The following is a 72,089-nucleotide window of genomic DNA, read 5'->3' as shown; positions in this document are numbered from 1 at the left end:
CTTTAATGGGATACGTGAAAATGATCAATATGATTCACCTTGCACCTGGTATGGCAATGGGTAGATAATAGAAACATGCATCGATGAGTTTGAACTCTTCCTCAAGATTAAAAGCTCGAAAAATCTGACTTGCTTGAAACTGGACAAAATGGCCTTATGCCGTTTTCACCCAAATCATATAGCCTTATGCCCCCATTCCCAAACTAATTAGGGAAATGCCCCTTTTTTGTAACTCGATTTTCTCAAAATCAAGTTAAAAAATAAAAAAATAAAAAATCTAGAGCCCTATAGTGACATTTTTAAGGACTTATAGTGACGTTTTAAGGACCTATAGTGACGTTTTGTAAGTCGATTTCATGGAGATCGAGTTACAAAACGTCACTATAGGTCCTTAAAATGTCACTACAGGGCTTAACTCAATTTTGAGAAAGTCGAGTTTCAAAAGAGAGGCATTTCCCTAATTAGTTTGGGAAGGGGGGCATAAGGCTATATAATTTGGGTGAAAAAGGCATAAGGCAATTTTGTCCGCTTGAAACTTTAGGGTTATTGTGTGAGACTCCTAACTCCAAAGGGCATGATTTCATAGATTGGTTTAAGCATAAAATTTAGAGCTTTGATCTTTGCCTATGAGGTTGACAGTCGTGACATTGATTAGGAGGGAGTTTCAATCAATATGATAGACGCGATACAATCTCACAATGAAGAATTCTCATTACTAGCTAGTAGCTAGGCAACATGTGATTCAAGATAGAGTCTCGCTAACGAGTATCTTTAAAGCATATTTTAATAGACTATTTTTAAAAAGTATTGATATCACTTTTATAAGAAAATAAAAAAGCTATAAAAAATTGCAATTACTTTTTTTTTTTTTTCCATAAAAATTTCTAAAAATATTTTTTAAATCAATCCTTTAAAGCATCCGTTAACTTTCCTTTCAAGATATTCAAAATTCCTTGCGCCAATTTTGCACCTGGTAAGTGAGGCCACATCCTTTCTAATTAAACATGGTCAAAATGTTGTATCATTTGATAGCTAGCTAGAGGAGAGCCTACTTTGTTTTTACAGCACCGATTATTACTGGATCCATCCCTTATTTCCAATTAATGAAGGTTAAGCTTTCCTTTAAACCAAAAAAAAAAAAAAAAACTCATTTTCTATATATAATAGTAACATATAGAACCTACAAGTGAAAAGCATTTGGGTCACATTTCCAATAATCTTAACCCTCAGAAAAGTTAACCAGAAGTTGCATTCGTATTGAAGGCCTTTGAAGGCTGCGCAAAATCTGTACTTGTGGAAATTATTATGAATTGAGCAAGCATAAAATCATAGTAGGCTCATGTATATATGTATACGTATGACAAGAAAACTAATCATAATTTCACTTATAGTGCAATTATATTATAACTGTAGGAGTAGTCTAGAATTAGTTACTAAAAGTACAATATATTTTATAATATATATAAAATTGAAGTAGCTTGACTCTTGCGTGCCGAAATAATATTATGCACATCAGCTTAATTTAAAGGCCCCACAATTTCACATGTCACTATATATATATATATATATATATATATATATATATACTCATCTTCTTTTCAATATTAAAACCCGTCAATAAAATCTTGGCACATCATATTTTCTTATTTACATTTAGCTCCATACTAAAATACAATTATAATAAATTACTATTAATATTAATACTAAAATTATCATATTTTATATTTAGGAAAAAGAAAAAAAAAAATATATATATATATATATATATATATGTTTTATTACGTTAAACTCTCCTGTGCATTGTACATATTTACATGACTTATTGACTGATATCTTACAGTGGATTCATTATGAAAATACAATTCATATATGTAATATAATAAAGATATAGTCACTGAAGGCTTTTTATTTTGGACATCGTCTGTCAAGGAAAATCACGCTAAACCTCTTACTTTTTTTGCTTCTCTCGTTTGTTTCTCCTGCACTCACATTCTCAAAAACAATTCTAACATAGTGCCAAAGCTAGATTACTTAGAACATTAATAAACCCTATCTACATATTGTTATTTCACACATCATGTACATTTTTTGTCTTTAAAGTCAAACCAATAATATCATGACATGTAATTAGTTATAATTAATTATTTTTAATTTCAAATTATAATTAATCACTCATAATCACTTGTGGTTAACCTTAGGTTTCAAGAATGTATATTATCCATTGAAATTTGATGTGGCTTCATATTTATTGGTCCGATTAATTGTTGCACTCAAAAATGTCTTTTCGTTTGTTAAGAGTTTTGAATTTTATTTAAAATTAATCTCGTATTTATCCAATGGTCAAAATGAAGCTTTTCCCTTTATAATGTAAAATTATATTTGAACAAAATTTAGGTACAGTATTTTAGGTGTTGTTCCTTAGATTTCTCTTTTTAAAATTTAGCTATATAGCTTTTTTCTCATATGATAGAAATGTATTTTTAATTAAGTAACCATATGATTGAATTTTAAATAGAAAATTTAAGAAATAACACTTAGGTATTGTACTTAAGCTTTGCCCATTATATTTTTGCTTTTTTGTTGGGTTAAATTGGTGGTTGCAACCCCGCGCGTGGGGGGGTGGGGGGGGGGGGGAGAAACAACACCATGGAGTATTGTTCTCGGAACTGAGATCTTAGATTTCTACGAGAATGAAGCATGGAAGATGAGTAATACCGCTGATTACTAGCAAAACTCGTGAACACGATGGAAGCCAATGTCAATGGCCAGCTTGTTCTTCACTCTGTCAAGCTTCAAGCTAGGCTCTATCATTTATGCATCATTGGTTGACCTCACCACCGTACGTGTCTCAGGCTTTACAAACACTATGGCTCATACTAGAACTCCCAAGCCCATGCAGACCTACAAGGTCCAATAATCTTCATCCCTACAAAACAACAATTAAAAAGCCACTTATTATAAAACTAGCATATTTTACTATTCAGCTTATTTTTGTTACTATTATAAGCATTATTGTACTTTTTAGTATTATTCATAAGTCTCACTGCATTATTTCAGTTTAACTTTTTCCAACTTTTATTTTTATCTACAGTACTTACAACAAAAAGTTTTCAGTTTTAGCAAAATAAACGAATTTCAAATAGACTCTAACTCTGTCTCTCCTAGACGAGGTATACAAGTGATCAAGTAGATTTATCTCAGCAGGTCGCTTGCTACTATATGCCAAGGACGTCTGAGACTTAGCCTTCCCTTCTGGCACATATGCGCTTCAATCATTTCAAGTTTAAATGAAGTATCGTTGTACGTAAGGTTTAATTATTAGTATTTGACCTTTTCAATAAAACATGTGTGATAATTAGTCAAAGAAACATTACCCTGAACAATGACAATGAAGTGCTCCAATTAAATTGGTTAACATGGGCTAGTAGTAGTTGTAAAGAAATGGTTCACGCATTACATAAAAAATATCATAACCGTTTAAATTTACCTAGTCTTATATGTTATTTGCGAGAAAATACATAGACCAATTCGGTGACTCCTCTCTGTAAATAGACATGTTCTGATCTGCAATATCATTCACACCTCAACCAAGCATTCAGCAAAAATAAACCAAGCATACAGCCTCAAATATGAAGAAACTTTTTACTTGCCTTCTAACTGTTGCGCTATTGGCTTTGGCATCCTCTCTTGCCTCTGCTCATGATCCTAGCAGTGGCGGCTCCAAGAATTTTTTGCAGGGTATTCTTTAAAAAGCATAAATTATACAATCTAATAAAAAGAGAAATTCATATATTGACAACAACAACAATAAAAAAAAAACACGCAAACACATAAAGTCTACAATTGCCTTCTACAAGTTTCATATTTTGAAATCAATGCATGATAGTGTCATTATCAATTCTACAAACTACATCTCTTTCAATATACACAACCAAGCAATTATTCATCCACATAATGTAGAACAAATTATGGAGCAAAATTTAATTTTATTGGCATAAAAAAAAACGTGTTTCCAAAATTTTTTTGAAGGGTAGACAAATAAAAAATTTTAAATTATTATATATAAGAAAAAAAATTCAGGTCAGGTCCTGGGATCACCTTGGCCTTAAGGTGGCACCGCCCTGACCCTAGTCCATTGCAAGACTTTTGTGTTGCAGTTAACAATCCCAACTCTGCTGGTATGTACCTACTCTATCTATTTGAAACGACTTCTTGGAGTCGTTTCAAGCTATTTGGATTTATTTTTCTCGTTTAGATTCTACACATTAATGAAAACTTTCTGATATTGGGAATCTAAAAAATTAATGGAATTATTCTTAGAAGCGATATATAATATCTACATGGGATTTAATTTAATATTTTTTTTAACGTACATGCATGACATGTTATCATCCTTTATCATTGAAGCCTCACATTTGTGATATTAACAATCTTTTCTTTTGCAGTGTTTGTGAATGGAAAGTTTTGTAAGAACCCAAAGCTTACTACAGTTGACGACTTTATCTTCATGGGGCTTGATGTTCCTAGAAACACCCTTAATCAACTTGGGTCAAATGTCACTCTAGTAAACATGGACATGTTTCCTGGCCTCAACACTCTAGGGATAGCGTTGGCTCGTGTTGACTATGCACCATATGGCCTAAATCCTCCCCACATTCACCCTCGTGCCACTGAGCTTTTGACAGTCATAGAGGGTACACTTCTAGTTGGCTTTGTCACATCTAATCCTGATAATCGGCTCTTCACCAAAGTTTTGAACAAGGGAGACATTTTTGTATTTCCAATGGGTCTCATCCACTTTCAGTTCAATATAGGAGAGACCAATTCCGTTGCATTTTCTAGTCTCGATAGCCAAAATCCTGGGCTTATCACAATAGCAAATGCAACTTTTGGATCTAATCCTCCTATCAATCCTTATGTTCTCGCCAAGGCATTCCAACTCGACAAAAGTGTGATTAATTATCTTCAACAAAAAATCTAGTGTAATGATGAACCATTACACAGTTCCAATAAAGTTTGGCATTTTTAATTGTTGGGAGAAAATGGGCAAATGCACTTCAAAAAAAAATCTAGCATTTTGTCCCCTTTCTCAAACTAATTAGGAAAATGCCTCAATTTTAAAACTCGATTTTCTCAAAATCGAGTTATAAAAAAAAAAAAAAAAAAAATTCTAGGGCCCTATAGTGGCATTTTAAGGAGCCTCTAGTGACGTTTTAAGGACTTATAGTGGCGTTTTGTAATCCGATCTCCATGAAGTCGAGTTACATGCAATTTTTTTTTTTTTTTTTACCTATAACTTGACTTCATGGAAATCGGATTACAAAACGCCACTATAGGTCCTTAAAACGTCACTATAGGATTCTTGAAAACGTCACTATAGGGCTTAACTCGATTTTGAGAAAATCGAGTTTCAAAAGAGGGACATTTCCCTAATTAATTTGGAAAAGAGGGCAAAATGCTGGATTGTTTTTTTTAAAAGGGGCAAAAGCGAGTTTTTTCCTTAATTGTTGTATTTGAAAGTAACAATTTATTTATTTTTTATAAAGGTATTATGATTTGAATTTGTAATTTCTGTTTTATAATTATTACTCTCCATTGTCAGATATTAATTAATTTTTGGTATAATTATTATCAAATAAAATCGTTGTTTATATGTTTAAACAGTATGACAACGGAAGAATAAATAAACAACTAAACCTCAATTAGATATTGCTGTGACGTTCAGTATAATCACATATTAAGCATATTTTCCATTTGTTCCGCAATTGTAAATATTTTACACATGTTTCATATTCTTCTTAAATGGCCAATGGAATAAAGCAATATCAATTGCTATTGATGATAGTAGCTATATAATAATGGGATATTTTAGAAAATTTACGTCATAAGTTTCCAATAATATTTTTTTTGAATTAAATTAATGTTTAGAAGGACAAAGGGTAAGTTCGCAAAAGTAAAAAGAACTGAGCCAAACCCACTTTTTGTATCCAAAACAAATTCACCACGAACCATGCATGAGTAATCATAAAAGTTGTTACTTACATAAAATTGAGTTGATTATCTAGGCACTACAATGATTGTACATCAAGATCATCTCTGTATTGTTAGATATCTCATGTGCAACTTAATTTCCAAGTTTTCCATGTTGAATCACCATACTTCCCAATTGACTACCTCTCCAACATCACCAAATTGTAAAAGCGTTGGGACCTTTAGAATTTAGAATTTCATATTTTATCCTCCACTTAAATTTTTGTCTACAACGCCTTTAATAGGAAATTTGGATTTTTTTAATTTAGAGCCTTTTTTGGGGAATTTTTTAGAACATTTTTCTAGCTATTTAAAGGAAGTGGGCATCTTATTCTAAAATAGAGGGGAGGGGAGTGTAATAACAGAAAACGTCAGGGTTGTCAGTGCAATTTTTCCAAGATTTTGATAAAATACAGGAAGAAAAATAGCGAATCAAAACCCTAGATTATATGATTTTCCAAAACAAATGGTAAAGTAAAAACTCAAATTAAGACGAATACCTAAATAGTAGTTCCTCTAAATCTTAAATCTTCCTTCTTCTTGCCATTTTTTTTTTCTTCTGTTACTTTGTTCTTCTCTATTTTGAAGCTTGGAGTAGAGTAATTGTTGTCTATTTAATATTGGTTTCAAATTTTACACCACATGTTCAATTTATTTTTCTTAACATTTTGGTGTCAAGTGATCCATCAGAATGCTTATAATTGAAGTTGAAACGATCACCTTAATAATTTAAGTAAGACTAGTCATCATCACTACTATTGAATGTTTTTATACGAAAGCACAACTTACAAACTAATTCTCTTTACAAGGAAAACCAAATAACATCACTTAACTCTAATATTTTTGAAAATTAAAATTAATTTCTTTAATAAATTATTTTAAAAATTTTACACTACACTTAACCAAAAAAACAGAAGAATTTTTGTGCTTTTTTTTAGATCTCATCTACATCAAAAGTTAATTGATGATTCTAATGATAAAAAATAATCAATATTGGTCCGACACTATAGATTCAAAGGAGCTTATTAGTACTTTTGAATATTGTTATTTTTCTTTTGTGTTAAGGGAGGGTAATTTCCCTACGATGTTTTGGCCCAATGGATAGCTATGTTCAATTGGATAGAACTGATTCCTCTCTATAATCTTCCTAACTTAATGGCTTAGACTTTAGACAAAAAATGGTTATAGATCCTCTCTCCTTTTCTAATCTACCCTCCTTGTACTCAAATACATTGTATTAATAATAATTTTTTTTTTTTAGGGGTAATTATATTCTCCTCCCTTAAGGTTTGAAAAAATGACACTCTATCCCAAACTTGAAGAGAAAAAAAAAACTTTTCCTCCTTAACATACAATTGAAGCAAATTTATTAACCTAATATTAAAAATGATGTGCACTAACATTATTTGCTTAATGACAAGAAAAGTTTATAAAATTATCTTATTTCGTAATTAAATTTATTATTTTTAATTTTTAATTAAAGTATATTTTAAAATATTAAGTGTGAATTTTGTTTATTATTATTTCTTCTTTTTTCAACCAATTATGGAGAGATTTGCTCTGGCAAGTGTTTTGGTGCTTGATAAATTTTTCATTTTTTATTCTAAATTTACTAATTACTTTTTTACCTAACTATGGCTAAACTTTTGTTAAGAAATTCTTATAAAAACTAGTTAAAGGCCCGTGCGTGGCACGGTTTTATGTTAAAAGTTGTAGAATATATATAATTATTATAACCAAATAAGTAATTATTATAACGAAAGGAATAGATTGCTATAACATCAATCAAATATAAAATGATATCACCTTAATACAAAATTGGATCAAACCATTAAAATATGAATTAGATCAAACATAAGGAAATTACCCCCCTAAGGAAATTAGCTTAAACAAAAGGCAACAAATACATAAAATGTATTTAATTGATTATAATAAAAAATTAGAATAAAAAATACATACTTGCATGATTGTAGGTAGAAAATGGAAGCCTAAATAAATAAATAAAACTGTACAATAAGTTGGAGAATGAAAAACTACACCAACAAATGGTGTATATATATACATACTCCACCTACAAAATGAGTCCAAGTAAAAATCAAATACTCTAAACTCCTTGAAATTACCTAATCAAGAGTTTAGGTTAACTACATATTAGTTTTTTTTTTTTTAAATACTTTATCCCAAAAAAATAGTTAACGTTATTAGCTAGATTGTTATTAGATTTTTATTTATTTATTTATTTTTGGTTTACATTAAAAAAAAAAAAAAAAACTGACTTACGGGAAGCCGTATGTTTTTTTTTTTTTTTTAGAGATACACTTACTTTATGATAACAATGAATTCAAGATAAGAATGAATTAGAGTCTTGATTAAAATACCCAAAAAAAAATTTCAAAACCCAAATTGTTACAAAGAGGGAAAAGTTGTACCTGTTGGGTTCTGATTTACCCCATTTGACTAGTTGTGGGCATGATGTAAAATTTTGTAGGCCTTAACCTTGAGTTCCTTTATGGCTAGAGGGATTGATGAGAATGCAAATTGTCATATTTTTCTCCCTTAATGTTTAGTCTTTTATATTTATTTGGTACCTAAATGTAATCATTATTCTTGTATTTTGATTTAGGATGCAAATGGAGGCATTAAGTGCAAAACGTAACTAATTGGGCGATTTTGAACAGCTTTAACATTGCTTCATAATCTAGGCATAACTCTCTCATCCAAGTTCCGATTGAGATGATTCAAGATGCTATGGAACGCCAAGAAAAAGATCTACAACTTTCATGTTTTGAATTTTGAGAGATACGGGATGCATCAAGGTCGAAATCGGGCTTGAAGTTGCTGCACCTGCACTACTGATGTTCTGGAATGTTCCTTTGCCTACAATTTTAATACGCAGATCTAATGGGGTTTATTTTCAAAAGCTTCCAGATCTGGTGCACAAAATTTCCAGCTGAAAAACACCACTTTCCTAGTTATATTAGGACTATGTTTTATTTTTAATATATTTCCTTAATTAGTTAGATTTGGATATTATTATTGAGAATATTTTTAGGAGATTTTGTAGGCTTGGGAAAGCGGGAATTAACGTGTAAAAGGGGGAGGAAAAATCAGAATTGGACACACACGCCTCTCTCTCCCCTCTTCTCTAATTTTTTCCTTTGAGTTTTCATTATGGCCCTACTTGGCTAAACTTTTATACTTGGTTGAAGGAAACTGAAGCCTCGGAATTAATAAAACTGTGAGATCTAATTTGTTTTTATTGTTCAATTTATGCTTTGAATATCGAATTTTCTTATGTGCCTATTTTCATGATTGTCTCGTTTAATTACTAGGAGGCCTACTAGTTTATTATTCGTTACAATCTACTGCTAGGTTAGATATCAAATCCGTAATTATTTGATCTCCCTAACTTGTGAAGCAACCAAGATTTAATGATTTGTTGCGTCAGAAATTATTAAATCTTAGGAAGAATGCTCGACTAAATTAAATGCAACCGCTTGTGTTTGTGTTGTTTAGTTTCATCGATCTCTCTAATTCTTAAGGCTACTACTAGATTAAACCTTTAGTGCTTGTCTTGGGTTGTTTAGTAGTTAGGGTTTATTAAATTGCTTGTTTTCTAATTAACTATGACTAAGGAGAGATAGGGAAATTGTTTTGATGGTGAATATTCAAAGTGTGAATTGATATATATTTGCATCGATGATCAGTTGTAAAATTCCGATGGTGGATGTTCACCTAGACCAATGTTTGTTCTTTTGATTAATTTCGATACTTTAATTTGAATTGTTCCTTAGTTGTTTTTTTTCCTTAAAATTGTTTTCATTATACTTCACCCCCCCCCCCTCCTTGTTCATGTAGCATAAAACTGGGCTAGATACTCTCCATGGGAACGATCCTTACTCGCACTACTATTCCTTTTTAGTATACTATTCCTTTTTAGTTCTTTAGAAATCTAAAAATTTAATAAAATTTTTACAATTTGGTGAAGCCACGTGGCGTAACCACAGCGTCTAAGCCCAAATTTTATTTTATATATAATATATATATATATATATAATATATATATATATAATATGATATGATATGATTTAGAATATTTTTAAACTCAAGGGATGGGAGTTTAATTATCCATTATTCTTTTATTAAAAAAAACCTTAAGCTTAAGCTAGATAGATCCGGATTCAACTCCGTATATTCGGGTCTGAAAACACCAAAAATTTTGAAAGGCACCAATCGATGGAAGAAAAGTGCGAGAGTACTAATTGAATTAGCACCAATTAGAGGCCTGATGGTCGCCATGGCACTTGCTTCAAAAACAATGGGTGAAACGAACACCATATGCTTTGTGAGAGCGTGCCCAAGCTATACCAAGCTTGCATGGCTCACCAACCACACACAAGAACTACAATGGACATCAAGGGACATTGAGGGACATTGCTGTTGTCGTCGTCATCATCGCCATCGTCGCTACTACCACGCAACCGTAAGAAAGACACACACAAGCCCAATAGTCGCATGGAACTTGCTTCGTGTAGCAATGGGTGAAACTAACACCGTCCGCGTTACGATAGTGTGCCCAAGCTAAACCAAGAATGCATGCAGCTATACCACGTACATGTGAAATGCCAACCTGGGTCCACCCCGTCGATGCATTTAAGGCCCACCTTGCGCCATGGAGCACTCGAAGTTGGGTGCCTGAGGGCTTGTCATAAGCATGCCTACTCGTGGCAAAGCTCAAGAGGGGTCGCCTCTATGCATCGCCGAATACCTCTTGCCCCCTAAAGAGCGCTTAGGAAAAATCAGCTTTGGCATGAGGAAACATTGATTTGTTGAGGAGGAATAATGGGCCTTTTTTGGAGCAATTCTTGGAGTCTTGCCCTGATTTTTTGTACACATGCTAAGAAAAATCCAACCTTGACATGGACTCTTAGTATAAAAATCCTGTTTTTTTAAAAAAAATTACCTGACCACTTTTCAAAAACTCACATCAAATTATCTATTTGGATACTTTATTTCTTTAAAACACAAATTTTCTTTATTTTTTTAATTATTTCTCTCTCTTCACCCACAACAATCATCATTCACTCTTTTTCTTTTTCTAAGGATAAGCAAAGAAATAATAAAAAATTATTTTTGCATAAATACAATAAGTTGTAAATTTACACAAGCAAAGTAGTTAAAATCCAATTTGCCCCATAGGTGTCTTTTGGGGTTCATTAGGAAAATTTTGGGTCTTATGCTAACACAACGCAAACACTCGCCGATCTTATTTTCACAATTTTTTTTTTAATGCTTTGTCTTCCTTCTTTTTGAGTACTTCTACTGGCATATCAAAATTTCACAAGAAACTTGAGTTATCGGCTCATCATATATCGAAATAAAATAAGATTATATCAGAACTCATTACAACTCAAAACAAGATTGTTGTGAAAATGTTACTAGATTTTATTGTGTCCCTATACTATTTGTTTCTTTATTCATTTTTCACATATTTGGATTGCGTAATAATAAGGGGATCTCCAAAGGCAACTCAATGGCATCTTGTTTTGTTCATGCACCCTTGTAACAGTACATGAATGATTGATGATTGACAACCTTTAACATAATCTGCAAACACAACACGACTAGTCAATGTTTAATATATAAGTTCTTGACACACGGGATGATGGCTCATGTGATTGAACCATCAAGACAAAGATCGCCCCTGTTAAATCTCTTGCACGAACTGCAAGATGAGCCCTGATTGGAAACATACAAGACAATGCAAGGAGGACACGTAAAATCACAAAACAAACAAAAAACTGCATGTTAGATATGAATGATCAAGTAAAAGTAAAAGCAGTTGTTACCCAACTCATATTTTTCTTGCTCCATGACCTTTTCTCCAACTCCAGTTTTAGTTTACCATGTTCAAACTAGTTAGCAAAACTAGACTCAAACCTCCTTGCATCAATAAGCTTCTTAGCATCAGCATTGGTTGTGCCAAAAATTTTAGTTTTTAGCACCACAAAAAACTACTTTATCTATTTTATCACCTCACTTTACAATACACCCAACATCAGTGATTTTATTTTAGCATTCAACAAATTAAAATAATATAAACAACACAATAAAATAATATATCAACTACAATAACAACAACCACAACCACAACTACCACCACAACCACATAAAATATATTACGTTGTTTTACCATTTGAGCTACTGTGCACTGTAGCTCAAGAGCTAAAATTTTTAGCTAAGGCTCCACCAATGCAGCCCCATTTCTGTAGTTTGTGGTGCTAAAAATAGTATTTTAGCAATTTAACACCACCAATACTAATGCTCTTATATTACTCTTAACACCAATAGTAGTGTACTAGCCAATGTTGGTAAGGCAAGGGAGGTGAGGGCATCCTTCGAAATTGGCATGGTCAATGGATTATGGACTTGATTTGGCATAGAATTTAGGGTATAATCACATTATTTTAGAAGTAAAATCAATGCTAGTAATTAATTGGCTAACAATTCGTTGCACTTTGGCCTCTGAATATTATCTGTTTTGGTTTGTGATTGTAGGAATATTATGGAGCAAGACTAGACCATCCTTAGTACTTGTGTAAAGGGGACAAGAGCAACTGAGTATACCGTGAAGCCAATGGATGCATGCATTGGCGTAATTGTGTGAAGGGGACAAGAGCAACCGAGCCACCTGGAAGAATATGACCCATGCGCGGTGCGCCCATCTTTTGTATATCAGGGTTATGCATGGGATCTAAGGCAAATGAGGACTTGCAGAGACTGCCCCATGAAACGATGCCTTTCGTTTTTATACTCCCTATATAAATAAATAAAACTTCCCTTTTCTACCAAAAACATAAAAACTACATTCTTTACTTATTACATTATATGCAATATGTCCCCCACTTCTCAATGGTTGACCCCATTAGGATTAAGGTAGCAAAAATGTTTAGTCGATTCCTTGATGGCTCCTATCCTAAATTCCCATGACTATAATCAACTCAAATTTTCATCTTTACACCGACATTCCTAAACTCCAATTACTTCTTTCAGTATTTTGTCTTATGAACCAAAACAAAACAAAACAAAACACATGAAAAATTCTATAGCAAAGAACTATGAAAGCCCATTGTATTTGTATTAAAAAATAAAATAAAATAAAGAGTATCACCAATTTCAAATTACAAAAGAAAACTTCTCTTAAACACTAGAACAACCATCAAATTTCATATTCGAAGCTTCTTTCCAGGGTGCAGCTCATTATTGAGCTTCTAGTCCCTGTTTTGTTTCCGTGTCTTTTGACCATCTTGCATCTTCACAACAAACTAAAATGCAGCTTTTGGCATTGCTTCTTTCTGCTCATTGTAAGTTGCCCATTCCTCCTCTGTCTCAAAGTCCCATCGACGAAGATGGCCCTTTGCCTGTTCAAAAACTTTTCAATAATGTAATAAGCATCAATTATTATGAATACCAAACCAGTCACTTTACAGTAACCATTTATAAATATAAAAAAAAGAGTACATCTGAACGAGAATATGGCATTGCTATTGCTTTGATGCTAGGGTCTTGGTCCTGGATCTGGGCCGACATCTATACCGGGCCAGGATGCCCAGTAAATGGAAAACGATCACATATGAGCCTAATCGCCACAAAACTGATTCTTTAAATATTTAAATGTACAAAAAGTAATTGGAGATCTTAGATTCTCTCCCTCACTCACAATAGTCAAAACCCATAAACCCCTAAATTGATTTCTGCCCTTTTTTTTATTTATTTAAAATAGTGTTATAAAAACTGGCCACCGACTTCTGTGTTATAAAAAAAATAGATTCAGCCGCTTATCTCCCTCTCTGTCTCCTTCAGTCGCGCCAGAACTCTGTTTTCTCTAATCTCATCCCTCTGCTATCTCCCCGAAATCCCCAGACCAAAACTGAAATCCCCAGCCCTCTGTTCACTCTCCCTCGCTCAATGTAATGTATTTGGTGATATTGTTTTTGTGTGTTCTGCAATATATGTTTGCTGTTTGATGACACGTTTTCCAAATATATTAATATATTTGGCGATATTGTTTTTATGGATTTGGTTAAGTTTTAAATTGTTTATTCTCTAATGGGTATTGAAAATTAGGGATGGTTAGTTTAGCCTATAGTTTCCCTGTAGGCATTGATCTGTGAGCCTTTAAATTCTGATTCTTTGAGATTCTGTATTTGAAATTTTAGTGGAAACTGAGCTATGAGTTTGAATTTTTTAGGATTCATATGTTAGATATTGGGATTGGTATTGATGATCAGATCGGTTTATATACTAGAAAGGAGATTAATTGAATCACAATGGTCTTTGAATATAACCTTGAACAATAAGTCTTGGCATGGTTTCTACTAATTTTTTAAAACTATATTTTACCCATTCAATTGTCATGGCGCCCCCAAAAATTTTCAAATTTCCATTAGAGTAGGTAAAAAATTGACATGGGCCCCCCCAAACTATTTCAACCATTCTTCTAGTTCTAGTCCAATACAACTTAAAATTAAAGAAAAACCTTGGCCCACATCCATCCCCACCAGCCAGCCCCAAATCCCTAATAAAACAAAAAATTTCTCCTTTAAACTAAACACACTTCCAGCCCAGCCCAATCCCAAATCTAAAATGCCTAATCAAAAAAACAAAGGCATCTTAAAATTCAATCCTCACCGTTTGAAAAAGGAGAAAACAATCTGATTGTCACGCTGCCTTTTTTTTTCCCTTTTGTTCTCAATTCACGCCTTCATGGTGTCACACTGTCACGCCTCTCCTTAGAAACAATCTCCTTAGTCCTCGCCTGCTTGCCTTGTCGCCGCAAATTCCACTAGCCTGCTGACCTGTTCAGCTGTTCAGTTCATCACCTCAACCTCAAGCCCTCATCTCAATCTCAATTCCTCAAGGTATCTCATTCTCATCTCACTTCTGACTTCTCTCTTTTTTTTCTCTACAACTGAAGTTATTGAACTAAAAATAAAATATGTGTATGTGAGTATGTGAAATTGTGAATATGTGATACCCTTTGCCAGCAAAGCAATTTATGCTTATTTGGCTTTGTCTTTTTGTGTTTATTGTTTTTGTATTCTATATTCTTGAGTCTTTACCCACTGACTCCCTTGGCTGCTCTATGACTTTTGGCTTTTGTGTTGTTTCTTGTTTGTCTCTTCAATGGTGGTAGGGTGGGGGCCATGGGGCTTGCATTGTGTAGTTGGGTAGTAACTAGTAAAGTAAGTAAAATATATGGAAGGCAATTGGGATGAGGGTTGTGACCCACTGACCCGGGAGTTAGTGTATTTTGTTTAAGTTGTTTGTTACTTTGTTTATACTTTTGAGTTTGTTTATTTAATTTTTTATCCTAAAAGGTCCTTACTTTGAAATTAGGTACCAAATAATGAGCAAATTGCAGGGAATATGATACTATGATAGTTTATATAGAGAAGGAAATTGCAGGGAATTTTACTGTGGATGATAATGGATGAATTTTATTCCATGAAAAATCGTCGCCAGGAATGATTTGATGTGGATGTTCTTTTTTGTATGTCTACATTGAACTAGACAGTTTTTTTATGTTCATTAACATACAAGAATATGATGATATATGAAAGTTGATAATTTTGTATTCAATAGACTTAGGAATTATATTTAGTATATCTCTATTATAACCCGGCCCCCCCAAGTAATTATTCCTGGCTACACCCCTGATTGTTTATGTATTTATTTATAACAGCTTCAATACTTTTTTGTCTCAGCTCAGAAAAGGCGGCTTTGTCTACTTCATCCTCCTTCTCATCGATGGAAAACACGTTTGAAATTTGTCTTTGTGACAAAGGAGAAGACAATTTTGGTTGTGATGATGACATTAAGTTTTATGTCATCAAGGTTCCATACGCTGGTTCTTCTTCTTCTTCTTCTTCTTCGACAGTGAGAAAGAAAAAGGAAGAGGAAAAGGTGGAGCATCTCATACCCGTATCGATACAAACAGCACAGACATGCAATCACTTTGCTGTGTTAGACGGCAAACTTTATTTTGTTGCCAACGATCTTTCCTCGGATGCTCCGGTCCGAACGTCTGAAAATTCGTTATGTCGTGAGGTGTGGACCTTGGACCTTGCACGCGCTGAGAAGGGATGGAGTCGTGCACCTCGGTTGAAAACTGGGAGATGCAACCCGCATACCATCGTTCTAGGTGGTAAATTGTATGTTTTAGGTGGTTTTGACCTAAAAAAGAATCTGCGCAATCATTTTCACTGGATGGAGGTTTTTGACCCAAAAAAAAGAAAATGGGAACCCTTGCCAAATCCTAGATTTAGCATTAGGTCGGATCTTGTATTTACTACATCTCTAGAGGATGAGGATGATCAAAAGATTCTTGTTGCTACAATGTCACCTGGTTGGGAGATTGCTCAAATCTATGGTTATGATGTTGCAGCATGTCGTTGGACAAAAACTTCTGGCTGATTGTAAGATGGATTTTCATTTGAGGGTTGCAAGACCAGTAAGATCAATTGAAATGGAGTACTTTGATTTAGGAAGTTTTGTTACTGCTGGTAGCACCCTATATTGGGCTTCTAATCGGATGGAGGATGACTATATTTGCCGTATTAATGCATTTGATTTAGTCAATCAAAAACATTATGAAGAAAGCCTGCCCATTGATAGTATTTTTGGGAGGCAAGAACGATTGAACTCTGTACGTCCAGATCTTCTCAATCTGCCTGATGGGAATTTTTGCCTTATCTTGCAGTCAAATAGGAGAAAGAAGATGAAGAAGAGTAGGAGATTTCTTTATGCTCATTATATATATTGTGTAGTGCTTAAGGTGGACAAGGAAGAGGAAGAAGAAGAAGAAGAAGAAGAGGATGATGATGTTTGCAAACATGGGTTGAGAGTTTCCATTCTATCAGTCCGTAAGTATTTTGTGGATGACTGGATACCCCTTCTTGAAAGTGTGTTAGTGTAAGTTTCTTGCCTGCTATATGTCTAATGAGGTTTATTGTTTTATTTTGCCCTTTGATCTAGCCCAATAATTACATTAGGAAGAGTTTATCTCATTTGCAGCTACATTTTGTCACTTTTTTGTATGCTCCATTTTGTAGGGATGAAGGATCTTGTACATCAAAGAAGAAGAAACTGAAGTCATCAAATGAGCGGCCTTCTTTAAGGGCCTGCAACCTATTGGAAAATTAAGAAGAAAAAAAAAGGTATTCTCTGTTTGTTCTAATGCAATACACTTATTATATTGATGACACTTTTTTTTTTTTTTTTCATTTTTAAAATATTAGTGGTAAGTGCTTGAGCTTGTGAATAATTTGGATATGCATTATTATAAAAAACTTTATAGTTTGAGCTTATGCATGGACATTTTTTTTGTTATTTGTAGTTGCTTTCACTTGCAAGGAGGTTATGACAAATCATTCACAATACACATGAGATAAAGTCCAATAGAAGTAAAGTTAGATGAATAGTTTACCTATATTTATTATGAAGTTATATGAATTTAAGTGCCTAACATAGACATAGTAGACTTATTAGATTTGCAATTAATTTTGTTTTTGAATTTGGTTATTTATGTTGGCGGTTTTTAGGGATTTGATTAGATGCTCTCCTTATCTAATACTATATATAATAGCAGAAGCCTTTAAGGAGGTGCTGCCACGTTAGGAAAAATGCCCCCTTAAAATGCTGCCACGTATATAGTTTTCCATTTAAAAAACCGTACGGTGCATTTAGAAGACACACTTTCATCAAACGTGTATCTATAAAAACACCAAGCCGCCTATTAAAAAAAAAAAAAACACAAACCCTAAAACGCTCTAACTTCTGTTTCTCCTCTTTCGGATACTCTCTCCTTTCGCTTCCTTTTGATTTTCTTAACACCGATGCTTACGATACAAAGATAGAGAAGGAGGAAAAAATAAACCTTGCGATTCAGAGATGAGAAGAAGACAGACGTTAAGAGAACTACCACAGGTAAGTTTTTTTTTTTCATTCTTTCTTAGATCTGGGTATGGGTATGAAATATGAATTAGTTTTGAGAAATTTGGTTGGATTGATTTTAATTTAGGTATTTGGGTTACATTAGGTTTTGATTTGATTTTTTGAAATTTGGGGTTATATATGATTTAGGTTTGGAGAGGGCAAAAACAGAGAAATAAGAGAGAACAAGAGTTCGTTATTCGAAAAGAGCAAAAACCTTTATCGGTAATTGTTTTTTTTTTTAAATATTGCTTTAAACGTTTGAATTGATTTAGTATTAGGTTTGGGTATTTAATTGAATTGATTTTGATTCAATATCTGTCTTCCTTTTTTTCTCTTTCCCCTTAAACTACACTCTTAGATACCAGTTGGAGGACAGAAAAACAGTGAGTCGAAGATTGAAGAAGTTTGATTTTTTTTAATTTGATTTTGATTGTCAATTTGTCAATTTGATTTTTTTTTTTTTTTTCAATTAGTTTGTTTTGGGAATAGGAACAATTAAATAGGAATGTTGATTGAAATCACTAGCAGACAAATAACTTGCGGAGAATGACTTAGTTTTGGTTGATTAGTAGTTTGGATTTGTTTTGATTAACGTTTTTGGAATCCATTTATATAAATATATATATATATATATATATATTTATATATATATTAATATGGGCATGTTGTTCCTTTGGGAAGGTTATCGTGTAAATTTTAAGGATTTCTCTGTTTTTCGGCATTGATAAAGATTACTGATATAGATGCTTTTATGCTATGAGGGCATCAACTTTTATATGTCTATCCAAGTCAATGATACGGACATGCAGCACCATGACAAAGATAAGATAATCATGGCCTTTTATGAATCAAGTTCTAATTCAATAAAAAACAATATATCACATGTATTAATCATGGCACACATAAATAAATCTAATACTTATGCGTTACTGCAAAATTTTTAATATGAAGAAAAGAACTTTTCTTTCATTCTAAAACACAATTAACACATTAGTGCTGTTTTGTTCTCAAAGCAAATTGACCTGTAAAATTGTCATGATTTCATTAATTTTTTTCCCACCTTTTTCCAACAGCCAAATAGATTGTTAGAGTTCTCTTTTTTCTTTTTCTTTTTTAGGCTATGCTTTGTAGCAAATTTGGCTTATTTGTGTTTGTATAGTTTTACTATTCAGTCTGCCTCTAAGATCACATATAGTCTTAGTTTTGAGAAATTTGAGTTTCTATTAGTCATATTTCTATAACTACTAAATTTAAGTCCAAACCGAGTTTTATATATATAGTTTGTGGTCTTTAGCATTTTTTCCTACAAAACAAATACATATGTATAGTTTTAAGTTTGACTAAACCATGTTTCAATAGATTTTCATACTATACGTATTTTTTTAATTTATAAATTGACATTTAATGTAATTTTTCTCTTTAGTTAAATATGGATGATAGAAAGGTTATAGCGAATGTGAAGATGAGAGACATACCTTGGTTTATGGTGGTTGACTATTTCAACAATTACATGTTGGTGCATACACATGTATAGAAGGAAATCTATTTATGTGGGTGAGGTTGAACCAACATATATCAAAGATTGAATTATATAATGGATTGAATGGTGTGATTAGAATCCTAACTTTGAATAAGAAAAATCTTTGAAGAGGAATGAGACTAACTTATTACTAAAAATTTTATGATATTATGATTTTGTTTAGCTATTTTATAGAGTTATCTTAGAAGTTTTATCATATCATGTTTATATTATTAGATTATGATAGTAGTAGGTTTAAGCAATAAGTGAAAATTGTAGTACCATACTAATAGAAATTATTTATAATTCTTTGATTCTATACCTATAATTAAAGGATTTTACATATTTTTCCATAATTAATTTTTTTCCCCATGTTATATGCTTAATAATCAATGTTGTTTGTTCTCTAGAATTGGTTTTTTGTTTAATTTTGCTTTCTCTTTCATTGTATTTGATAGATAGTATACCTACAAAAAACATAAATGAGTGTCTTAAGTTCATTGTCTTCTCATACATAACCATCTATTGAATGGATAGAGTATGGAGAATATGTGTCTAAAATTAATGAGAAAATTTGTGGTTTATATGTATTTATGATTTTTTTTTTTTTTTATCAAGCTTCTAAGATACATTTACTTTGTGTAGTATATAAATGTTGGGGTTGAACGGAATCTACAAAGGTCTATATTTAACAAGCAAATTCTTCTTATTAAGCTCAAGAGATTCAATTTTCTTCAGGCCAAGTTCAACATTCATAGCATCCTTTGCAGCAACTTTGCAAAGTTTATTATAGGCCTCTTGAAAACCTGCATCTTCAGAGAGTTCCCCATCAGAAGGGTTCTCTTCAACAGATATACTCTCATCGACTACAGCAGTAGCAGTGAAAGCAATGAAGCTTCCATCCTCATCACAATCAGAGTCATTATCAAAAACTTCACCATCACTAAGGGTTACAGTCATAGCCTTACCCTTAGACTTCAAATAGGTAGGACATTCAGATTTCATGTGTCCATACCCTTGACATCCAAAACACTGAGAACCCAAAGAATTATTAGAAGATTGACCTACTTTTTCTCTAGGTTTATCATTATTATTAACCTTAGTGGGATCATGCTTTCTAAAGTTTCTAGGTTCAGCAGTGTTTGTGCCTCTTGCCTTTCTGTTACTATTCCTGAGAAAGTTTCTAAAGTTCTTGGCAAGGTAAGCAATCTCTGTAGCAGAGAGCTCATCATCAAATCCACCTCCTTCAACATCATCAACTGACTTAAGAGCCATTGATTTGGATTTGGTAGTTTTGGGTAGATCCAACTCCCAGGATTGAAGAGGTCCTACAAGTTCATCAATAGGGATGGAGTCCACATCCTTACTTTCAGTAATGGCAGTGACCTTGGGTCTAAAGTCTTCAGTTAAAGATCTAAGAATCTTCCTAACAATTTTAGGTTGATCATAGATTTCACCCTAGTTAAAAGCAGAATTAACAATGTCATTCAATTTAGCATAGAATTCATCAAATCCACCTCCTTCAACATCATCAACTGACTTAAGAGCCATTGATTTGGATTTGGTAGTTTTGGGTAAATCCAACTCCTAGGATTGAAGAGATCCTACAAGTTCATCAATAGGGATGGAGTCCACATCCTTGCTTTCAGTAATGGCAGTGACCTTGGGTCTAAAGTCTTCAGTTAAAGATCTAAAAATCTTCCTAACAATTTTAGGTTGATCATAGATTTCACCCAAGTTAAAAGCAGAATTAACAATGTCATTCAATTTAGCATAGAATTCATCAAAAGATTCATCATCAGACATCCTAATGCTTTCAAATTTAGAAGTCAATTGCTGCAATTTATTTATTTTGATAGCCTTTGTGCCTTCATGCACAGTCTGGAGGATATTCCAAGCAGTATGAGCAACCTCAACATTAGAGATTCTCTTAAATTCCTCCACAGAAACAGTGTTAAAGATAGCATTCATATCCTTGCTATTAAACGCAGCTGCTTCTTTTTGAGAAGTTTCCCACTCACTAATAGGAGTAGTGGGCTTCTCCCATCCATATTCAACAGAGTTCCACACTCTCTCATCAATAGATTTCAGGAATGCTTTCATCCTTACTTTCCAATAAGCATAATTATTCCCATCAAAGTAAGGAGGAATAACTAGAGAGTGCCCGTGTTCCATGACAACAGGGGTCAAGGATCAGCTCAGTGATCAAAAGATCAACAACAAAAGAGTAACCCGCTCTGATACCACTTGATAGTTTTTAAACCCCTTAAAACAATTGATTTAACCTAGGTAATTAGCTAAGTTCTTACTTAGTCCAATTTAACAAGTCTAGGTTATCGCAATAACAAAGATCAAATCATGCAAAGCAGCGGAAAATAAATAACACAAGATATGATCACCCAGGAAACCAAACCAGTAAAAACCTAGGAAGGATTTAACCTAGCTATCCTCAAGGTAAACTTGAATCCACTATCTTGAAAGAATCGAAGTTCATACCATAAGACTTACAAGCCCCTACGCTCGACTTCTTATTGCTACCAACCAGTAGAACTTACTGACACGACCACGTGCAAGCTCCGAATCCACAGACTCCTTCTTTCTTGGATTCACCACCAGATACAAGCAGACCCGCTTGTGTTTTCTTTAAGCTTCAATGGCAGCAACTAAGTTGATCATCAAGGTGTAGATAAATCTTCTCCTTGAAAACCCTAAGTTTGTGTAAAGGAAAGCTCCTCTAGATCTCACAAGAGATTTACAAAAACCGCAATATGAGCAACACTAAAACGTGGCTAGGGTTTGCCTTTTATACTTAGGACAAATAAGAAACCCTAAAAACGTTTTAAAACAACTAGGGCTGAGTTGGAAAATTCTGCAGAAAAACATTCTGCCCGAGCTTCGATCAATCGAGCCTAAGCTTCAATCGATCGAGCTAGGCCGAAATGCATTAATCTTTTTCTGCATTAAGCTCGATTCCAACTTTACATAAATGCACAACTTTGAGCAAGACTAAGACACTTCTAAACACATTGTTTTGATCATAGTTTGCCAACAATACAAATTAGAGTTCTAAATACATAAAATCCTAAGACTTTTGAACCTAACAAGATTTCTACAAATTTGGCCGCTTACTTCTAAAACTTTGAGTTTTGCTTGGCATATATTTCTGTATTGGCCTTAAGATGAAGAAGTTCTTACTTCATAGAGCTTTCGCTTTGAGATAGTTTTGTTTTGTTTATTATATACACGTGTGGATACCATGCGAGTGTAACAAGTTTTTTCCTTTCAAAAATCTTCCGGCCTGCTTTTATTATTATTATTTTTTTGAATCTTTACAGAGTCTTCTGTTTGGGCTTAAAACAAAAACAAAAACAAAAACTAATAGCCTAATGGAGGCTAGAGTTTTCAAAACTAGATTATATATGCTAAACCCTTTTGAAGAAATATTTTTTTAAGTACCAGGTATTACATTTAGTGCGATTGAACTATAAGACCTGGATAACTTGAACCTTTTAGATCACTTGACCAATATATAAATGCCTCAGAGTTCACAAAGGAGGACAAAGTCGGCTTACACACTTGCGCTTCAATCTTTTCCAAGTTTAAATACGCTATCATATTCATGGTACGTAAAGTTTAATTAGTATTTGATCTTTTCAAAAAAAAAAAAAAATACTAAAAATGCACATGATAATTGGTCAAAGAAACATTAATTGCCCTAAACATGACAATGAACCGCCCCAATAATTGGTTTTTTAAGATGGGTTAGTAGTGGGGGTTAAGGAATAGTTCTCGCATAAACTATAATACAAAAAATCACCGTTGAAAACTACCTAGTCTTGTGTCCACTTGCGAGGAAATACAAAGACTTATTCAGTGACTCCACTCTATAAATAGACATGTTCTGATATGCAATATTATTCACACCTCAACTAAGCATTCAGCAAAAAAAACCAAGCATACAGCCTCAAATATGACGAAACTTTTTACTTGCCTTCTAACTGTGGCCCTATTGGCTTTGGCATCCTCTCTTGCCTCTGCTCATGACCCTAGTTCTTTGCAGGACTTTTGTGTTGCAGTTAACAATTCCAACTCTGCCGGTATGTACCTACTCTATTATGGTTTTCTTGGAGTCGTTTCAAGCTATTTGGATTTAGTTTTCTCGGTTATGATTTCACATATTAATGAAAATTTCATGATATTGGGAATCTACATATTAATGGAATTATTCTTGGAGGTGATATTATATACATGAGATTTTTTTTTTTAAAACGTACATGCATGACATGTTTCAACAATTATTATTGAAGCCTCACATTCGTGATATTAACAATTTTTTGTTTTGCAGTATTTGTGAATGGAAAGTTTTGCAAGGACCCGAAGCTTACTACAGCCGATGACTTTTTCTTTCCCGGGCTTGACGTTCCCAGAAGCACCTCAAATCAAGTTGGGTCAAATGTAACTCTTATAGATGTAGACAAATTTCCTGGCCTCAACACTTTAGGGATAGCCTTGGCTCGTGTTGACTATGCACCATATGGCCTGAATCCTCCCCACATTCACCCTCGTGCAACTGAGATTCAAACAGTCATAGAGGGTACTCTTTTAGTTGGCTTTGTTACATCCAATCCAGATAACCGTTTTATCACCAAAGTTGTGAACAAGGGTGATGTCTTTGTATTTCCAATGGGTCTCATTCACTTCCAATTCAATATAGGAGAGACCAATGCCCTTGCATTTTCTAGTCTCAGTAGCCAAAATCCTGGGGTTATCACCATTGCAAATGCAACCTTTGGATCTAATCCTCCTATCAATCCTGATGTTCTTGCCAAGGCATTCCAACTTGACAAAAATGTGGTTAATTATCTTCAACAAAAATTCTAGTGCAATGATGAACCATTAGACGGTTCCAATAAAGTTTGGCATTTTCGATTGTTGTAATGTGAAAAGTAACAATTTTTAATTTTTTTTTTTATTTTTATAGAGGTGATATGATTTGAATTTATGATGTTTGTTTTATAATTATTATTCCTTATATCAAGTCAAGATACCAAATAGTGTTTAATGAGTAAACAAAGAACTAAACCTCAATTAGATCTTCTTGTGACTGTTAGTATAACACATATGTAGCATATTTTTCATTTGTTCCACATTGTATGTATTTTACCCAAGTTTCATATTGTCCTTACTAATCGATGGAATATAGGAAAATTAATTCCTATTGATGGTTGCTATGGAATAAAGCGATATCTTGAGAAAATTTACATCACAAACTTTCCAATGACATTTTATACTAACCCATACGCCATACCTAGCAAGACATCTCCCTTCTGATAGAGAGAGAACTAACAAATCAAAATCTTAGATTATATGATTTTCTGAAACAAATGGAAAGTAAAAATCTCAAAACGTGGCTTCAGAGCTAGTCTATAGCCACGTTTATAAAACACAGCTATATGTCCAGGGGCGGAGCCGCGTTTTGCATAAATGCGGCTCAAATTACCCCCCTGTAGCTGCGTTTTTGAAAAAAGCAACTAAAAAACCCAGCTTAAAAACGTGTTTTTTGAAGTGTGGGAATGCTTGAACATGCTTCACAATCAAAGGGCCTAGCCAAAATAGCCAAATACCACTATTGGCCGAAATATATAGTAATCTACAACTGTTTACAAATTATATAGGGATATACCACTATTTTGGAATTCAAGTTCCTCAAACTCAAGTTTATCATGTAACTCGAGTTCTAGGAATTCGAGTTCCATTAAAAATTTCCACCATGGCAGGCTAAGGTAGATTATTATCATTTTAAAATGCCACCTAGAACTCGAGCTCTACAAACTTGAGTTCCTTGTTGATACAACTCGAGCTCTCTTCAAGCTAGCTAGAGTACTGTAAAAATAAATTAAAACACAAAAATGTTTGAGCTCTTCAAGCTGGGCAGCTAAATCAGAACATAGAAATGCATCTTTGGGAACAAAATAACATAGTGGAACTCAAAAACAATGACAAACGAAGTAGAAAGACCATATCTACCTAACCCCAGAATTATGACCAAAATGTTAAAAACAAGAAAAGTAACACAAAAAACAAAGACTCAATACTTATTAAAAAAAATTAAAAAAAACGAAGACGCAGTACTAAAATCTTGTAATGTATACTATGAGAACTAGAGTAGCAAGAAAAAAAAAAAAGGAAGAAAAGGAAGGCTAATGTTGGTGAGCAAGAAATTAGAGTTAGACATTTTTAAGCTAAATGTTGAAGAAAATATTGAAAAGGTTGAACAAGATCAATATTTACAACAAGTTAGTGAATTTTTGTAAACTGATTACAAGGAACTTGAGTTCTAGGTGGCATTTTAAATTTAAAAAATTCCAGCTCGGCCACCATGGTGACAATTTTTAATGGAACTCGAGTAACATGCCAAACTCTTACTCGAGTTCCAAAATAGTGGCAGATAGCCCAAATAGTTCCAAAACAGTAGTAGATTACTACATATTTCAGCCAACAGTGATATTTGACCATTTTAGCCCAAAGGACCTACACAGGTACAGTAAAACAATTGCTTTTGTAGAAAAAATTTTAACCATACACATGGGTGGTTGTCTTATGTCTAGTTTGCTGCAATATTTATTCACTGTTCACACAGAATGGAAGCTTTGTTACACTTTACATTGTAAACAATGGAACATAGAGGAAAGAAAAACAAAAAAGGAAAGAAAAAGAAGAAGGCAAAGTTGAGCTGTTGAGAGAATGAGAGTTGAAACGCCATGCCAGGGATAGAAGCAGTCAAACAAGAAAGCAAGAGAGAGATAGGGAGAGTGAGAGGGAGAGAGGGTGAGAGAGTCACCTGTGTAGAAAAATGTCTACAACTATGTAGTGATGCGACGCCTCCAACCTTCCATCTTACTTCTGTTGTGGGGCAAGTAAGCCTTAGAAGTGTTAAGATGAAATTAGATTTTTTCCCCCTTTTATTTGTTAGATAATTGTTAAAATACTTGTGCATCTCAAAATTATGAATGTCTAATTATTGTAATTTTTTGACATATATATTTATTTATCACTAATTAGATTCTATTTTATTTAAAGTTATATATCTAATTTTAGGCTTTCTTGTATATATTATCTGGGTATGAGGGGCCAAAATGATAATTTTCCTTAAAATTTTCAAATTAGTTAGGATAACTCCAATATATATATATATATACACACACACACACACACATACATACTAATTGTTTTCCAAAAATTTTGGGTGGATCGTGGCCCCCTTTGGTTCCAATGAGTCTTCAGACGAATACCTAATTCTAAATAGTAATTCCTCTAAATCTTAAATGTCCCTTCTTCCTGTCATTTTTTTTGGTTTTCTTTTTCCATCCCTTTCTTCTTTGATATATGGAGTAAAGGATTTGGAGAGAATGGCAACATGATCAATAGCATGTAGAGTATCCCTCTCTCAATTTCACTCATGTTACAGTTCCACACAAAAAAAAAAACACTGTACCTATCAAGACCTATGACGCACAGACGCGGCTGGGAGGGTGCAACACCAAAGTCCGACGCGAGGTGTGGCGACCGACGTGGCTACCCGCGCGGTGGTGTTGCATCTGAGCTTTTTTTTTTTTCATAGATTCGCGTCGACTTAACTCTATTCGCGCCGACTCGACTTCTATTCTTGCAGATTCGTGCCAATCCAGAATGATTCGGCCAGAATCAAGCCGTATCGGCCGAATCGGGCCGTATTGGCCGGCAACTGAATGGACCGAAAAAGGCCGAGACCGGCCTTGAATCATGCCAGAATACCGAAATCGGCTTTGAATCATGCCAGAACAGCCAAAATCGGCTTTGAATGAGGCCCAAACATCCTAAATCTGTCCTTCCTCAATTTTATTTTGAATATTTGTTGTTTCTTTTGTGTTTCTTGCCTTCTTCTTTCTTTGTTTTGTGAATCAAGGCATTGTAATGTGTTTTTTAAGAATATTTTAATAGTAAAAATATATAGAAAATATAAATAAAAATATTTTTAATAATTTTTTAATCGCCACCCCTGCCGCACCCGCACCCGCACCCTACTTTTTTCAAAATTGCCGAGTCCCGCACCCGCACCTGAATCCAAAAACGCACCCGTGCTTCATAGATCAAGACATCTCTTTTCTCATCTTGTCATTTCTATCCCATCTCAATTTCACCAACTCCACCGTGTTTTCTTTTTTTGATGGTATGACTGAACGGCTAGTGTTTGGTGGTAGAGAATGGAACGGTGCATATATGAATTGAAAATTTTCAGCCTTCACCTATCATTTAGCCTCTTCAATGCTGTTTTATTACACTACAAACTCAAAGGCAAAAAACAACCCAAAAACATGAAGATATTGAGTAGACATGTACCAATGGATTGATGGTGTGCTAGTTATGGGTTATAGGAAGAGAGAATTTATTAATGGAGTATGCCTTGTACGTGGTCATGTAGTTCTGAAGCTCAAGAGTTGGTAGCATAGCTAGCTAGACCATTGTGCTTTAATGGGATACGTGAAGATGATCAATACGATTCACCTTGCACCTGGTATGGCAATGGGTAGATAATAGAAACATGCATCGATGAGTTTGAACTCTTCTTCACGATTAACAGCTCGAAAAATCTGACTTGCTTGAAACTGACAAAATGGCCTTATGCCCTTTTCACCCAATTTATATAGCCTTATGCCCCCCTTCCCAAACTAATTAGGGAAATGCCCCTCTTTTGTAACTCGATTTTCTCAAAATCAAGTTAAAAAATAAAAAATAAATAAAAAATCTAGAGCCTTATAGTGACATTTTTAAGGACTTATAGTGACATTTTAAGGACCTATAGTGACGTTTTGTAACTCGATTTCATAGAGATCGAGTTACAAAACGTCACTATAGGTCCTTAAAACGTCACTATAGGTCCTTAAAAACATCACTATAGGGCTTAACTCGATTTTGAGAAAGTCGAGTTTTAAAAGAGGGGCATTTCCCTAATTAGTTTGGGAAGTAAGGCATAAAGCTATATAATTTGGGTGAAAAAGGCATAAGGCAATTTTGTCCGCTTGAAACTTTAGGGTTATTGTGCGAGACTTTGATCTTTGCCTATGAGGTTGAAAGTCGTGACATTGATTAGGAGGGAGTTTCAATCAATATGATAGACGCGATACAATCTCACAATGAAGAATTCTCATTACTAGCTAGTAGCTAGGCAACATGTGATTCAAGATAGAGTCTCGCTAACGAGTATCTTTAAAGCATATTTTAATAGACTATTTTTAAAAAGTATTGATATCACTTTTATAAGAAAAATAAAAAAGCTATAAAAAATTGCAATTACTTTTTTTTTTTTTAATTTTCCATAAAAATTTCTAAAAATATTTTTTAAATCAATCCTTTAAAGCATCCGTTAACTTTCCTTTCAAGATATTCAACATTCCTTGCGCCAATTTTGCACCTGGTAAGTGAGGCCACATCCTTTCTAATTAAACATGGTCAAAATGTTGTATCATTTGATAGCTAGCTAGAGGAGAGCCTACTTTGTTTTTACAGCACCGATTATTACTGGATCCATCCCTTATTTCCAATTAATGAAGGTTAAGCTTTCCTTTAAACCAAAAAAAAAAAAAAAAACTCATTTTCTATATATAATAGTAACATATAGAACCTACAAGTGAAAAGCATTTGGGTCACATTTCCAATAATCTTAACCCTCAGAAAAGTTAACCAGAAGTTGCATTCGTATTGAAGGCTGCGCAAAATCTGTACTTGTGGAAATTATTATGAATTGAACAAGCATAAAATCATAGTAGGCTCATGTATATATGTATACGTATGACAAGAAAACTAATCAGAATTTTACTTATAGTGCAATTATATTGTAACTGTAGGAGTAGTCTAGAATTAGTTACTAAAAGTATAATATATTTTATAATATATATAAAATTGAAGTAGCTTGACTCTTGCGTGCCGAAATAATATTATGCACATCAGCTTAATTTAAAGGCCCCACAATTTCACATGTCACTATGTATATATATATATATATACACTCATCTTCTTTTCAATATTAAAACCCGTCAATAAAATCTTGGCACATCATATTTTCTTATTTACATTTAGCTCCATACTAAAATACAATTATAATAAATTACTATTAATATAAATACTAAAATTATCATATTTTATATTTAGGAAAAAGAAAAAGAAAAAAAAAAAAATATATATATATATATATAAATATGTTTTATTACGTTAACCTCTCCTGTGCATTGTACATATTTACATGACTTATTGACTGATATCTTACAGTGGATTCATTATGAAAATACAATTCATATATGTAATATAATAAAGATATAGTCACTGAAGGCTTTTTATTTTGGACATCGTCTGTCAAGGCAAATCACGTTAAACCTCTTACTTTTTTTTGCTTCTCTCTTTTCTTTCTCGTGCACTCACATTCTCAAAAACAATTCTAACATAGTGCCAAAGCTAGATTACTTAGAACATTAATAAACCCTATCTACATATTGTTATTTCACACATCATGTACATTTTTTGTCTTTAAAGTCAAACCAATAATATCATGACATGTAATTAGTTATAATTAATTATTTTTAATTTCAAATTATAATTAATCACTCATAATCACTTGTGGTTAACCTTAGGTTTCAAGAATGTATATTATCCATTGAAATTTGATGTGGCTTCATATTTATAGGTCCGATTAATTGTTGCACTCAAAAATGTCTTTTCGTTTGTTAAGAGTTTTGAATTTTATTTAAAATTAATCTCGTATTTATCCAATGGTCAAAATGAAGCCTTTTCCCTTTATAATGTAAAATTATATCTGAACAAAATTTAGGTACAGTATTTTAGGTGTTGTTCCTTAAATTTCTCTTTTTAAAATTTAGCTATATGGTTTTTTTCTCATATGATAGAAATGTATTTTTAATTAAGTAACCATATGATTGAATTTTAAATTGAAAACTTAAGAAATAACACTTAGGTATTACTTAAGTTTTGCCCATTATATTTTTGCTTTTTTGTTGGGTTAAATTGGTGGTTGCAACTGGGGGGGGGGGGGGGACAACACCATGGAGAATTGTTCTCGGAACTGAGGGGGAAATTACACTTTACCCCCCTAAACTATACCTCATGTTACACTTAGCACCCTAAACTATGTGGATGCACACTTACCCCCCTAAACTATTATCAGTTGCACACTTTGCACCCTACTGTTAAGTTGGCTGTTAATTTGGATTGAATTTAAACTCATGTGCAAGTCATGTGACATCTGCAAAGGTGGCATATAATTAAAAGACCAAATTACTCTTTTTTTTCTTTTTTTTTGGCCTTTAAACTTCAGTCCTCGCCTTCTTCCTCCGTTCAACATCACAGATCTCTCGTTTCCTCTCAATCTCTTGCTTCACTCTATCAGTCCTAGTCCCAGCCCCAAATAACCCAAGACTGAAATTACCCCAAATTGAAAACCTGAACTCAGTCTCTCCCTCAATTTTAGTTTGTGTGTAGCAAGTATTTTGTGTTTTCTCAAGTTCAGTTTCAGTTCTTTCTTCTCCTCTGTTTCTTTTTCTTATTTCATTTTAATTTTTGAGTGCTTCATAAAGGTCCAAGTTTGATTCCTTAAACCATGTTCTTATTACAAAGGTTAGGGATTAAGAATATAATGTATTGATGTTAAGCAGGAATTGAATTTGGATTTTACAGATTTTCAAACATTACTGGAACCCATGGATACATATATAAAAGAATGCCAATTGTATTCGTATATCAAAGGAGAGCATGTTATCAATCAGTATATGCATTAACCCAATGTAAATTAGTCCTTCACCATCGTAGAAAATCAATAGATTTATTAACCCAATATAAAGGAGAGCTTGTGCTTGTTTAAAACAAATTAAAATGAAATAAGAAAAAGAAACAGAGGAGAAAGATATGACAGGAACTGAGCGAAGAGGGAATGCTGAGAACTGAGACTGAGAGGGAGAGTTGTCTTGTTTTAAGAGATTGAAAGGGATAATTTGGTCTTTTAATTATATGCCATCTTTGCAGCTGTCACATGACTTGCACATGAGTTTAAATTCCATCCAAATTAACAACTAACTTAACAGTGGGGTGCAAAATGTGCAAGGGGTAATAGTTTAGGGGGGTAAGTGTGCATCCGCATAGTTTAGGGTGCTAAGTGTAACATGGGGTATAGTTTAGGGAGGTAAAGTGTAATTTTCCTCGGAACTGAGATCTTAGATTTCTACGAGAATGAAGCATGGAAGATGAGTAATACCGCTGATTACTAGCAAAACTCCTGAACACGATGGAAGCCAATGTCAATGGCCAGCTTGTTCTTCACTCTGTCAAGCTTCAAGCTAGGCTCTATCATTTATGCATCATTGGTCGACCTCACCACCGTACGTGTCTCAGGCTTGACAAACACTATGCCTCATACTAGAACTCCCAAGCCCATGCAGACCTACAAGGTCCAATAATCTTCATTCCTACAAAACAACAATTAAAAAGCCACTTATTATAAAACTAGTTTATTTTACTATTCAGTTTATTTTTGTTACTATTATAAGCATTATTGTACTTTTTAGTACTATTCATAAGTCTCACTGCATTATTTCAGTTTAACTTTTCCTAACTTTTATTTTTATCTACAGTACTTACAACAAAAAGTTTTCAGTTTTAGCAAAACAAACGAATTTCAAATAGACTCTAACTCTGTCTCTCCTAAACGAGGTATACAAGTGACCAAGTAGACTTATCTCACCAGGTCGCTTGCTACTATGCCAAGGACGTCTGAGACTTAGCCTTTCCGTCTGGCACATATGCGCCTCAATCATTTCAAGTTTAAATGAAGTATCGTTGTACGTAAGGTTTAATTATTAGTATTTGACCTTTTCAATAAAACATGTGTGATAATTAGTCAAAGAAACATTACCCTGAACAATGACAATGAAGTGCTCCAATTAAATTGGTTAACATGGGCTAGTAGTAGTTGTTAAGAAATGGTTCACGCATTACATAAAAAATATCATAACCGTTTAAATTTACCTAGTCTTATATGCTATTTGCGAGAAAATACATAGACCAATTCGGTGACTCCTCTCTGTAAATAGACATGTTCTGATCTGCAATATCATTCACACCTCAACCAAGTATTCAGCAAAAATAAACCAAGCATACAGCCTCAAATATGAAGAAACTTTTTACTTGCCTTCTAACTGTTGCGCTATTGGCTTTGGCATCCTCTCTTACCTCTGCTCATGATCCTAGCAGTGGCGGCTCCAGGAATTTTTCTCAAAGTATTCCTTAAAAAGCATAAATTATACAATCTAATAAAAAGAGAAATTCATATATTGACAACAACAAAACACGCAAACAAATAAAGTCTACAATTGCCTTTTACAAGTTTCATATTTTGAAATCAATGCATGATAGTGTCATTATCAATTCTACAAACTACATCTCTTTCAATGTACACAACCAAGCAATCATTCATCCATATAATATAGAACAAATTATGGAGCAAAATTTAATTTTATTGGCATAAAAAAAATATGTGTTTCCAAATTTTTTTTTGAAGGGTAGACAAATAAAAAATTTAAAATTATTATATATAAGAAACAAAATTCAGGTCAGGTCCTGGGATCACCTTGGCCTTAAAGTGGCACCGCCCTGACCCTAGATAACTTGAACCTTTTAGATCACTTGACCAATATATAAATGCCTCAGAGTTCACAAAGGAGGACAAAGTCGGCTTACACACTTGCGCCTCAATCTTTTCCAAGTTTAAATACGCTATCATATTCATGGTACGTAAGGTTTAATTAGTATTTGATCTCCTCAAAAAAAAAAAAATACTAAAAATGCACATGATAATTGGTCAAAGAAACAATAATTGCTCTAAACATGACAATGAACCGCCCCAATAATTGGTTTTCTAAGATGGGTTAGTAGTGGGGGTTAAGGACTAGTTCTCGCATAAACTATAATACAAAAAATCACCGTTGAAAACTACCTAGTCTTGTGTCCACTTGCGAGGAAATACATAGACTTATTCAGTGACTCCACTCTATAAATAGACATGTTCTGATATGCAATATTATTCACACCTCAACTAAGCATTCAGCAAAAAAAACCAAGCATACAGCCTCAAATATGACGAAACTTTTTACTTGCCTTCTAACTGTGGCCCTATTGGCTTTGGCATCCTCTCTTGCCTCTGCTCATGACCCTAGTTCTTTGCAAGACTTTTGTGTTGCAGTTAACAATTCCAACTCTGCCGGTATGTACCTACTCTATTATGGTTTTCTTGGAGTCGTTTCAAGCTATTTGGATTTAGTTTTCTCGGTTATGATTTCACATATTAATGAAAATTTCATGATATTGGGAATCTACATATTAATGGAATTATTCTTGGAGGTGATATTATATACATGAGATTTTTTTTTTTAAAACGTACATGCATGACATGTTTCAACAATTATTATTGAAGCCTCACATTCGTGATATTAACAATTTTTTGTTTTGCAGTATTTGTGAATGGAAAGTTTTGCAAGGACCCGAAGCTTACTACAGCCGATGACTTTTTCTTTCCCGGGCTTGACGTTCCCAGAAGCACCTCAAATCAAGTTGGGTCAAATGTAACTCTTATAGATGTAGACAAATTTCCTGGCCTCAACACTTTAGGGATAGCCTTGGCTCGTGTTGACTATGCACCATATGGCCTGAATCCTCCCCACATTCACCCTCGTGCAACTGAGATTCAAACAGTCATAGAGGGTACTCTTTTAGTTGGCTTTGTTACATCCAATCCAGATAACCGTTTTATCACCAAAGTTGTGAACAAGGGTGATGTCTTTGTATTTCCAATGGGTCTCATTCACTTCCAATTCAATATAGGAGAGACCAATGCCCTTGCATTTTCTAGTCTCAGTAGCCAAAATCCTGGGGTTATCACCATTGCAAATGCAACCTTTGGATCTAATCCTCCTATCAATCCTGATGTTCTTGCCAAGGCATTCCAACTTGACAAAAATGTGGTTAATTATCTTCAACAAAAATTCTAGTGCAATGATGAACCATTAGACGGTTCCAATAAAGTTTGGCATTTTCGATTGTTGTAATGTGAAAAGTAACAATTTTTAATTTTTTTTTTTATTTTTATAGAGGTGATATGATTTGAATTTATGATGTTTGTTTTATAATTATTATTCCTTATATCAAGTCAAGATACCAAATAGTGTTTAATGAGTAAACAAAGAACTAAACCTCAATTAGATCTTCTTGTGACTGTTAGTATAACACATATGTAGCATATTTTTCATTTGTTCCACATTGTATGTATTTTACCCAAGTTTCATATTGTCCTTACTAATCGATGGAATATAGGAAAATTAATTCCTATTGATGGTTGCTATGGAATAAAGCGATATCTTGAGAAAATTTACATCACAAACTTTCCAATGACATTTTATACTAACCCATACGCCATACCTAGCAAGACATCTCCCTTCTGATAGAGAGAGAACTAACAAATCAAAATCTTAGATTATATGATTTTCTGAAACAAATGGAAAGTAAAAATCTCAAAACGTGGCTTCAGAGCTAGTCTATAGCCACGTTTATAAAACACAGCTATATGTCCAGGGGCGGAGCCGCGTTTTGCATAAATGCGGCTCAAATTACCCCCCTGTAGCTGCGTTTTTGAAAAAAGCAACTAAAAAACCCAGCTTAAAAACGTGTTTTTTGAAGTGTGGGAATGCTTGAACATGCTTCACAATCAAAGGGCCTAGCCAAAATAGCCAAATACCACTATTGGCCGAAATATATAGTAATCTACAACTGTTTACAAATTATATAGGGATATACCACTATTTTGGAATTCAAGTTCCTCAAACTCAAGTTTATCATGTAACTCGAGTTCTAGGAATTCGAGTTCCATTAAAAATTTCCACCATGGCAGGCTAAGGTAGATTATTATCATTTTAAAATGCCACCTAGAACTCGAGCTCTACAAACTTGAGTTCCTTGTTGATACAACTCGAGCTCTCTTCAAGCTAGCTAGAGTACTGTAAAAATAAATTAAAACACAAAAATGTTTGAGCTCTTCAAGCTGGGCAGCTAAATCAGAACATAGAAATGCATCTTTGGGAACAAAATAACATAGTGGAACTCAAAAACAATGACAAACGAAGTAGAAAGACCATATCTACCTAACCCCAGAATTATGACCAAAATGTTAAAAACAAGAAAAGTAACACAAAAAACAAAGACTCAATACTTATTAAAAAAAAATTAAAAAAAACGAAGACGCAGTACTAAAATCTTGTAATGTATACTATGAGAACTAGAGTAGCAAGAAAAAAAAAAAAGGAAGAAAAGGAAGGCTAATGTTGGTGAGCAAGAAATTAGAGTTAGACATTTTTAAGCTAAATGTTGAAGAAAATATTGAAAAGGTTGAACAAGATCAATATTTACAACAAGTTAGTGAATTTTTGTAAACTGATTACAAGGAACTTGAGTTCTAGGTGGCATTTTAAATTTAAAAAATTCCAGCTCGGCCACCATGGTGACAATTTTTAATGGAACTCGAGTAACATGCCAAACTCTTACTCGAGTTCCAAAATAGTGGCAGATAGCCCAAATAGTTCCAAAACAGTAGTAGATTACTACATATTTCAGCCAACAGTGATATTTGACCATTTTAGCCCAAAGGACCTACACAGGTACAGTAAAACAATTGCTTTTGTAGAAAAAATTTTAACCATACACATGGGTGGTTGTCTTATGTCTAGTTTGCTGCAATATTTATTCACTGTTCACACAGAATGGAAGCTTTGTTACACTTTACATTGTAAACAATGGAACATAGAGGAAAGAAAAACAAAAAAGGAAAGAAAAAGAAGAAGGCAAAGTTGAGCTGTTGAGAGAATGAGAGTTGAAACGCCATGCCAGGGATAGAAGCAGTCAAACAAGAAAGCAAGAGAGAGATAGGGAGAGTGAGAGGGAGAGAGGGTGAGAGAGTCACCTGTGTAGAAAAATGTCTACAACTATGTAGTGATGCGACGCCTCCAACCTTCCATCTTACTTCTGTTGTGGGGCAAGTAAGCCTTAGAAGTGTTAAGATGAAATTAGATTTTTTCCCCCTTTTATTTGTTAGATAATTGTTAAAATACTTGTGCATCTCAAAATTATGAATGTCTAATTATTGTAATTTTTTGACATATATATTTATTTATCACTAATTAGATTCTATTTTATTTAAAGTTATATATCTAATTTTAGGCTTTCTTGTATATATTATCTGGGTATGAGGGGCCAAAATGATAATTTTCCTTAAAATTTTCAAATTAGTTAGGATAACTCCAATATATATATATATATACACACACACACATACATACTAATTGTTTTCCAAAAATTTTGGGTGGATCGTGGCCCCCTTTGGTTCCAATGAGTCTTCAAACGAATACCTAATTCTAAATAGTAATTCCTCTAAATCTTAAATGTCCCTTCTTCCTGTCATTTTTTTTGGTTTTCTTTTTCCATCCCTTTCTTCTTTGATATATGGAGTAAAGGATTTGGAGAGAATGGCAACATGATCAATAGCATGTAGAGTATCCCTCTCTCAATTTCACTCATGTTACAGTTCCACACAAAAAAAAAAACACTGTACCTATCAAGACCTATGACGCACAGACGCGGCTGGGAGGGTGCAACACCAAAGTCCGACGCGAGGTGTGGCGACCGACGTGGCTACCCGCGCGGTGGTGTTGCATCTGAGCTTTTTTTTTTTTCATAGATTCGCGTCGACTTAACTCTATTCGCGCCGACTCGACTTCTATTCTTGCAGATTCGTGCCAATCCAGAATGATTCGGCCAGAATCAAGCCGTATCGGCCGAATCGGGCCGTATTGGCCGGCAACTGAATGGACCGAAAAAGGCCGAGACCGGCCTTGAATCATGCCAGAATACCGAAATCGGCTTTGAATCATGCCAGAACAGCCAAAATCGGCTTTGAATGAGGCCCAAACATCCTAAATCTGTCCTTCCTCAATTTTATTTTGAATATTTGTTGTTTCTTTTGTGTTTCTTGCCTTCTTCTTTCTTTGTTTTGTGAATCAAGGCATTGTAATGTGTTTTTTAAGAATATTTTAATAGTAAAAATATATAGAAAATATAAATAAAAATATTTTTAATAATTTTTTAATCGCCACCCCTGCCGCACCCGCACCCGCACCCTACTTTTTTCAAAATTGCCGAGTCCCGCACCCGCACCTGAATCCAAAAACGCACCCGTGCTTCATAGATCAAGACATCTCTTTTCTCATCTTGTCATTTCTATCCCATCTCAATTTCACCAACTCCACCGTGTTTTCTTTTTTTGATGGTATGACTGAACGGCTAGTGTTTGGTGGTAGAGAATGGAACGGTGCATATATGAATTGAAAATTTTCAGCCTTCACCTATCATTTAGCCTCTTCAATGCTGTTTTATTACACTACAAACTCAAAGGCAAAAAACAACCCAAAAACATGAAGATATTGAGTAGACATGTACCAATGGATTGATGGTGTGCTAGTTATGGGTTATAGGAAGAGAGAATTTATTAATGGAGTATGCCTTGTACGTGGTCATGTAGTTCTGAAGCTCAAGAGTTGGTAGCATAGCTAGCTAGACCATTGTGCTTTAATGGGATACGTGAAGATGATCAATACGATTCACCTTGCACCTGGTATGGCAATGGGTAGATAATAGAAACATGCATCGATGAGTTTGAACTCTTCTTCACGATTAACAGCTCGAAAAATCTGACTTGCTTGAAACTGACAAAATGGCCTTATGCCCTTTTCACCCAATTTATATAGCCTTATGCCCCCCTTCCCAAACTAATTAGGGAAATGCCCCTCTTTTGTAACTCAATTTTCTCAAAATCAAGTTAAAAAATAAAAAATAAATAAAAAATCTAGAGCCTTATAGTGACATTTTTAAGGACTTATAGTGACATTTTAAGGACCTATAGTGACGTTTTGTAACTCGATTTCATAGAGATCGAGTTACAAAACGTCACTATAGGTCCTTAAAACGTCACTATAGGTCCTTAAAAACATCACTATAGGGCTTAACTCGATTTTGAGAAAGTCGAGTTTTAAAAGAGGGGCATTTCCCTAATTAGTTTGGGAAGTAAGGCATAAAGCTATATAATTTGGGTGAAAAAGGCATAAGGCAATTTTGTCCGCTTGAAACTTTAGGGTTATTGTGCGAGACTCCCAACTCCAAAGGGCATGATTTCATAGATTGGTTTAAGCATAAAAGTTAGAGCTTTGATCTTTGCCTATGAGGTTGACAGTCGTGACATTGATTAGGAGGGTGTTTCAATCAATATGATAGACGCGATACAATCTCACAATGAAGAATTCTCATTACTAGCTAGTAGCTAGGCAACATGTGATTCAAGATAGAGTCTCGCTAACGAGTATCTTTAAAGCATATTTTAATAGACTATTTTTAAAAAGTATTGATATCACTTTTATAAGAAAAATAAAAAAGCTATAAAAAATTGCAATTACTTTTTTTTTAAATTTTCCATAATAATTTCTAAAAAATATTTTTTAAATCAATCCTTTAAAGCATCCGTTAACTTTCCTTTCAAGATATTCAACATTCCTTGCGCCAATTTTGCACCTGGGAAGTGAGGCCACATCCTTTCTAATTAAACATGGTCAAAATGTTGTATCATTTGATAGCTAGCTAGAGGAGAGCCTACTTTGTTTTTACAGCACCGATTATTACTGGATCTATCCCTTATTTCCAATTAATGAAGGTTAAGCTTTCCTTTAAACCAAAAAAAAAAAAACTCATTTTCTATATATAGTAACATATAGAACCTACAAGTGAAAAGCATTTGGTCACATTTCCAATAATCTTAACCCTCAGAACAGTAAACCAGAAGTTGCATTCGTATTGAAGGCTGCGCAAAATCTGTACTTGTGGAAATTATTATGGACAAGCATAAAATCATAGTAGGCTCATGTATATATGTACACATTTGACAAGAAAACTAATCATAATTTTACTTATAGTGCAATTATATTATAACTGTAGGAGTAGTCTAGAATTAGTTACTAAAAGTATAATATATTTTATAATATATATAAAATTGAAGTTGCTTGACTCTTGCTTGCCGAAATAATATTATGCACATCAGCTTTAAAGGTCCCACAATTTCACATGTCACTCTATATATATATATATATATATATATATAAACTCATCTTCTTTTCAATATTTAAACCCACCAATAAAATCTTGGCACATCATATTTTCTTATTTACATTTAGCTCCATACTAAAATACAATTATAATAAATTACTATTAATATAGCTGTGTGGCTTTTACTTAAAATTAATCTCTTTTTAAAATTAAGTTGTGTGGCTTTTTTCTCATAGGATAGAAATGTATTTTTAATTAAGTAACCATATGATTGAATTTTAAGTAGAAAACTTAAAAAATAACACTTAGGTATTGTACTTAAGTTTTACCCATTATATTTTTGCTTTTTTGTTGGGGTAAATTGGTGGTTGTAACCCCGCACCGCAGGGGGGGGGGGGTGACAACAACATGGAGTATTGTTCTCGGAACTGAGATCTTAGATTTCTACGAGAATGAAGCATGGAAGAAGAGTAATATTGCTGATTACTAGCAAAACTCATGAACACGACAGAAGCCAATGTCAATGGCCAGCTTGTTCTTCGGTCTGTCAAGCTTCAAGCTAGGTTCTATCATTTACGCATCATTGGTCGACCTCACCACCGTACGTGTCTCAGGCTTGACAAACACTATGGCTCATACTAGAACTCCCAAGCCCAAGCAAACCTACGAGGTCCAATAATCTTCATCCCTACAAAACAACAATTAAAAAGCCACTTATTATAAAACTAGCTTATTTTACTATTCAGCTTATTTTTGTTACTATTATAAGCATCACTGTACTTTTTAGTACTATTCATAAGTCTCACTGTATTATTTCAGCTAACTTTTATCTTTATCTACAATACTTACAACAAAAAGTTTTCAGTTTTAGCAAAATAAACGAATTCTAAATAGACTCTAACTCTGTCTCCCCTAGAGGAGGTAAGCAAGTGACCAAGTACACTTATCTCACCAGGTCGCTTGCTACTATGCCAAGGACGTCTGAGACTTCGCCTTCTCGTCTGGCACACATGCGCTTCAATCATTTCAAGTTTAAATGAAGTATCGTTGTACGTAAGGTTTAATTATTAGTATTTGACCTTTTCAATAAAACATGTGTGATAATTAGTCAAAGAAACATTACCCTGAACAATGACAATGAAGTGCTCCAATTAAATTGGTTAACATGGGCTAGTAGTAGTTGTTAAGAAATGGTTCACGCATTACATAAAAAATATCATAACCGTTTAAATTTACCTAGTCTTATATGCTATTGGCGAGAAAATATATAGGCCAATTCGGTGACTCCTCTGTAAATAGACATGTTCTGATCTGCAATATCATTCACACCTCAACCAAGCATCCAGCAAAAATAAACCAAGCATACAGCCTCAAATATGAAGAAACTTTTTACTTGCCTTCTAACTGTTGCGCTACTGGCTTTGGCATTCTCTCTTGCCTCTGCTCATGATCCTAGCAGTGGCGGCTCCAAGAATTTTTCTCAGGATATATATTCCTTAAGAAGCATAAATTATACAATCTAATAAAAAGAGAAATTCATATATTGACAACAACAACAATAATAATAAAAAACACGCAAATACATAAAATTTGCAATTGCCTTCTACAAGTTTCATATTTTGAAATTAGTGCATGATAGTGTCATTATCAATGCTACAAGCTACATCTTTTTCAATATACACAACCAAGCAATCATTCATCCACATAATGTAGAACAAATTATAAAGCAAAATTTAATTTTATTGGCATAAAAAAAACTGAGGATGTTTCCAATTTTTTATTTGAAGGGTAGACAAATAAAAAATTTTAAATTATTAAGGTGCCGCCACCCCTGACCCTAGTCCATTGCAAGACTTTCGTGTTGCAGTTAACAATCCCAACTCTGCTGGTATGTACTTACTCTATCTATTTGAAACGACTTCTTGGAGTCGTTTCAAGCTATTTGGATTTATTTTTCTCGTTTAGATTCTACACATTAATGAAAACTTTCTGATATTGGGAATCTAAAAAATTAATGGAATTATTCTTAGAAGCGATATATAATATCTACATGGGATTTAATTTAATTTTTTTTTAACGTACATGCATGACATGTTATCATCCTTTATCATTGAAGCCTCACATTTGTGATATTAACAATCTTTTCTTTTGCAATATTTGTGAATGGAAAGTTTTGTAAGGACCCAAAGCTTATTACAGTCGACGACTTTATCTTCATGGGGCTTGATGTTCCTAGAAACACCCATAATCAATTTGGGTCAAATGTCACTCTAGTAAACGTGGACATGTTTCCTGGCCTCAACACTCTAGGGATAGCGTTGGCTCGTGTTGACTATGCACCATATGGCCTAAATCCTCCCCACATTCACCCTCGTGCCACCGAGCTTTTGACAGTCATAGAGGGTACACTTCTAGTTGGCTTTGTCACATCCAATCCTAATAATCGGCGTGTATTTCCAATGGGTCTCATCCACTTTCAGTTCAATATAGGAGAGACCAATTCCGTTGCATTTTCTAGTCTCGATAGCCAAAATCCTGGGCTTATCACAATAGCAAATGCAACTTTTGGATCTAATCCTCCTATCAATCCTTATGTTCTTGCCAAGGCATTCCAACTCGACAAAAGTGTGATGAATTATCTTCAACAAAAAATCTAGTGTAATGATGAACCATTACACAGTTCCAATAAAGTTTGGCATTTTTAATTGTTGTATTTGAAAGTAACAATTTATTTATTTTTTATAAAGCTATTATGATTTGAATTTGTAATTTCTGTTTTATAATTATTACTCTCCATTGTCAGATATTAATTAATTTTTGGTATAATTATTATCAAATATTGTTTATATGTTTTAACAGTATGACAACGGAAGAATAAATACACAACTAAACCTCAATTAGATATTGCTGTGACGTTCAGTATAATCACATATTAAGCATATTTTCCATTTGTTCCGCAATTGTAAATATTTTACACATGTTTCATATTCTTGTTAAATGGCCAATGGAATAAAGCAATATCAATCGCTATTGATGATAGTAGCTATATAATAGTGGGATATTTTAGAAAATTTACGTCATAAACTTTCCAATAATATATTTTTTGAATTAAATTAATGTTTAGAAGGACAAAAGGTAAGTTCCCAAAAGTAAAAAGAACTGAGCCAAACCCACTTTTTGTATCCAAAACAAATTCACCACGAACCATGCATGAGTAATCATAAAAGTTGTTACTTTCATAAAATTGAGTTGATTATCTAGGCACTACAATGATTGTACATCAAGATCATCTCTGTATTGTTAGATATCTCATGTGCAACTTAATTTCCAAGTTTTCCATGTTGAATCACCATACTTCCCAATTGACTACCTCTCCAATATCACCAAATTGTAAAAGCGTTGGGACCTTTAGAATTTAGAATTTCATATTTTATCCTCCACTTAAATTTTTGTCTACAACGCCTCTAATAGGAAATTTGGATTTTTTTAATTTAGAGCCTTTTTTGGGGAATTTTTTAGAACATTTTTCTAGCTATTTAAAGGAGGTTAGTGCAAATAGTTTACATTTTAAAAGAAGTGGGCGTCTTATTCTAAAATAGAGGGGAGGTGAGTGTAATAACAGAAAATGTCCAGGCGGTTAGTGCAATTTGTCCAAAATTTTGACAAAATACAGGAAGAAAAATAGCTAAACAAAACCCTAGATTATATGATTTCCAAAACAAATGGTAAAGTAAAAACTCAAATTAAGACGAATACCTAAATAGTAGTTCCTCTAAATCTTAAATTTCCCTTCTTAGTAGTTCCTCTAAATCTTAAATTTCCCTTCTTCTTGCCATTTTTTTTTTCTTCTGTTATTTTGTTCTTCTCTATTTTGAAGCTTGGAGTAGAGTATTTGTTGTCTATTTAATTTGTAATTGGTGTCAAATTTTACACAACGTGTTCAATTTATTTTTCTTAACTTTGGTGTCAAGTGATCCATCAGAATGCTTATCATTGAAGTTGAAACGATCACCTTAATAATTTAAGTAAGACTAGTTCATCATCACTACTATTGAATGTTTTTATGCGAAAGCACGACTTACAAACTAATTCTCTTTACAAGGAAAACCAAATAACATCACTTAACTCTAATATTTTTGAAAATTAAAATTAATATCTTTAATAAATTATTTAAAAAATTTTACACTACACTTAACCAAAAAAACAGAAGAATTTTTGTGCTTTTTTTTAGATCTCATCTACATCAAAAGTTAATTGATGATTCTAATGATAAAAAATAATTAGTATTGGTCCGACAATATAGATTCAAAAGAGCTTATTAGTACTTTTGAATATTGTTATTTTTCTTTTGTGTTAAGGGAGGGTAATTTCCCTTCGATGTTTTGGCCCAATGGATAGCTATGTTCAATTGGATAGAACTGATTCCTCTCTATAATCTTCCTAACTTAATGGCTCAAACTTTAGACAAAAAATGGTTATAGATCCTTTCTCCTTTTCTAATCTACTCTCCTTGTACTCAAATACATTGTATTAATAATTATTATTATTATTATTTTTAGGGGTAATTATATTCTCCTCCCTTAAGGTTTGAAAAAATGACACTCTATCCCAAACTTGAAGAGAAAAAAAACTTTTCCTCCAACATCCAATTGAAGAAAATTTATTAAACTAATATTAAAAATTATGTGCACTAACATGCTGTTTGCTTGATGACAAGAAAGTTTATAAAATTATCTTATTTCGTAATTAAATTTATTATTTTTAATTTTTAATTAAATTATATTTTAAAATATTAAGTGTGAGTTTTGTTTATTATTATTTCTTCTTTTTTCAACCAATTATGGAGAGATTTGCTCTAGCAAGTGTTTTGGTGCTTGATAAATTTTTCATTTTTTATTCTAAATTTACTAATTATTTTTTTACCTAACTATGGTTAAACTTTTGTTAAGAAATTCTTATAAAAACTAGTTAAAGGCCGGTGCGTTGCACGGTTTTATGTTGAAAGTTGTAGAATATATATAATTATTATAATCAAATAAGTAATTATTATAACGAAAGGAATAAATTGCTATAACAACAATCAAATATAAAATGATAGCACCTTAATTCAAAATTATCTTCTAACATACCAATTGTGATATAATAACATTTGTAGTTACATGTATCAAACTATTCACATATGAATTTATATCTAATGAATCTATAATATAAGTGATTTGCAATATCGTTAACAACAATATTAATGATTAAAATCTTTAGACAAAGTACCATAAAATTGGCCACTTTTTAAAGATAGAACTATTCGAGAAATAAAACCTTTGTTCTAATTAAAAAAAATTGTAAAGTTCTACATCTAGATTACAAACCTTTCTTAGGATGCTTGAAATCTTTTTTGACAAACCTGGAAAAAAAAAAAAAACAAGAAGAAAATTATACAGAGTTAAAAAAAACAAAGTACCTTATAAATTGCAAAATTGTATGTAAATTTAATAGTCTATGATTGGAATTTACTACGACAACCTACATATGTATTGGACAACAAAATAATTAAACTGGATCAAACCATTAACATATGAATTAGATCAAACATAAGGAAATTACCCCCTAAGGAAATTAGCTTAAACAAAAGGCACAAATACATAAAATGTATTTAATTGATTATAATAAAAAAATTAGAGTAAAAAATACATACCTGCATGATTGTAGGTAGAAAAATGGAAGCCTAAAAAATAAAAAAAAATAAAAAAATAAAATTGTACAATAAGTTGGAGAATGAAAAACTACACCAACGAACGGTGTATATATATACATACTCCACCTAGAAAAGGAGTCCAAGTAAAAATTAAATACTCTAAACTCCTTGAAATTACCTAATCAAGAAGTTTAGGTTAATTACATATTATTTTTTTTTTTAAATACTTTATACCAAAAAAATAGTTAACGTTATTAGCTAGATTGTTATTAGATTTTTTTTTTTTTTTTTACGTTAAAGTTAATACCAAAAAAAAAAAAAAAAAACTTACAGGAAGCAGTATGTTTTTTTTTTAAGATATACACTTACTTTATGATAACAATGAATTAAAGATAAGAATGAATTAGAGTCTTGATTAAAATACCAAAAACAATTTTTCAAAACCCAAATTGTTACAAAGAGGGAAAAGCTGTACCTGTTGGGTTCTGATTTACCCCATTTGACTGGTTGTGGGCATGATGTAAAATTTTGTAGGCCTTAACCTTGAGTTCCTTTAAGGCTATAGGGATTGCATCAAACCCTTTCCAGGTATATTGATTCTTGGCTCTCCTTGCAAGAACCTAAAAAAAATTTAATAGCTAAAAACAAATAAAGATTTTTGAATTAGAGGGTGAAAAAATTAAATCAAAGTTCAAATTTCGGAAACTTGTACCCCTTTCTTAATTTTTCAAAAGCCAAGCAATATGAAGAAATAAAAATAAAATAGAATCTTAATTATATCAACAATTAAACACGTATACACATATATTCAAAGAGACATAACATTTAAAAAAAAAAAAAGTGTAAAAAGAGAAGCTAACCTTTTTAAGAGCAAGTCTCTGCAATGGCACCACCTTTCAAATAGTTGGATGTCCACTTTTAATTGGGGTTTGTATTTTCTGATAGTATGGGTGTGATTTAATTTGGGTTTTATTTTGTGTTGTTGTGTTCAAAGGTTTTTGTTATGTTTTAGGATTACGTTTTTGTGCTTTGGTTTTGTTCTTGTGTTTGACTTTTGTGAGTCTGTGTTCTTGTGTTACTTGCGTGCATATTTTTTTTAAGTTGCGTTAGTTGTGAATAAATTAGAATTCTAATTAATCTAATATTAATCTGCAGTTTTATTTCTTTTTTTTTTTAGAGATATACTTATTTTATGATAATAATAAATTAGAGATAAGAATGAATTAGAGTCCTGATTAATCTAGTATTAATTTACAATCATAATATTTTTTTGATTAATCTAATATTAATCTATACCTACAATCTTACATGAAGTAGATGTGAAGCAGTTTTTTATTTCTTTTTTTTTTTTTTAAGAGATAAAATATTTAATGATAAAAATGAATTAGAGTCCTTGGTAGTATACTATTCCTTTTTAGTTCTTTAGAAATCTAAAAATTTAATAAAATTTCTGCAATTTGGTGAAGCCACATGGCGTAACCACAATATCTAAGCCCAACTTTTATTTTATATATAAATATATATATATATAATATGATATGTTTTAGAATATTTTTAAACTCAAGGGATGGGAGTTTAATTATCCATTATTTTTTTATTAAAAAAAACCTTAAGCTTAAACTAGATAGATCCGGATTCAACCCCGTATATTCGGGTATGGAAACACCGAAAACACCAAAAATTCTAAAAGGCGCCAATCAGTGGAAGAAAAGTGCGAGAGTACTAATTGAATTAGCACCAATCAGAGGCCTGATGATCGCCATGGGACTTGCTTCGCGCAACAATGGGTGAAACGAACACTGTCTGCTTTGCGAGAGCATGCCCAAGCTATACCAAGCTTGCATGGCTCACCAACCACACACAAGAACTACAAGGGACATCGAGGGACACTACTGCTGTCATCCTCGTCATCGCCATCGTCGTTGTCGCCTCTACTACCACGCAACTACATAGTAAGAAAGACACACACAAGCCTAATAGTCGCATGGAACTTGCTACGTGTAGCAATGGGTGAAACTAACACCATCCTCGTTGCGATAGCGTGCCCAAGCTAAACCAAGAATGCATGTAACTATACCACGTACACGTGAAATGCCAACTTAGGTCCACCCCAACGATGCATTTAAGGCCCACTTCATGCCATGGAACATGCGAAGTTGGGTGCCTGAAGGCTCGTCATGAGCATGCCTACCCGTGGCCAAGCTTAAGAGGGGTCGCCCCTGTGCTTCGCTAAATACCTCCTGCCCCCTAAAGAGCACATAGGAAAAAATCAGCTTTGGAAAAGGAAACATTGATTTGTTGAGGAGGAATAATGGGCCTTTTTTGGAGCAATTATTGGAGTCTTGCTCTGATTTTTTGTACACATGCTAAGAAAAATCCAACCTTGACGCGGACTCTTAGTATAAAAATCCTGTTTTTAAAAAACAATTTACCTGACCACTTTTCAAAAACTCACATCAAATTATCTATTTGGATACTTTATTTCCTTGAAATACTAATTTTCATTATTTTTTAAAATTATTTCTCTCTCTTCACCCACAACAATCATCATTCACTCTTTTTTCTTTTTCTAAGGATAAGCAAAGAAATAATAAAAAATTATTTTTGCATAAATACAATAACTTTTAAATTTACACAAGCAAGGTAGTTAAAATCCGATTTACCCCATAGATACGTAAGTTGATGTAGGTGTCATTTGGGGTTCATTAGGAAAATTTTGGGTCTTATGCTAACACAACGCAAATACTCGCCGATCTTATTTTCACAATTTTTTTTTTAATGCTTTGTCTTCCTTCTTTGTGAGTACTTCTATTGACATATCAAATTTCACAAGAAACTTGAGTTATCAACTCATCATATATCGAAATAAAATAAGATTATATCATAAACAAAACAAGATTGTTGTGAAAATGTTACTAGATTTTATTGTGTCCCTATACTATCTGTTTCTTTATTCATTTTTCATATATTTGGATTGCGTAAAAATAAGGGGACCTCCAAAGGCAACTCAATGGCATCTTGTCTTGTTCATGCACCCCTGTACCGGTACATGACTGATTGATGATTGACAACCTTTAACATAATCTGCAAACACAACACGTCTAGTCAATGTTTAATATATAAGTTCTTGACACACGGGATGATGGCTTATGTGATTGAACCATCAAGACAAAGATCACCCCTATTAAATCTCTTGCATGAACGGCAAGATGAGCCCTGATTGGAAACATACAAGACAATATTAGATCTGAATGATCAAGTAAAAGCAGTTGTTACCCAACTCATATTTTTCTTGCTCCATGACCTTTTCTCCAACTCCAGTTTTAGTTTACCATGTTCAAACTAGTTAGCAAAACTGGACTCAAACCTCCTTGCGTCAATAAGCTTCTTAGCATCAGCATTGGTTATGCCAAAAATTTTAGTTTTTAGCACCACAAAAAACTATTTTATCTATTTTACCACCTCACTTTACAATACACCCAACATCAGTAATTTTATTTTAGCATTCAACAAATTAAAATAATATAAACAATACAATAAAATAGTATATCCACTACAATAACAACAACCACAACCACAACTACCACCACAATCACATAAAATATATTATGTTGCTTTACCATTTGAGCTACTGTGCACTGTAGCTCAAGAGCTAAAAATTTTAGCTAAGGCTCCACCAATGCAGCCCCATTTCTGTAGTTTATGGTGCTAAAAATAGCATTTTAGCAATTTAACACTACCAATACTAATGCTCTTATATTACTCTTAACACCGATGGTAGTATAGTACTAGCCAATGCTGGTAAGGCAGGCGAGGTGAGGGCATCCTTCAAAATTGGCATGGTCAACGGATTATGGACTTGATTTGGCATAGAATTTAGGATATAATCACATTATTTTAGAAGTAAAATCAATGCTAGTAATTAATTGGCTAATAATTCATTGCACTTTGGCCTCTGAATATTATCTGTTTTGGTTTGTGATTGCAGGAATATTATGGAGCAAGATTAGACCATCCTTAGTGCTCGTGTAACGGGGACAAGAGCAACTGAATATACCGTGAAGCCAATGGATGCATGCACTGGCGTAATTGTGTAAAGGGGACAAGAGCAACCGAGCCACCTGGAAGAATGTGACCCATGCGCCCATCTTTTGTATATCAGGGTTATGCATGGGACCTAAGGCAAATGAGGACTCGCAGAGACTGCCCAATGAAACGATGCCTTTCGTTTTTATACTCCCTATATAAATAAATAAAACTTCCCTTTTCTACCAAAAACATAAAAACTACATTCTTTACTTATTACATTATATGTACTATGTCCCCCACTTCTCTATGGTTGACCCCATCAAGATTATGGTAGCAAAAATGTTTAGTGGATTCCTTGATGGCTCCTATCCTAAATTCCCATGACGACAATCAATTCAAATTTTCATCTTTACACCGACGTTCCTAAACTCCATTTACTTCTTCAGTATTTTGTCTTATGAACCAAAACAAAACACATGAAAATTCTACAAGAAAGAACTATGAAAGCCCATTGTATTTGTATTAAAAAATAAAATAAAATTAAGAGTATCACCAATTTCAGATTACAAAAGAAAACTTCTCTTAAACACTAGAACAACTATCAAATTTCATATTCGAAGCTTCTTTCCAGGTTGTAGGTCATCTTCATAGTGGTTGCCACCCTCACCAGAATTCATCTCCTTCTCCATCTTCTTTCTGGTAAGTATCTTATTAATCTGGTGTAGCTCATTATTGAGCTTCTGGTCCCTGTTTTGTTTCCGTGTCTTTCGACCATCTTGCATCTTCACACCAAACTGAAATGTAGCTTTTGGCATTGCTTCTTTCTGCTCATTGTAAGTTGCCCATTCCTCCTCTGTCTCAAAGTCCCACCGATGAAGATGGCCCTTTGCCTGTTCAAAAACGTTTCAATAATGTAATAAGCCTCAATTATTATGAATACCAGACCAGTCACTTTACAGTAACTATTTATAAATATAAAAAAGAGTACATCTGAACAAGAATATGGCATTGCTATTGCTTCGTTGCTAGGGTCTTGGTCCTGGGTCAGGGCCGACATCTATACCGGGCCGGGATGCCTAGTAAATGGAAAACGGTCACATATAAGCCCAATCAGCACAAAACTGATTCTTTAAATATTTCAATGTACGAAAAGTAATTGGAGATCTCAGATTCTCTCTCTCACTCACAATAGTCAAAACCCATAAACCCCTAAATTGATCTACCGTTTATTTTTTTTTTTTAAATAGTGTTATAAATACTCGCCACCGACTTCTGTGTTGTAAAAAAAAATAGATTTGAAAATCTCTGCTTCAGCCGCTTATCTCCCTCTCTGTCTCCTTCAATCGCATCAGAACTCTGTTATCTCTAATCTCATCCCTCTGCTATCTCCCCGAAATCCCCAGACCGAAACCGAAATCCCCAGCCCTCTGTTCACTCTCCCTCGCTCAAGGTAATGTATTTGGAGATATTGTTTTTGTGTGTTCTGCGATATATGTTTGCTGTTTGATGACACGTTTTCCAAATATACTAATACATTTGGCGATATTGTTTTTATGGATTTGGTTAAGTTTTAAATTGTTTATTCTTTGATGGGTATTGAAAATTAGGGATGGTTAGTTTAGCCTATAGTTTCTCTATAGGCATTGATATGTGAGCCTTTAAATTCTGGATATAAATTCGAAATTCATAAGGAATTTTTAAATTCAGATTCTTTCAAATTGTGTATTTGAAATTTTAGTGGAAATTGAGCTATGAGTTTGAATTTTTTAGGATTCATACGTTAGATATTGGGATTGGCATTGATGGTGAGATTGGTTTATATACTAGAAAGGAGATTAATTGAATCACAATGGTCCTTAAATATAACCTTGAATAATAAGTCTTGGCATGGTTTCTGCTAATTGTATAAAACTATATTTTACCCATTCAATTGTTTATTTATATATATATATATATTATTTATTAATAACAGTTTCAATACTTTTTTGTCTCAGCTCAAAAAAAGCGGCTTTGTCTACTTCATCCTCCTTCTAATCGATGGAAAAGACGTTTGAAATTTGTCTTTGTGGCTAAGGAGAAGACAATTTTGGTTGTGATGATGACATTAAGTTTTATGTCATCAAGGTTCCATACGCTGGTTCTTCTTCTTCTTCGACAATGAGAAAGGAAAAGGAAGAGGAAAAGGTGGAGCATCTCATACCCATATCGATACAAATGGCACAGACATGCAATCACTTTGCTGTGTTAGATGGCAAACTTTATTTTGTTGCCAACGATCTTTCCTCAAACGCTCCGGTCAGAACGTCTGAAAATTTGTTATGTCGTGAGGTGTGGACCTTGGACCTTGCGCACACTGAGGAGGGATGGAGTCATGCACCTCAGTTGAAAACTGGGAGATGCAACCCGCATACCATCGTTCTAAGTGGTAAACTGTATGTTTTAGGTGATTTTGACCTAAAAAAGAATATGCACAATCGTTTTCCCTGGATGGAGGTTTTTGACCCAATAAAAAGAAAATGGGAACCCTTGCCAAATCCTAGATTTCGCATTAGGTCGAATCTTGTGTTTACAACATCTTTAGAGGATGAGGATAATCAAAAGATTCTTGTTGCTACAATGTCACCTAGTTGTGAGATTGCTCAAATCTATGGTTATGTTGCAGCATGTCGTTGGACAAAACTTCTGGCTGATTGTAAGATGGGTTTTCATTTGAGGGTTGCAAGACCAGTAAGATCAATTGAAATGGAGTACTTTGATTTTGGAAGTTTTGTTACTGCTGGTAGCACCCTATATTGGGCTTCTAATCGGGTGGAGGATGACTATATTTGCCGTATTAATGCATTTGATTTAGTCAATCAAAAACATTATGAAGAAAGCCTACACACTGATAGTATTTTTGGGAGGCAAGAACAATTGAACTATGTACATCCAGATCTTCTCAATCTACCTGATGGGAATTTTTGCCTTATCTTGCAGTCAAAGAGGATAAAGAAGATGAAGAAGAGTAGGAGATTTCTTTATGCTCATTATATATATTGTGTAGTGCTTAAGGTGGACAAGGAAGAGGAACAGGAACAGGAAGAAGAAGAGGAAAAGGGAGAAGAAGAAGAGGAAGATGATGTTTACAAACACGGGTTGAGAGTTTCCATTCTGTCAGTCCGTAAGTATTTCGTGGATGACTGGATACCCCTTCTTGAAAGTGTGTTAGTGTAAGTTTCTTGCCTGCTATATGTCTAATGAGGTTTATTATTTTATTTTGCCCTTTGATCTAGCCCAATAATTGCATTAGGAAGAGTTTATCTCATTTACAGCTAATAGTAACATTACCTTTTGTCACTTATTTGTATACTCCATCTTGTAGGGATGAAGGATCTTATACATCAAAGAAGAGGAAACTAAAGTCATCAAATGAATGGCCTTCTATAAGAGCCTACAGAAACTTAAGTCATCAAATGAGTGGCCTTCTTTAAGAGCCTGCAACCTATTGGAAAATTAATAAATAAATAAATAATAAAAATAAAAACAAGGTTTCTCTATTTGTTCTAATGCAATGCACTTATTATATTGATGACACTTTTTTTTTTTTCATTTTTAAAATATTAGTGGTAAGTGCTTGAGCTTGTGAATATTTTGGATATGCATTGTTACAAAAACTTTATACTTTGAGATTATGCATGTACATTTTTTTTGTTATTTGTAGTTGCTTTCACCTACAAGGAGATCATGACAAATCATTCACAATACTCATGAGATAAAGTCCATAGAAGTAAAGTTAGATGAATAGTCTACCTATATTTATTATGCAGTCATATGAATTTAAATGCCTAACATAGACATAGTATACTTTTTGGATTTGCAATTAATTTTGTTTTTTAATTTGGTTATTAATGTTGACGGCTTTTAGGGATGTGATTAGATGCTTTTCATATTAGTATAATTCCTAAAACTATTTAACTAGCACTCCTGTAATGGTGAAAGACGGATGAATTTGAATAAGGATAATATTAATATGGGTTGAGAAATGTCCCCTCCTTTGTTTCTCTACTTGATGGTGATGCCCAATGCCCCCAAGTGTTGATGCCTAGGGTTGCAGGCAGGTTCTAGGTGGTGAAGCCTATGGTTTGTTCTGTTCCTTTTGTTACTCTTTTATTTCCTAGTTTCTACTATGTGCTGCATCAATATGCATTATTACAAGAACTTTATAGTATAAGATTATGCATGTACATTTTTTTTTGTTTTTTATTTGTAGTTGCTTTCACCTGCAAGGAGGTTATGACAAATCATTTACTATACACATGAGATAAAGTCCAATAGAGATAAAGTTAAATGAATAGTCTACCTATATTTATCATGTAGTCATATGAAATGAAATGCCTAACATAGACATAGTAGATCTATTGGACTTTGAATTCATTGTTTCCTCATGTTTTTATATTTTTTTGGGGGGTGGCGGGTTGCATAGAGGAAGAGGTGGATTTGACTAAGATGAAGAAATTGAGCATCATTGGTATACCTCCCCTAAGTGGATGACTATGGTTTATACATGAGTCGCATGAGATTTTAATAGTAGTCATTACAAAGGTTGTTAAAAGGCTAGTCTTGTAATAGCTCACCTACTTAGAGACGGAACCATGTACAAGCTGAGGGGAAATTTTTTTTAAAATATTAAATAGCAGGTATAAATTTAAGATTTTAGAAAATAACCCAAGAAAAATTATATTTGCCCCCTTCAAGAAAATTATATTTGCCCCCTTCGACTTCGAATCCTAGTTCCGTCCCTGCTGACCTACTTGAGCAAATTGATCTAATTGTCTTAGTCACAACTATTGACAGATTGTTCCTCTGTACCCTGCAAAAGGAGTCTCAAAATAGAATTGTAGATGTCAATTTATGCAAATTAATTTAATAACATAGTTCTGTTGCTGTATGATATTGAAACAGTCGAATAATTTCCCTTGTGTTAAGGTTTATTCCCCATTGTTACAAATCATTTTTCCCCATTGGACTAGGTACGCTGTCTATATAAGACAACCCGTTGTTTAGTCTTAGCAACGACAGTTCTATCACAATGTAACTTAGAACTTTGCTAAATTCATGTAACTTGATTGTGATAACAATTTGATATGTATCTGATATGACATCAAGAGACTTTAGCGAGTTATCATAACTTTCACATGCATTCTCCTTATTTATTTCTCCACTAGCGTGGAAAATACTGAAGGCTATATTGGTGTATAAATTAATCAAGTTGTTATTGCTTGCTTAATCAGCTGCTAGAGCATTTTCAGGTCCAAACCTGTCAATTGGAAGCCATATCCTTGAAGTTACGTACAAAGTTTATAGTTATCACTTTGATCCAATTGCCATGCAGAGTTCAATTGTAGAGGTGATGGCTGAAGTTGCTCTCGGTTTGGCTCATATTAAAGCATACTTCCATAACATATTCTGATCCAACTTATAGAGCACATGCTCTTGGGCATTTTGACATTAATCCACAACAAAGTAAAATAGACCTTTTACTGTTTAAAATATAACAACATTAACCATATTATTCACCTAGATTGAAACTTCTAAATAGTTCTGTTTATGGTATGTACATTCATCTTTAGCTTTTGTATAAGTTCTTTAAACCTCATCTTTTTTAAGTATTAGAAAGAAATGCAACTTATAATATACAGGTAGCAGCCCACAAAATCTGTTGTGCCATCTCTAGACTCAACAAATACCTGTCAAAACCAATGAGCATATAGTTAAGGAATTCTATCAAACACCTTATGAGTAACCCACAGCCAATTCAAATGTAAGATTTTCAATTCTTCACTTACCTTTAACCAGAGTCTAGATTGATTGTTCTTCCAAGAAATTGACTCCAATTTCAGGAACAAATCGAAAACTGGCTTGATGAGTAAAATAAAAAATCGTGCAAACCCCTCAATTTCTTGAAGGCTCAGGTCCTTATATCCAATTTTGGAGAATACGCATCAATTCAAAAATAAAACCACTTCCAAATTCCAATGATAAAGTCACGTGAAAAGAGTTCCAAATATATATAAATATATATATATATATATATATATATAAAAGTAACGTGAAAAGTGAATAACATGCACAAATTGTGGAATCAAACTTTTACAAGTAATATTTTTTGAAATGCAAATTAAGCTATTAGAAAATCTTCATTTAACAAAAAAATATATATTTGTGTGGGCTCCACCTTTTTTAACTTAAAGGTGACTTCTTAGCAAATATTTGAGCCAAACACATCGTTAGGTAAGTCGAGAAAAATAGAAAATAAGAAATGAGATATGGATTAGAGTTTTGAGTGAAAGGTATTGAATTTGAAAAACTGAGTTTTGACTTTTGAGCAATGCTCAAACCAAACACCCCCAAGCATCTTCATACTCTTTTATGTCATTAGTAGACAACTGTACTTTTACACAAATTATTTTTCAAACAAAACAGACCAATGAAAATGAACTCATCCAAATACACTAGACAAACCATTTGATAAGTACTAAGTAATATTTGAACTTAAATTATTTGATTCATGCCAACTAAATTTAATTTTTATCATTCTGTTGCATATATACATGTAGAAGTCCCAATGAATCTTAGTATATTTACATCATATTATACTTACCGGTTTGACAATCACAGATGAATAGGATTAAAATAGAAACAATAGACAAAGTTGCCTGTGGCATTAAGTATATCCCTTTATACAGATAGAAGACGAAACAATCCGAAATAACTTTTTTTACAGTTATAGATCTAAGATGAGGAATCTGTATCAGAATCCAAACATGTCTGAAAAGTGATCTACACCAATGCTCATGGGGATGCTTCACATGCATCAGAAAGATGCCAAATTGCAGACAACTGGAATTATCACCGTAGACTGGAGAATAGGTCTTTAAGTGCAGCATACAAGGGCTCAGTAGCCTTTGGTCTGCTCACCATCCCAAGAAGAATATCTGATGTGGTGAGATAAGGATCACCATAAAAACGTAAATTGGTATCCATCCTTGTTGCAACAACATTCCCTTCCAATGTCACTCCCACAAATGCGCCTGCCATAGTTTGCGAGTGTCAGCAGTTATCAACTTTCAGGCTACTGCAAAATTACTTTAAAATGCACAAATCATACTAGAATGGGGAAAAGTACAGAAAACAACATCCTTGAGTAGCACTACCTTGCAAAAATGAATATTTATTTTTATTTATTTTAGGCTGATCTCTAAAACTAAAGATTTTGGTATCTTCCTCTAGTCTCTTCACTATTTGCATTTATTTTAGGCTCTCAATCTTTAAAAAATCCTTACGCTTCCAATTCAGTTCAAAACTTTAAGATGTTGATTACTATTAAAACAATCAAGAAGTCTTAAAAGAATCAAAGATATAAAGCAAACACGAAAACAACAAGAATAAATTAAGTAATGTTGTTATGGTCGCATAGGAGAATACAAGATAATGCACAATCTATTGAAATTAGAAATATGATATATATCTTGCCTCCCTCACCTGAAAGAAACTGTCCTAACAGAACCATGCCTTCCCCCACCCACCCCACTACCAAGTGCCAGCACAAAAACATGTGGACATCTAACTATTGTAATTCTACCATAAATCACTGGAATACAGGTAGATTAGTATCAACTAATGTGCTAGCATCCACTTAAGATATCTTTCACAACAATTCCCTTTAGTTTTAAGTCCAACAATTTATGCAGCCAATGCCCAACCTTAATCAACTGGATTAAGGTTTAGTAAAGTCACTAATTGATATGAAGCCATAAACAGGAACCATATGAGGAAGTGAATTCCAATGTTCCCACAATTTTTCTCCCTTTTCAAGAGATTGCAAAATCAACAAATAGCAGAAAATGATTGAACAAAAGAAGCCTACGGCATGCTTTCAATAGCCCAAAGAACAATCCTTAGCCATTTGGATGTCAACTGTCAGTAGATTCCAAAGATTTGAACAATATTTTAGGAACATTCAGTGCTACTTTTCTCTCTCCCCCTTGTTTTTCTCTCTTAAACTTGTTTGATCATTGTATTTTATATTGATTGTACTTCTCTCTTAGTACACCACCGGAGTGCTAGGTTTGCTTTTTTCTAATAAAATTTTTCGTTTTACCAAAAAAAAAAGATTTTAGGAACATTGAGATCACAGCCAATGATTCTATAATAAAAGGTTCGCAGTCTGTAACCTCTAAAGATCTTCATTTTTTCTTTTCATGTTAAGCCATCATACACAATAGCACGTTAAATACATGTATGATTCTAATTATTCATGTAACCAAAAGTTACAGACACACACAAAACTTAAATCATGACACAATACCTTTGCTACAACTGTACGTATAGCACATTCCAGAACCTCTATCTCCAGCACGAAGATCTGCTTCCAGCACTCTCCCTACAGGTCCTGCTGCAGCACTACAACCAGCACCAAGAGAAAAATGCATGCGACTACAAAATGTCTTCACAGCTTTTGAATCATGAAGCACAATTATGAAGTCCATGAGCTCTCCTCCAATCTGGGAACACATAAATAAGTACAATTATTAGCTGAAACATAAATTGAGGAAGTCTTGATAAACAATTAGAATTTCACAAATAGTTAAAAGGAACTCTTGCCAAACTCGTGCATATCCTAGATTTTTTTTTTTTTTTTTAAGGCCTTCTACCTAAGATTGACACTTATAGACATTATAGTAGTAATAAAAACAAAAAGAAATGAACACTAGAAGTAACATGACAATTTTGTTGTTACCTGAGCACCCCATCCTAAACCAACAGAGAATATGGCCGATGGGGCAGACCATGATCCATCCGACCTTCAAGAAATGACCAAGCATGTGCCAAGTTTGTAAGCAAGTAGAACACCAGCTTTAACTACAATTAAAATTGCCAGGCCTTTTTCTCCTTTCAAAATTGCTAAGGGTGTCGACTTGTCAGGATTCAACCTGTCAATTCCAATCAAAACTATAAAGTCAGGAAAAAAAAAAAAAAAAAAGAAAAGGAAAACCGCTTTACAAAGGACTGCATATTTAGAATGTTGATGAAAAATATGAATTTCTAAAATACCATTATAGTCCAGTTGACATGTAGGTGAAAAGAAGCAAAGAGTAAACACAAAAACAAAGCTCCAAAATAGAATCTATGACCTAGCAAGAACTACCCATTAGAATTTTACAATCCTATCTCTTTGACATTACAAAGCAGGAAAGAGATGTTAGTTTTACAAAGATAAAACAAGTTGACATGTAAAAACAAGCTGAGATGCAAATGAAAATCACACCTGGCAATAGCTTCTCAAGTATTGGAGGCCTTGTATATCTCATGTTCCATAGACAAACCAAGTGGAAGATTCAACCATCCTCTTGTGCAAGTCCAATCTATCACATCATGCTTTGCTACTTGCATGGCATTGCTGATGCTGTTAATAAGAACACCCTGTAATGGATCAAGCCTATCATAGCAGGCATCACAGACCCTCTGGGGATCCCTCTCCCTGAACTTAACAGGTAACAAACTTCCCCTTGGTACATGCTCTGCAGAAAACTCCTCCACAAAACCGACAATGAAAGTCTGCCATGAGTAAGTGCAGTGAAAGGAGCAGTGCACTGCATGCAAACTGTAGTAGAACTATCCGGCAGCCAGTCAGGAGGCTCAGCCTCCAATACATCCTTGTAAATACTTAATTAACCCCACTTGATCCACTGGGCTCAAGGAGTGGTGGGGCACTAGGTATGTAAACAGAGGAGTTCAAGAAGGTATCACCACTCTTTGCAGACCCAAGAAATGAAACATTTGAAGTAGGGAGTAGCGCCTGCTGATTTGAAATGAAACTCGGAAGTTTGCACCGGCCAGTCACAATGGCAAATATACCATTGAGCACATTCTTCAAGTTAACCTCAGGATGATGCATACTATTATTATTATTATAAGGTTGCACCGAATTACAAGTGTCATCGCTTGAATCATATCCTTCTCCATCAACAGAAAAATCATCATCATAAAACGTGTGATTCGGTGGAGAGGACTTTGAGTTTAAGTCCCATGGAGAGTCAGTGTAGTCATCAATATAGTGGAATTGGGCATTATTATTATCCTTTTCAACAACCTTAGAAAGTGAAGAATAAGAAACTCTGCTTGAATCAAAATTTTCCATGGCCCATACACACGCTTTTCATTTTTCTACAACTAAAGCAAACCCCCACCAGGTGCTTTTAACCAAACAGAGCTCAGTAAAGGCCTAAGCAAAGCACTGAAATTTGAACATAGATGCCCCTCTCAGCAACAAATATAAGACAAATTATACAACAATTAACAATAAAACAAAGCAAACCCATTAATTCATTAAGCCAATTATTCAGATTAGCTTGGCAACTACATCAAGGTCCTAGCCTAGGATTGAGAATTACAATTAAAATTTCCATTACATTGGTGCCCATCTCAGCTACAAATATAAGATAGATTCAATAATAAACAAACCCTATTTAGAATCGAGCAAGCCTATTAATTCATAATAAAGCTTAGTATTCAATTCAAATGAGCTTGGCAATCATGTTAAGGTCCTAGAACAACAAGAACATAGAAAGAATTAGGGTTTTGAAAACGGTAGAGACATCATGTTCTATAGACTGGGGTTACCTTAATTTCAAGGAAATTAAAAATGATAAAAAGAAAAAAAAAATGATATGATACCTTATTATTAGACTTCGAATTCGATTATGTTTAGGTTATGGATTGGCCTCCTCGGACTTCGATGTTGAATGTTGAACGAAACCCCCAAAACGAAGAATGAACAAACAAGGAGGAAGGAAAAGGATTTTAAGATTTCGATTATGTTGACCACATTGTCACAAATCCTTTTTGTCGTGTTTTTTTTTTTTTTTTTTCTTCCTCCACTTTTAGTAAAGATAATTGAAAGGATACCTGGCCTAAATTGTACATTCATAATACTACAATTTTGTTGCTGTGAGTTTTTATTTTTTTGAGAGCCAAAAAATTTTATATATAGATAAGAAATTTTGTCTTAAAAATTAGGCTGTAAAAAGAAATTGGAAAAACATTTTACAACCTTTAGAGTGTTTGAGTACACATGAACTTTCTGTTTGTTTTGATGGAAAATATTGTGTAAAGAAAGTCTTTCAGATTTTTCAGCATTTAATAGCATCAAAAAAAATAAGTCAACTGAAAACTATCTTTAATCAACATAAAAAGTATAACTTATTTTTAGAGATTGTTTTCTATTAATTTATTTTGGAAAAAAATTTATCTCACAACAATCTAAATAAGAGAAGTTAGCAAATTGTTTTTCAATTCATTTAAGATTGCTACTAAATATAAAAAAAAAATAAATAAATAAAAAATACTTTTATAGAAAATACTTTTTGAAAAATGACTTATTTTCTAGAAAATATCATTACTGAAACAAACAGAACGTAAATTACAATTCAATTGACCGTCAAATAGAGCTCGTATCTCTGTAAAATCAATTACATAGTCATTTTAACTTCAACCCATTTCTAGCCTCCTTCACAATTCAGCAACCCAAAGAGAGAGAGAGAGAGAGAGCACCAAATCATCACATAATAAAAATAATGTTAGTGATTAACCCTAATAAACCTGATATTGCTCCATTTATAACAAGTCATGTTAATATCAATAATTGAGAAAATATTGTGTACCTAATATTACTCTATTAATTTATTATCGCAACATTCCATTTGGTTTAGCTTTGACATGTAAACCTTTCTTCTTTCTTTTTTTACTTAATTATAATAGAGATCCTGAACATATACTATACCTCATATAGCCATTGGCAACATATAAGCTAAAAAACAAGGCATTAAACTAGTAAAATTGTGTGATTATTTGGTAATACATATACCAGTTTGAACAAAGGGTGCATCAACTTGAACAACTTCAAAACTATACAACATGCATCAAAGCTCCTAGAATATGTATGTAGCAATATTTCAGAGTTAAAATCATAACAATTTGTTTATAGTTGTATAGGTATGACATAAAATTCATTGTTGTTGGAGGAAGAGAAGGAGGCGAGGAATTTGAAGATTGATTCACACCAATTGTTGTAAATATTGTGTGAGGGGCAAACAAGTTTGAAGAGGGAGAGAGAGAAAGAGGATCACAAGCCAACAACTAGAGAAAATACAATGGATCCACTTTTTATAGTTATTTTGTGACTTTATTAGAGAAAAATGCAAAAACACCCTTTAATCAAACTGATCATTGTACTTCTAATTTGAAATTATACCCCTTATCCTTACAAGGAGATTTTCATGAAGTGTAAAATATTTAAAGATAATTCTAAGATAATGCCTAAAATTCCCATTAAAAAAAAAAAGAAGATAAATCCTAAAGCCTAGGCATTCCATATTTTAATAACAAAATGTTAATTTAAACATATCTTGAAAATCTACTTTGTTTAATATATGAATGAATTTCATATAATAAATAAGGGCATGTTGGGTAGGAGGACTTTTGTTTTTTTGTTTTTTTTTTTCAAAAAAGTAAGAAAATAATTTTCAAAATATCAAGAGTTTTGTAGTTAAGTGGTATAGTCTACTCTTTTTTATTAAAAGAACCGAGATTCAAATTCCCTTCCTTATTATTGTACTATTGAATAATAAATAATAATAATAATAATAATAAATCTTTGAACTTTGATAAATGCCCATCTCATACCTTGACACCTTGTGTTACCATTCCGTTAATGGACAAGAAATGCAAGCATTTAATAGAAAAATTAATTAAAAAGTATTTAAATAAATTTAGTTAAAAATAGTTTTATAGCTAATTAATTTCTTTTCTTTTCTTTTTTTCTCTCCATTCATGGTGGCAATGGCACCATAGCCGAACCACTAGCGCTGAAAACCACACCCAACTAGCATTGCATCTAAACATTATCTTTATTAATAAATTACACAACCGATGAATCTTGAACATATAGGCCCCATTTAGTAACGGTGTTTAAACAATGAAAAATATTGTTTAAACATTATAATACGTATTTTTACACATTTTTTCACCTACACGTATTTCCACAAAACTTAAACAACGTTACTATAAATATCTTACCAAACAAGCCCATAACCTCACATTTTGCATAAAACTTATTACGAAGAGGTATCAATTAAGCCAAAAATGATTTGCTCAAACTTGAGCAAACCATTACCAAATTTAATTGACTCCATAGCTGTTGAAAGATTGAATTATTGCAATATGGAATGTTCATAATTGTAAACTATTGATTACAAGAATATATAGGCTATTCTCATCATTATTCATCCCAACATTAATTTTTTTTTAAGAAATAAAATAAATAAAGGACTTTTTCTCTTTATTAGCCTACGAATACTATGAATGGTTCAGCATAACCAAATTTGCCTTAGAAACGTCCCCACATATTATAGCCTTTATAGCTCAAGGCTATTGCTGATAAATAGATGGACAATTTCTACACGACACGGATGGAAGTATGGAACATCTACATTATGCTGGCCATGGAATATCTTTCATATAGAGTTTTGTTCATTCTTACTTTAAAATCCAATGACTACATTACAATCATTACTAGATCAATCCTCACTTCTTTCCAATTTCCGTTTAGAAGAAAGGAACCTGGTGAGATGACAAGTTTCCAATAAATTAAGATTGCCTACTAAAGCTCCCAACAAACAAAATAAGAAAGGATATCAATCCCACCTAACAAAAAAAGTTTATGAAAATAAAAAGGAACAAAAATCACGAAAAAGAGACTACCTAGAAGAGCAGCACATATAACTATAGGAAAAGTTAACGGATGCCCCAAGAGCATTGGTTTATATGTGCATTCATGCATAACAAAAATGTCTAAATCTGATCAAAACACAGGAAACACTAAAGTGAATTTTTCTTTCTTTCCTTTTTTTTTTTTTTCCTTTCTTTTTTGATAAGTTACTATTAAATGGAAAGTTAAAACAACTGGATTAGGAGCCCTCTAAACTTCCAGAGAAAAACAAGGATACCATTTTCCTTCAACTAGAAAGTTGATCATGTTTGCTTTCTTCCCAAGGGAGATAGGATTAATGAAAAACTTTTTCAAGACTCCATGTCCGTAGCAAGTTATGCACTTCATAAACCATTAAGCTTACCTTTTAACTCCAGGATCTTCATCAATGCCAAAGGCATGACAATTTATAGGTCATGCCCCGCCAAGTACATTTTAAAAAATAAATAAATTCATTTCACTTTGGACACATACAGTTTAATAATTTAACTAACCCCACACAATCACCAAGAGGTTTTTGTGAGTCATGACAAGATTCATATATTGCTCCCATCAATTTAAGCATAAACCACCACTCATTTCACCTCAATATCTTTGATCTTTGATGACAGTTGAAGAAACTTAAGACATTACTCCAGAGGACTTGTATATTATAATTAATAAGAGATTCAGGTAGCTTTAACCAAATCTCATTGGATGGTAACATGCTCATCCAGGAATCCATCCTAGCAAACTAAGCCAGAACTTTTTGATTAGCGAAAAAGTCTAAAAGTCTATGACACAAGACTCTGAAACCCAATATCTCCATAGGGTGACTATGGAGACTAATGAGCATTTTCCTGAGAATAGCTTTACTTAAAGAACCTAGAATTCCAGTCACACCTGTGCTCTCATGCCAGCCTGGACAAGCATGACTTATTAGGTGTTCCAAATAAATAGAGAGATCATTTATTTTTCTGGGACACTAACAAGATTTTAGGTATCAGTATCACCTTGCTGCTTGAAAAAAAAAATCAAAGATTTACCTACCAATGGTGATGTATTTCATCAGGCCAATTACAGGGAAGCACTATAACCTAAAGGAATGTAACCCGGACTTTACTAAGGGTTCTTGAAGTCTTAATTCATGTAAGCCTAGTTCTCCTATTGTGCTTAAGTTTATAAGGTAAGCAAGTTTTGCTCTCAACCATTACCTAAATGGGGACAAACGACAACAACAAACAAAAAGGAAAGAAAAGAAGCCAATTCATGAACCTAAAAGAATATATATCTGTGGTGATTGGAGCATATACACTTCAATCGAAATTAACATAATGAGTATTAAATTGTCAGAAAAGCTAACAAATAAAATATTGCATGGAGTAACATTTCATTAAAAGCATTAAACTCTCACATGACAAAGGGCTTCAAGCTGAGTTCTAGATTCTGAAATATAACACAAAAAACATTTTAAAATACTATATAAAATTTTGATAAGTAAAATACCAAATTAATATTTACCAATCACATTCGTTATATAATTATCTATTATGCTATAATGTTCTGAATTCTGATGCCTCAAATAGATAAGTTCCAAGCTTAATCAAGAATAAATCACCAAAAGATGCATTAGTGCACAAAAATCTGAAAATGAATCAAAAATTATTGGATTGGAAGCATGAAACTCCAAATGAAGTGAAAAAGACAAAAAGATCCTACTATATTTTCTTCTAATGTCTGCAAGCTAGATAATGAAGCACTTGGTAGGAAAAACAAATAAGCTATCCAAACAAGCACATTACAAGCAACAAGAACCACATGATATTGGGAAAAAGCTATAACATGAGAAAAAAAAAAAAGGAAAGATGTAACCAAAGGTAAACCAAATAAACCAGGAAGATTATGAGATAAGGAGTTAATCAACCAACAGTAGAAGGACTAACCACTACAAATAGTACATACATGAAGGAAGACAACTCACAACTAATGTAGGGAAACATAAGCCTAAAAGAATTTTTTTTATTTTTTAAAAAAGAAACCATTAGTCCCTTATCTTTTATTTCTCTATGTTATATTTTATTTATTATTATGTATTTAGTATTTCAAAATGTCATGTCACTAGCAAGTGACTTTTAATGAAGTTGGATGGTTAGAATCTAATTGTTATATGTAAGATAAAGGATTAGGATTCTATGGTTACTAAAGTCTATTATAAAAAAGCCTATGTTATCTTTAATTCTGTTATCTTTTTCTTTGATTTAATCTTGATTGTTACTAAAATTTCTTCTTAAACCCTTCTTCTAAATTAGACCTAAGTTCTCCTCACCAAATAAACAATCATGAGACTTAACAGTCCACACTGGTAGTGCCACTAATTTGGAATCCAATTCACCAGTTATAGGTTCATTAAAAGAACTTATATAAGAAAACTAATCTTTATATATATATATATATATATAATGAAATTTATTGAACCAAAAAAATGATCACCCAAGTCTCCAGGGTGTATACAACTTCGAACCAAAAACAATCAAACACTCAAATAACAAATATCTATCCAATCACAAACCAAAAATTAAGAGTGACTTCCTACAACTAACATCCAATCCAATAAAGTTCTAAAGAAAAACAATTTCAGTTCCACTAAAGTCCTTTCTAAATCCATAAAGCTCTGGTAAAGTCATTCCATAGATACCTTTAAACCCATTACATAGATACAAACCTTATTAGATGGTAAAAATACACCCCCTCCTTCCTATCATCTTAAATGTATATACCCTAAGATTAAAAAAAAAAACAAATTTAAAGATAGTTTCCATAGAAACCTATAACCCCATTACATAGATATAACTGTTATCTAGTTCATTCACTATAAAGAAGAAATTTAACACACTAAGATTGAAGAAATTTGACACACAAATACATCTTCGCAAACATGCACCATGCAAACATGGCAGACAGTTTAGCGCTTAATCATTTTTATAAACAAACTGAGTGTGTTTCTTGGACATCCTAGTGGTATTAGAGAATTTTAAGTTTTTAACCTCTCTCTGTAGTCATGTCAAGTAAATCTTTAGTATGATCCTTTAAAGAGGCCCGGCTACCTCAAATTAGTCAGAAATATTGTTCTTGGCTATTTTTTACTTCTTTTTTGGATCGATATGGGTGGATTTCGCAGTTTTTTTATTGAATCGAAGTTGTTTCAATTGGTGGTTAATGAAGGGGGAAACTTTTTCTCCCTTAAGATTTTTGAACGGGGGAAGTATTTCATGCAATCAGTTTTTATGGGTAAGAATGCAGCACGATGGTTACTGCATAGCTTGGAACACACAGTGATTGGGGTTAACCCCAAACACTTCTTCACATTCAGGGAAGGAGACACTGCCTAAACAGTGCAACGGGGTTCTAACTCGTTTGGTCTATATTTGATAGTAACAGAGCTCAAAGTAGGTGGGATGAGAAGATCTATCATTATCCCTTCAGGCAAGGCACAACAAGGTTGGAGGGCCTTTGGGATTGAATGAGGGAGAATGTTGGAACCTTCTCATTATGCGTTAGGTGGTCCAAAAGCTTTACCGCACAAGCATAAGTTGGGTTCAGAGATTCACCCTTCTCAGTCCTTTGTTGAAACAGTAAAAGTGTCTGTACAAGTAAGGAACCATTCGCAGCAGCCCTCCATTAGAGAGAAGGAGAAGATTCAAGCAGTGGAGAACACATCGTTGCCTCCAAGAGATGAATCTTGGAAACAGGTGGTGGCTTTTGAAGTTTCGGCAAATAATGCTATACCGATTGTCGTGGGTGGCGTGAAAGGGAGTGACCGTGGTATTAATGGGGAGACTAAGATTAAGGAGGTAATTCCGGAACAAAATAAATTTAGATTTCCTTTGAATAATTTGAATTTGAAAGACATTGATTTTGGTCGGGAGTGTCAAGTTAGGAGGTCTAGCTGGTTAGGGAAAGGTTTGATTGTGGAAGTAAATGAATTTGGAAAGAGGCAGGTATCTTGGCAAAGTTATAGGGGGTATAAGCAAGTTGTAAAGTGGGTAGCACGTGGGGCCCATTCTGCCCAAGTTGAGTTTAAGGGAATGGATCATGGGCCTTCAGAAGCCCACGCACCTCGGTTGGGTAATTTTAAGAGTTACTCAGGCCCATTGTCGACAAGCCCATTTAATTTTAAGGCAAGTGATTGTTCCAAGCATTCCCAAAATAAACCCAGCCCAGTTATTACGGGCCCAATTGTTGAGGAAGGTTATTTAGAGTCACGCTTCTATGGCCCGAGTTCTATTTGAATGGTGCGAGTTCTCAGGTGCACCCCGTGAGCTCCGTGCCTGTTTCTCTACCACCAAGGAAGACGGAGATGGCTCCAATGGTCAATGGGGGCTCGAAATCTTCCTTATCGGCATTGGAAGTCCCAGGTGGGAGTGGGTTTGTCGATCAGGTGAGTCCGAGCTAGCGTATCCAGTCCCCCACCTTGCCGATATTGACAGCGGAAGTGGTCCGGGCTGCATACGAGCTGGGTTCGCCAACTTCAGCACCGATATGTGATTCTTTGGAGCTGGTAGAGGTGAAGGTGCTATCATCTGGGGACCCGATAGTAAATATGGTGGAGAAGTCATCATCTCTGACGGCAACGAAGGATGAAGATGATGAATCTTTGGGTCCAAAGGTAAGGGCGACATTGCATAAGGCTTCTGATTTTAAGGTGATATTTAATTCTTGTCCCACTATTAGGGAATTGGTCAAAGATTTGGATAAATCATGGGGTAACTCCAAAGAGTGGATGTTACAATTGCGGGATGGTCGGCAAATAGTGATTCCCCTATCTCTATATCGATCTCCAGAGAGTGTGTCGAATTGCTCAGTCACGGATGTAGAGACTGTAACAGGTAATGAGTCTTTTATCAATGAAGGTCAGATGGTTAGCTGGGCAGAGGACTGTGATGGGTTAGTAGATTCTTTGTCTATTGTTACTGAGGCAGAGGAGGAGATGTGGGATTTTGATGAGAGGTCGATGACTTGGGAGTGTAGTGGCAAGCCTTTAGCTGTGGTACCTTTGGCCACAGAAGGTCCTTTGGAGTTGGAGTGTAGTTCTGAGCTGGGGGTAGGGTGTAAGGAGTCGGTTGATAGTAATCATTTATCACAATGGGTAACAAATCAGATTAAGGCTTTTAGAAAATCAGTGGGCACTTCTTTGGAAGGTTTTGAGGAGCAAATTATGGGATTGTTGCTAGCTATAGAGGCCAGGAAAAAGAATAAAAAGCTTCAAGCAGTAGATGATCAAATGAAGCAGGGCAAGTCAGGGCAGAAAGGTCAGCGGGAGTTGAAAAATTTATTGACCTCTATGAATGTTGAGATTGGTTCAACAAAATCAAGGAATGTAAGTAAGGAGAGGGCTGTGGTGGTTCATCAATGAATTTGAAGATTATTTCTTGGAATGTTAGAGGGCTGAATGATAAGGATAAAAGGCTTCAAGTTCGTAATCTGGTTAGGAAATTGGGGCCAGATGTTATTTGTCTTCAAGAAACTAAAATGGAGTTGATAACTAAAGCTATGATTTGCAATTTGTGGAGGGGTCAACATGTTGATTGGTCTTATCTAGGCTCTTGTGGATCTTCTGGAGGGATGCTATTGATGTGGGATACACGGGTTGTGAATAAAGTGGAGGAAGCTATAGGGCGATTTTCGGTTTATTATAGATTTACAAGTGTGTCAGATCAGTTTGTCTGGGCGTTTACTGGCGTATATGGTCCTAACTCTTTGAGAGACAGAAGGTTCTTATGGGAGGAATTATTTGGTCTGAACAGTTGGTGGAATGTTCCAGGGTGTGTGGGTGGTGACTTTAATGTGGTAAGATTCCCTTCCGAGCGCTTTGGTTCTACCTCTTTTAATGCTGCTATGAGGGAGTTTTCCAATTTTATTTCTGAGCAAGGCCTCATTGATATTCCGCTTCAAGGGGGATCTTTTACTTGGTCAAATTCTCGTGAAGTTGCTTTGAAGGCTAGGCTGGACAGATTTTTGTTTTCTACAGATTAGGAGGATAAGTTTCCATCTATCTCTCAACAATGCTTGCCTAGGCTATTATCTGATCACTTCCCGATTGTTCTTAAGGGTGTTTCCTTTCAGAGAGGTAGAAGGCCGTTTAGATTTGAGAATATGTGGCTTAAAGATGAGGGTTTTGTGGAGAGGGTGCAATCTTGGTAGGAATCTTATAATGTCCTAGGAGCTCCGAGTTTTTTTTTGGCCAATAAATTGAAACTTTTGAAAAATGATTTAAAAAAATGGAATGTGGAGGTTTTTGGAAATGTGGAAGATCGGGTGAGAAAATTGTGGAAAGAGCTTAGTGATTTAGAGTTGATTGAGGATAGTCAAGCTTTATTGGAGGAGGAAAGGCTGGAGTTGGAGAGAGTTCGAGGTGAATTAGAAAAAGTTACTTTGATGGAGGAAATCTGTTGGAGGCAAAAGTCTAGAGTCCTTTGTATTAGAGAAAGAGACAGGAATACCAGATTCTTTCATCGTATAGCTAACTCTCATAGAAAATTTAATTCCATTGGCATTGATAGGCTTATTGTGAATGGAGAATTGTCTTCAAATCCGAAGGCTATAGCAGGTTGTATTTCTCATTTTTATAGGCAGCTATATGCTGAAACTGTGGCTTATAGACCTTTATTAGATGATGTGGAGTTCTCTTGTATCTCGGAGGAAGATGCACTTTGGCTAGATAGGCCATTTGATGAGGATGAGGTGTTTGGGGTGATTAGTGATTTTAAGGGTGATAAGGCTCCTAGCCTGAATGGCTTTTCTATGGCGTTCTTTCAGTCTTGCCAGTGTATTTTGAAGGTTGAAATTATGGCAATGTTTCAAAACTTTCATACTCAGGCTGTGTTTGAGAAGAGCCTTAATGCTTATTTCCTTGTTCTTATCCCCAAAAAGGTGGATGCTGTGGAAATCAAGGATTTTCGGCCTATTAGTTTAGTTGGTGGGATTTATAAGATTATTTCTAAGGTGTTGGCCAATTGTCTTTGAAGGGTGGCTCATGGGCTTATTTTAGATTCTTAGAATGCATTTGTGAAAGGTAGACAGATATTAGACTCTTTTTTAATTGCTTCAGAATGTATTGATAGTAGATTGAAGTCAGGTGTTCCAGAAGTGTTGTGTAAGTTAGATGTGGAGAAGGCATATGACCATGTGAGTTGGGGTTTTTTAATGTATATGCTTCAACGCTGTGAGTTTTCAAAGAAATGGAGAAAATGGATAATGTGTTGCATCTCAACTGTTAAATTCTCCATTCTGATCAATGATAGTCCTTATGATTTTTTTGGTAGTTCTAGGGGGATTCAGCAAGGGGACCCTTTGTCTCCGTTGCTATTTGATATTGTTATGGAGGGTTTGAGTCGTATGTTGGATGTGGCTGCTGCTACTAGTCAGTTTTCAGGCTTCTTTGTAGGTAATACGACTGGTAACTCGGTGATGGTGTCTCATCTTTTATTTGCTGATGACACTCTTATTTTTTGTGATGATGATCCTACGCAAATAGCTAGTTTGAGAGCAATTCTGGCTAGATTTGAGGAGGTCTCAGGTTTAAGGATTAACTTGGGGAAATCTGAGTTGGTTCCTATAGGTGTGGTGCACAATATGGATGTGTTGGTGGGAATGTTGGGTTGTAGGCAATCCTCTCTTCCATTGAGTTATTTGGGGCTACCGTTAGGAGCTAAATTTAAGGAGTTGTCAATTTGGAATCCTATTTTGGAGAAGATGGAAAGGAGATTAGCAGGGTGGAAGAGGTTGTATCTATCTAAGGGGGGTAAGGTAACTCTTATTAAAAGTACTCTTTCCTCCCTACCAACATACTTTCTTTCCCTTCTGCCTTTACTTGGGAAGGTGGCAAATCGTATGGAGAAGTTACAACGAGATTTTCTATGGAGTGGTATTAGTGGTGAATCTAAATTACACTTAGTCAAATGGGCTCAGGTTTGTAAGTCGTTGCAAGTTGGAGGGTTGGGTATTAGACGATTGAGGAGTTTTAATTCTGTCTTGTTAGGTAAATGGTTATGGAGGTATGGCATGGAGACCGATGCTCTATGGAGGAGGGTGATTAAGGTGAAATACGGGAATGATTGGGGTGGTTGGTGCACGAAAAAGGTGACCAATGCTTATGGTGTTAGCTTGTGGAGACATATTAGGAGTGGCTGGATGAGTTTTTCTAAACTCCTTCTTTATGAGGTGGGGGATGGTATTAGAGTGAAGTTTTGGAAGCATGTGTGGTGTGGAGATCGCACTCTCCAAGAGGCTTTTCCGGAACTTTATTGTATTAGTAGGACAAAGGATTCTTCAGTAGCGGAGGTTATGTGTTGGTCTGGTGGGAGGATTCATTGGGATGCTAAATTTCGTCATCCTCCACAAGATTGGGAACAAGAATCCTTTGATCTGTTTATGGATATGGTCTACTCTTCGACGATACGGGGATTGGGTTCGGATCAGGTTTGTTGGAAGCCAGCAAGGAGTAGAGGTTTTGAGGTTAGAGGATTCTATCTTTCTTTCTACCCTCCTACCCTCTTATCCTTCCCTTGGAGAATGATATGACAATCAAAGGTTCCTCCAAAGGTAGCTTTCTTTTCATGGTCTGCTTCCTTAGGTAAGATTTTAACAACAGATAACCTTCGCGAATGACGTGTGCTAGTTCTTGATTGATGTTATATGTGTAAGAATTGTGGGGAGTCAGTGGATCATCTTCTTCTTCATTGCCCCATTGCTTGTGAGTTGTGATCGTTGGTGTTTTGTTTGTTTGGAATTCATTGGGTTATGCC

The 72,089-nt window shown here is 33.9% G+C and overlaps 5 protein-coding genes, 1 long non-coding RNA gene and 1 pseudogene across 6 annotated transcripts; 6 read left to right on the top strand and 1 right to left on the bottom strand.

The window, feature by feature from the left end:
- Positions 1-3,629: 3,629 nt before the first annotated feature.
- On the top strand, positions 3,630-4,981 carry LOC115968504 (germin-like protein subfamily 1 member 7). The gene is made up of 3 exons (XM_031087912.1): positions 3,630-3,700; positions 4,123-4,178; positions 4,446-4,981. Exons 1-3 carry the CDS (start codon positions 3,630-3,632, stop codon positions 4,979-4,981), a joined length of 663 nt encoding a protein of 220 aa, XP_030943772.1.
- A 12,876-nt stretch (positions 4,982-17,857) lies between these two features.
- LOC115967686 lies at positions 17,858-18,451 on the top strand. Its single transcript, XR_004086515.1, has 3 exons — positions 17,858-18,018; positions 18,175-18,249; positions 18,386-18,451. It is a non-coding gene; the product is annotated as an uncharacterized LOC115967686 (long non-coding RNA).
- A 4,936-nt stretch (positions 18,452-23,387) lies between these two features.
- LOC115969113 (germin-like protein subfamily 1 member 11) lies at positions 23,388-24,427 on the top strand. Its single transcript, XM_031088682.1, has 2 exons — positions 23,388-23,643; positions 23,892-24,427. Exons 1-2 carry the CDS (start codon positions 23,517-23,519, stop codon positions 24,425-24,427), a joined length of 663 nt encoding a protein of 220 aa, XP_030944542.1. The 5' UTR covers positions 23,388-23,516.
- A 9,264-nt stretch (positions 24,428-33,691) lies between these two features.
- On the top strand, positions 33,692-34,632 carry LOC115969114 (germin-like protein subfamily 1 member 11). Its single transcript, XM_031088683.1, has 2 exons — positions 33,692-33,848; positions 34,097-34,632. The coding sequence occupies exons 1-2, from the start codon at positions 33,722-33,724 to the stop codon at positions 34,630-34,632; spliced, it is 663 nt and encodes a 220-aa protein (XP_030944543.1). The 5' UTR covers positions 33,692-33,721.
- A 7,362-nt stretch (positions 34,633-41,994) lies between these two features.
- On the top strand, positions 41,995-42,435 carry LOC115968501 (germin-like protein subfamily 1 member 20). Its single transcript, XM_031087911.1, has one exon. The coding sequence runs from the start codon at positions 41,995-41,997 to the stop codon at positions 42,433-42,435; it is 441 nt and encodes a 146-aa protein (XP_030943771.1).
- Positions 42,436-51,656: 9,221 nt separating this feature from the next.
- LOC115968500 (putative F-box/kelch-repeat protein At5g28180) lies at positions 51,657-52,507 on the top strand. Its single transcript, XM_031087910.1, has 2 exons — positions 51,657-52,389; positions 52,476-52,507. The coding sequence occupies exons 1-2, from the start codon at positions 51,657-51,659 to the stop codon at positions 52,505-52,507; spliced, it is 765 nt and encodes a 254-aa protein (XP_030943770.1).
- A 3,537-nt stretch (positions 52,508-56,044) lies between these two features.
- LOC115969408 lies at positions 56,045-60,473 on the bottom strand (annotated as a pseudogene).
- Positions 60,474-72,089: the final 11,616 nt, after the last annotated feature.

The sequence above is a fragment of the Quercus lobata genome, chromosome 11 (assembly GCF_001633185.2).
Source record: "Quercus lobata isolate SW786 chromosome 11, ValleyOak3.0 Primary Assembly, whole genome shotgun sequence".
NCBI classification, from domain to species: Eukaryota; Viridiplantae; Streptophyta; class Magnoliopsida; order Fagales; family Fagaceae; genus Quercus; species Quercus lobata.
This window is presented reverse-complemented; position numbering and strand designations above follow the sequence as displayed.

Bases quoted from the DNA above. Each gene is read 5' to 3' on its own strand.
- LOC115968504 (XM_031087912.1), top strand. From the start codon at position 3,630: ATGAAGAAACTTTTTACTTGCCTTCTAACTGTTGCGCTATTGGCTTTG. The intron at 3,701-4,122 runs TGATCCTAGCAG...GTGGCACCGCCC, and splicing joins TCCTCTCTTGCCTCTGCTCA to TGACCCTAGTCCATTGCAAG. The intron at 4,179-4,445 runs GTATGTACCTAC...TTTCTTTTGCAG, and splicing joins TAACAATCCCAACTCTGCTG to TGTTTGTGAATGGAAAGTTT.
- LOC115969113 (XM_031088682.1), top strand. From the start codon at position 23,517: ATGACGAAACTTTTTACTTGCCTTCTAACTGTGGCCCTATTGGCTTTG. The intron at 23,644-23,891 runs GTATGTACCTAC...TTTGTTTTGCAG, and splicing joins TAACAATTCCAACTCTGCCG to TATTTGTGAATGGAAAGTTT.
- LOC115969114 (XM_031088683.1), top strand. From the start codon at position 33,722: ATGACGAAACTTTTTACTTGCCTTCTAACTGTGGCCCTATTGGCTTTG. The intron at 33,849-34,096 runs GTATGTACCTAC...TTTGTTTTGCAG, and splicing joins TAACAATTCCAACTCTGCCG to TATTTGTGAATGGAAAGTTT.
- LOC115968501 (XM_031087911.1), top strand. From the start codon at position 41,995: ATGGGGCTTGATGTTCCTAGAAACACCCATAATCAATTTGGGTCAAAT.
- LOC115968500 (XM_031087910.1), top strand. From the start codon at position 51,657: ATGAGAAAGGAAAAGGAAGAGGAAAAGGTGGAGCATCTCATACCCATA. The intron at 52,390-52,475 runs GTATTTTTGGGA...CTTATCTTGCAG, and splicing joins AGAAAGCCTACACACTGATA to TCAAAGAGGATAAAGAAGAT.